Source organism: Lactuca serriola, chromosome 8, assembly GCF_051521515.1.
Source record: "Lactuca serriola cultivar US96UC23 chromosome 8, Lser_US96UC23_V15, whole genome shotgun sequence".
Taxonomy (NCBI): Eukaryota; Viridiplantae; Streptophyta; class Magnoliopsida; order Asterales; family Asteraceae; genus Lactuca; species Lactuca serriola.
Genome location: NC_136415.1, coordinates 202215884 through 202287972, shown reverse-complemented (window position 1 = coordinate 202287972; position 72089 = coordinate 202215884). Strand labels below are relative to the sequence as shown.

The following is a 72089-nucleotide window of genomic DNA, read 5'->3' as shown; positions in this document are numbered from 1 at the left end:
GTGCAAATGGATCTTCAAGAAGAAGACCGACATGGATGGTAATGTACACACTTATAAGGCGCGACTGGTTGCAAAGGGATTTTCTCAAACTCTGGGAATTGATTATGATGAGACCTTTTCACCAATAGCGAAGAATAAGTCTACTAGGGTTATGTTAGCCATTTCTGCATTTCATGATTATGAAATACGGCAAATGGATGTCAAAACCACTTTCCTTAATGGAAAGTTGGCTGTGGATGTTTACTTGATTCAGCCTGAGGGTTTTGTCAGTACAGAGTACCCTAATAGAGTGTGTAAGCTGGAGAAATTCATCTATGGATTAAAGCAAGCACCTCGCAGATGGAATCTTTGTTTTGATGAGAAAGTCAAAGAGTTTGGCTTTTCGAGAAGTGAAGATGAATCTTGTGTATATGTCAAGGATAGTGGGAGTATAGTTAGTTTTTTGTTACTGTATGTGGATGACATACTACTCATAGGAAATGACATCCCAACTCTGCAGGAAGTGAAGTACTGGCATGGAAAGTGTTTCGCTATGAAGGACCTTAGAGAAGCTGCCTATATCCTAGAGATAAGGATTTTGAGAGACAGGAGTAAAAGACTAATTGGAGTTAGTCAGAGTATCTACTTGGAGAAGGTGCTGAATAGGTTCAGCATGCATAATTCCAATGAAGGAGAATTACCTATCCAAAGTAATGCCAGACTGAGTAAGACTCAAAGTCCGAGTACTGATGCTGATATAGCAGAAATGAGTCAAATACCATATGCTTCTGCCATTGGCTAGATCATGTATGTTATGACATGTACTCATCCTGATGTAGCCTTTGCATTGAGCATGGTTAGCAGATATTAGGGGAACCCTGGCAAGGCTCACTGGACTGCGATAAAGAACATTCTCAAGTACCCGCGGAGGACTAAGGACTGGGTCCTTACCCTCGTTGGGGTGATGACTTGAGAGTATTAGGGTATAGTGATGCTAGCTTTCAGACTGATAGGGATAATTTCCGCTCTCAGTCAGGCTGGGTATTTAGCTTAAACGGAAGATCAATTTCTAGGAAAAGTTCCAAGCAGGAGACAGTAGCTGATTCAACTTGCGAATCAGAGTATATAGCGACAAGCGAGGCAGCAAAGGAGGCTATATGGATAAAGAAATTCATTGGAGACCTTGGAGTTGTACCAGCTATAAAGGAGCCTATAGAGATTTTTTGTGATAGTGATAGTGCGGTTGCCTTAGCCAAGGAACCAAGGGATCACGGGAGACCCAAACACATCGACAAAAAATACCATTTCATCAGACATCGAATAGAAGAAGGACTCCTCTCGTGGCAAAGAGGATATCATCGGATGAGAACCCAACAGATCCCATCACGAAGGGACTCGGTAAGGTTAAGCATCTCCAGCATGCGAGGCGCATAGGGTTGAAGGATGATATTAGTTTTAGTAGTTAGATAGCTTTGAAATGTGTAAAGTGTAATTGACATTTGATGGTGAATAAAAGTTGTGTTTATTTATGAGTAAAGTGTTGCTATCTTTTGTCAATTGTTTACTATCGTTTCATTTTGCATGTTTTGACATCCAGAATAATTAAGTTATGGTATTTCATATTATTCAAACTCTCCACAGTCGGTCATATGTTGGAAGTAGATATGAATCAAGACTGTCATGGGTTGGCTTGTAGATGTCTAAGATGTTGGACATTGCAAAGTGTTGCTACAACACTCATGAGTGCTCATAAGTTCTGACTATTAGATTCAACCCACACACACTGGTATCACTTCATGGAATTTATCTCGAGTGATTGTGAGACGGTAATATCGTATAAGTCTTCAAACCTAGAGATGTGACTTGTTGCCTATGATTTGGTTATACATTGATTATATGAAAACACATTGGTAACTCGATGTTATAAAATGTGCCTTTGTGTATGATCCAACAAGTAGTAGAACAAGCATATGAGTGAAAGTTTATCTGTTCCTTCTTGGATTAGAAGCGATATCTGGGCCCCTCGATGATTTTGTGTTGACCCATGTACCGGGCCCGGTCAGAACTAAGTTGATGTGTTCAATTAAGTTCTATGTCAAACAAATCGGAAATCAGGAAACAAACTGCCAGACAATAAGTAAGACATTGTTCCATGTATTTGTTTGGCTGATATCTACAACAGAGGATTATATGATCACTCATCTTAAATGGCGTATCATCATCATCTCAGTTCTGCAAGACCATGAAAGAGCTATGATTGCTGATCGGTTCCTGAAGTCATTCTTGCAGTTATTGTTAATAGACTTATCCAGGTGGGAGACTGTTGGATTAGGTGTCTAAGTTCATAACTATTCCTGGAATGTACTTCACCCGATTAGCATGGTCTATTTGGGTTGCATGGCATTGCAACATTTGGATAGATTAATGAGAGAAAGGACACTTAAGGATTATTAATATATTATAAGTTCTAATATATTAATAATATTATTTAATTAGTATTGATCAAAGAATTAATTTGGAATTAATTAAGTGATAAAAAAGAGATTAATTAAATATATGGGGTTGATTGTGTACATCATTTATTCTTGTATAGTGGGCTAATGATCCATGGTTTGTATGGATTTGGGTTAAAGCCCATAAGGTGCTCCATGAATAGTCCATGGAGGTTACAAACCCATGGATCATGGAATATGGAAAGCCATGGCAATTAGGGTTTACATGGTGTAACCCTACTTGTGCCACAACTATATAATGACCCCTAGACTAGCAAAAATCGGACTTGTACAAGCAAAAAGAGGGCTAGCTGATTTTGAGGTGTTAGTGAACTTCTATCAAAGTTATTCCAAGTGTTTTGGTGTTGTGTGAGACATTTGAGGCATCACACTTAAGGTGCTAGGCTCACAAGGTACTCAAGGAATCCAAACAACAAAAATGTATGTTCTTCTTCTAGCATTTATGTTTAAAAGTTCCTCATGGTATGCTAGATAGGTTAAGAACCTTGGAAAATTTTTTTGCATGTATCTTAGTAAAACATAGATCCAAGGTTTCTAGGGTTGCATGTACACCTTAAGAGTGTTAGAATGCTCAAAACCCTTCAGATCCTTCGTCCAGATATGCAATCTCGGAAGTTCGTGTGCAAGGAATGATCCGATATCGATAATGGGGTTATGTTGCTCCCCCTTAATAATTTGAATTTGAGGATGATGACCCCCCTGGACTTCTGAACCAAATATATCAACATCGTCATCATTCGGAAAATCAAAGAAGTTAGCATCATCTTCATTGTGGTTCGAAATAGGATGAAATTCAGCGAATTGATATGCTGCATCTTGCAATCCATCAACATTTGATTCAAGGATTGGATAAGTATTCTCCGCCTCAACCTGAGATGGTTGAAATGGTTTGGAATCAAATGGAGGAAAGGTTAGGGTCGGACCAGAGACATTTTGAGAAACTAGAGCGTCAATTGAGGAAGATCTTTCTTGAGATTCTGAATCAAGATCAGTCTCTATTGGTCTAAACAGACTTTCAAAATCAACTTCATAGATAATTTGATGATTCGAAGAGCTAGGAGGTGGAGCATCGGACTCCATGATATGTGTTGTAACATGAGTAGGATCTGAGTTCTGAAAAATATTATCATCATAAGTGATGTCAAAGCATCTATGTCCAAAAACGTGTAAGGACGAGATAATCGACGGTTGTTTTTTATAAAGCATCTACATCCAAAAATGTGTAAGAATGAGATAATCGGCTTGAAACCATTCATTCTTTCATAGAGGGTCATGTTGAGACGAAGATTGATGATGCTTCGATTTAAGTGAAGCAGGCAGTAGAGATGGCTTCGGCCCAAATATAGACAGGAAGGTTTGCAAAATTCAACATCGATTGAGAAGCTTCAACAAGAATTCTGAAACATCCCAAAAATACGGTCCAAAAATTTCGTTTTGGTTATTTATAAAAACCATAAATACCATTTGTCATATCATCAAAACATAAGTAATGTATCTCAAATCATCATAATAAAATACTATATCAAACTCATGTGTCAAATATCAGAGTATAAACATCCCAGGCTAAATCAATGGTGTGTGCACTTCAATTATCCCGAGCTCTTCCCCTTGCTACCGGAAGTACCTAAAACCAAAACTGAAAACTGTAAGCATGAAGCTTAATGAGTCTCCCCAAACTACCACATACCATACACATAATCACATAATGCCATATGTTGGGCCTTGCCCACTACATCGGGCCCCGCCCGACATCAGACTGAATCCAGCATCGGGGCCCCGCCGGGCATCGGACCGAAGTCCGACATCAGGCCCCGCTCGGCATTAGACTGAAGTCCGGTATACATATCACATAAAAACAAGCATATAATTTTAAACACATAACATAAACACATAAGCTAAATCCTTCTTCGGGCTTTCCCCAGAATCGGACCAAAGTTTGGAACACATAACATATAAAATACAACTAAACATTCCTCAGGCTTGCCCTGACATCAGACCAAAGTCCAGAACATATAAACAAACACATGTAAGAATCACGAAGACATCAAGCATACAAATCCCTCCTCGGGCTTGTCTCGACATCGGGATGAAGCCTGGAAACATATAATCTACATTGGGCTAGCCCCAACATCGGACCTAAGTCCGACTTACACTAACATACATAAATGGGCTCGCATTGGTGCCTTAGACCTGTTCTTACTAGAGGAAAACTCACCTCTCAAGTTGACTGTTGAAATCTCGTGTGAGAAATCTCTGAGGGTTGCTCCAATCGAATCCCCGGCTATCATCGTCACAATAAGCACTTAGTCTAAAACTGATAATTCTTCTAAGGTTAAAATGACCATTTTACCCCTAGTCAAAGTCAACGTTCTGGGTTGACCAACTCACCGAGGTGACCTATTAACTTACCGAGTTCTTTAACTCAACAGTCCTAAAATCGTGACCCAATTCACCGAGTCGTCCCCCCAACTCGTCGAGTTCTATTGGGCTGCTCATGGTCATGATTTAGCGAATCAACTTGTCAATTCCCTTTATAGACTCATCGAGTTCTATCTGAAGCTAAAACGGTACAACGCGACCCAACTCGTTGAGTTCCCTTATGGACTCGACGAGTTCCTTAGTCAATTTGGCCATCTTAACAGATTAAGCATCTACTCTCAAATCCAAAGTCCAAACTTCGTCTATACACTAGAAATGCCCTTCTTAGGGGTAAAGTTTCCAACTTCACCCGCTAATAACCCATCTTAATGGGTTTAGCTAAAACCCTAGTTCCTTAGGACATAGATCTTTGTCCAACAACCTTATTACTCCAAACCAATGCATGAAAACCCAAATCTAGGTCGTAGATACCAGAAGAACACGTAAAGCCTCACACTTTCCCTCCATACATGGCCTTTTGGGGCACAAAAGGCCATAACAACACTTTAGAGATTGCATGGGGGCTTCAATGGCATAAAGTTTGCACCTTTATGCCTTAACAACGCTTAATGATCCCACATCTGAAGGGATACTTGCTTGGGACGTCCAAACCCCAAGGGTCAACCTTCTTGAACCAAAACCCTCAAAATTGGAAATAAGTAGATTTAATGAATGAATGATCAAGTTAGAGACTTGATTACCAGAAAGTGAAGGGAGTGAGATGTTGCTTGTGGATCTACAATCTTCTCTTGGAGTCCTCAAGCTTCTTCTTCTAATTCTTCTACAAGCTTCAAAAAAACACAAGAACACTCAAAAATGGCTCACACACTCACACAATGCTCTAGGGTTTCGTGGATTAGGGTTTGGGACTTGGAGGCTGGAAATGAGGCCAAAAGGTGGGGATTGAGATGCTTAAATAGGGTGCAAAACTCAGAAATTAGGGTTTCACTCTGGCAGGCCTACTCGCCGAGTCGAGGGCTCTAGACTCGTCGAGTAGATAGCTTTAAAACCCGCGTCCAAGACCTATTTCTACTCGACGAGTCTGGGGCTTCCAAATCGTCGAGTAGCTCTATCAAAATGAAAAATTTTATAAATCAATGCATACCAGGAACCAGGCATTACAATTCTCCACCACTCGACTTAAACTTCATCCTCGAAGTCTATTGCGTCTGGGAACAACTCCAAGTAGTGCTCCCTCATCTCCTCCTCGGGCTCCCAAGTCCACTCTAAACCCCTACGGTGCTGTCACTGCACCTTCACCAGCTCAACCCTCTTGTTCCTTTGTTCCTTCGTGTTCTTATCGAGAATAACTATTGGTCTCTTGATGTAATTCAGACTGTCATCAACCTAAGTCTCCTCTAGAGGCACAACTGCTGAGTCATCCACTAAGCACTTTCGTAGCTGGGAAACATGGAAGGTGTTGTTGATCTGGCTACGCACCGCTGGGAAATCCAATATGTATGCAACCTTGCCCACCTAGGCTAAAACCCTGAAAGGGCCGATATAGCTGGGGCCCAGTTTGCCCCGCTTCCAAAACCGGATGACACCTTTCCAAGGTGACACCTTCAGGAGGACCATATCGCCCATCTAAAACTACAAGTCTGAATGCCGCTTGTCAGCGTAGCTCTTCTGCCGACTGTGAGCAAACTGGAGCCTGCTCCGGACCTGCGGGATCCACTCTGTAGTCTTGAGTTCCACCTCAGTACTCCCCATGACCCTCTGACCGACCTCGCCCCAACAGATTGGAGTCCTACACTTCCTCCCGTAGAGCATCTCAAAGGGAGGCCGGTCTATGCTGAAGTGGTCCCTGTTGTTATATGAAGATTCCGCTAACAGAAGATATGTATCCAAACTACCACCGAAATACAAAACAGATGCATGTATCATGTCCTCGAGAGTCCAACTTGTCCTCTCACTTTTTCCGTCTGTTTGTGGGTGGAAAGTGGTGCTGAAGTGAAGACGAGTACCCATATCATCATGAAATCGCTTCCAAAATATGGAAGCGCAACGAACATCTCGGTCTGAAACCACCGAGACGGGCACTCTATGTCGTGCCACTATCTCCTGCATGCAAATCTCGGCCAACTTCTCGGCCGATATACCCTCCTGGATCGGGATAAAATGAGCACTCTTGGTCAACCGATCCACAATGAACCGTATCGAATCTACTCCACGTGCGGTCCTAGGAAGCTTCGTGATGAAGTCCATAGTGATATCTTCCTACTTCCACACGAGAATATCTAACGGCTACATATTTTCGTGGGGCCTCCAGTGCTCAGCCTTGACCTTCCTGAAGGTCAAGCATTTCTGAACGTACCAGGCTACATCTCGCTTCATGCCGGGCCACCAGTAATTAGGACGAAGATATTTGTACATCTTTGTCGCCCCGTGATGGATGGAGAACCTGGACTTGTGGGCCTCCACCCCAATACGGTACCCTGACCCTCCCACGCAGGGTCAACAACCCACGACTGTCATAATCAAAGGAAACCACCTGGCCTATCATCCGCTCACACTACTGGCACTCCTCCTTCAGGCCCTTTACCTGCGCCTCTCTGATCTGCTCCAGCAATGGAGTAATCACTGTCATCCTCAGACATATATCTTGAATCATGGCTACTACTGCCTTGCGGCTCAAGGCGTCAGCCACCACATTGGCCTTGCCCGGGTGGTAAAGGATCTCACAGTCATAATCCTTCACTACATCTAACCACCGACGTTGTCTCATGTTCAGATTCAGTTGATCGATGAGGTACCTCAAACTCTTGTGGTCTGTGTAAATGGTACAACGGACCCTATAGAGGTAATGCCGTCAAATCTTGAGGGCAAAAACCGCAACCCCCAACTCTAAAGTGTGCGTCGGATAGTTAGCCTCGTGACGCTTCAACTGCCTCGACGCGTAAGCTATCATGTGACCCTCCTGCATCAATACTGCCCCCATCCTTGTGATCGAAGCATCACAGTAAACTACGAAGTCATCAAGTCCCTCTTGAAAAGTCAAAATCAGTGCCTCGCATAACCGCTGTCTGAGGGTCTCGAAGGCTACCTGCTGCTCAGGCCCTCAGCAGAAGGTCACCGACTTCTTAGTTAGTTGGGTCAAGAGAACAACAATCTTGGAGAAGTCCTGAATAAATCTCCGGTAATAACACGCTAGACCCAGGAAACTCCAAATCCTAGTTCGAGACCTTGGAATCTTCCAATGCATCACGGCCTCTATCTTGTTCGGATCGGCCAAAATACCCTTTTGGTTGACAAGGTGCCCAATATATTGCACCTCGCACAACCAGAACTCACACTTGGAGAACTTTGTGAAAAGTATCTTCATCCTCAGTGTCTCCAGCACCTACCTCACGTGCTCCTCATGCTGCTCCCGAATCTTGGAATAGACCAAGATATCATCAATGAAGACTATCACAGACTGATCCAACATCGGTCTACACACGCGGTTCATGAGGTCCATGAACGTGGTTGGAGCATTGGTTAGCCTAAACAGCATCACCCCCAAACTCATAGAGACCATAGCGAGTCCTAAAAGTTGTCTTCTACACATCCTCGTCCCTGACTCGCATCTGGTGATAACCCGATCACAGATCAATCTTGGAGAACCAAGATGCACCCTATAGCTGGTCAACCATGTCATCAATCTATAGGAGGGGGTAACGGTTCTACAAGATTGGTTATCCAAGATTGATTTGCGATGGTTCTCCAAGATGCACCCTATAACTGGTCAACCAAGTCATCAATCTTTGGGAGGGGGTAACGGTTCTACACCGTTACCTTATTCAACTCTAGGTAGTCTATACACATACGATTTGACCCGTCCTTCTTCACAAACAGGATCGGGGCTCCCCATGGCGAACTACTCAGCCTGATAAACCCCTTGTCTAGCAGCTCTTGCAGCTGTGTACACAACTCCTGTATCTCGGGAGGAGCCAACCGATATGGTGCCTTAGCTATCGGAACTGCACCAGGGACTAGGTAAATCCTAAACTCGACCTGTATCTCTGGAGGTATCCCAGACAAATCCTCTGGAAATACATTTGGGTACTCTCGCACTACCAGTACAACATCCACTGTCGTCTTACCGTTGTCCCAGATATCCATAACATACACGACGTAACCCTTGCAACCCTGTTGAAGGTAGCGCCTCGCTCTCACTGCTAAACACAGAGTCGGTCCACCCTGCGGCCTCTCACCCTGAATAACTAACCCTCCCCCACTAAGAGTCCGAACCCTCACTAGCTGTTCCTCGCAGTCGACCACTGCCCCACTGGGGCTCAACCAATCCATACCAACTATCAACTTGTTCCCTTTAAGGGGAATAGGGACCAAATCGACAAAAAAGTGCTCATCAAACAGCTATAGTGTACAAACTCGATGAACCCTTTCAACCCTAACGGTCATGTCATCTGTTATCTCCACATCAAGTGGGCAATCTAGCTCCCCTTGAGCGCCTACAAATCACTTATTGATCGCGAGCAACACAAAAGATTGGATAGCCCCCAAATCAAATAATACAAGAGCATATATACCATTCACAAGGAATGATCCTAAAATGAAACACATAAGCAATAATCAATATAAATAAAGAGACAACGGGAAGATACATACATGTCACCACGTTGGGAATCGCTCGTGCCTCCTCTGCTATGAACTGATAGGCCCTGCTCCTAGGCACAGGCACCTCTGCCCTGCCCTAATGGTTGTCTGTAATCCTCAAAGTAGTAGGAGCGGGTATTGCTACCTGCCTTGTCACTGCTAAACTCAGGCATTGGGACCGCTTGTGTTCCTTTTGATTGCACTAAAAGCAAATCAGACCTGATGTTGTCGTGGTGGTGGTAGTAGCTGTACAATCTCTGCTCATATGCCCAGTTCGGCTACACTTAAAGCAGATTGAACTCCCTGCCTTGCACATCCCAGCGTGCATCTTGCCGCATTTGCCACAACGGTTGCGTCCCTTCTTGCTCCTAGGTCTGTGATCTGACGCCTTGGGCTTTTTGACCACACTCCCTGTCTGAACCCCCTCGGGTTTCCTCGTCCTCCATCTCTAAATCTAACTCCCTCTCTTAAGCCCTAGCAATCATGTCCTCCAGCATCTTGCATTTGGAGCAACTCACAAACTGGCGGATATCACTATGCAACATCTCATGATATCAGGCCTTTTTCATCTCCTCGTCCGCCACATACTGTGGAACGAGAAGGGCCCTCTTCCTGAACATGGCGGTGATCTCCTTCACCGTCTCAGTCATCTGTTGGATATCCTGGAACTCCCTAACAAGCCGTTGCACCTCTATCACATGTGCAAACTCGGCCTTTATTATTCATAAAAACATAAGCAACGCATCTCAAATCATCATAACAAAATATTGTATCAAAATCAAGTGCCAAATATCATAGTCTAAACATCTCAGGCTGAATCGAAGGTGTGTGCACTACAATCATCCCGAGCTCTTCCCCATGCTACCGGAAGTACCTGAAACCAAAACTAAAAACTGTAAGCATGAAGCTTTGTGAGTCTCCCCAAACTACCACATATCATACACATAATCACATAATGCCATACATTGGGCCTTACCCACTACATCAGGCCCCGCCCGACATCGGACCGAATCCGGCATCGGGGCTTGCCCGGCATCGGACCAAAGTCCACTCGACATCACACCAAATTCCGAAATACATATGGCATAGGAACAAGCATATAATCTTAAGCACATAACATAAACATATAAGCTAAATCCTTCCTCGGGCTTACCCCTAGTCAAAGTCAACATTCTGGGTTGACCAACTCGCCGAGCTCTTTAACTCAACAGTCCTGAAATTGAGACCCAACTCGTCGAGTCGTCCCCCCCCCCCCCGACTCATCATGTTCTACCGGGCTGCTCATGGTCGATATTTAGCGAATCAACTCGTTGAGTCCCTTCATAGACTCATCGAGTTCTATCTTAAGCTGAAACGGGACAACACGACCCAACTCGTCGAGTTCCCTTATGCACTCGACGAGTTCCTCTGTCTGTTTGGCCATCCTAACAGATTAAGCCTCTACTCTCATATCCAAAGTCCAAACTTCATATATACACTGGAAATGCCCTTTTAGAGGTAAAGTTTCCAACTTCACACGCTAATAACCCATCTTAATGGGTTTAGCTAAAACCCTAGTTCCTTAGGACATAGATTTTTGTCCAATAGCCTTATTACTCCAAACCAATGCAAGAAACCCCAGATCTAGGTCCTAGGTACTAGAAGAACACATAAAGCCTCACACTTTCCATCTATGCATGGCCTTTTGGGGCACAAAAGGACATAACAACACCTTCAAGCTTGCATGGGGGCTTCAATGGCATAAAGTTTTCACCTTTATGCCTTAACAACCCTTAATGATCCCAGATCAGAAACAATCCTTTCTTGGGATGTCCAGACCCCAAGGGTCAAGCTTCTTGAACCAAAACACTCAAAAAGTGGAAATAATTAGATCTAATGAATAAATGATCAAGTTAGAGACTTGATTACCAGAAAGTGAAGGGAATGAGATGTTGCTTCTAGATCTACAATCTTCTCTTGGAGTCCTCAAGCTTCTTCTTCTACAAGATTCAAAACACACAAGAACACTCAAAAATGGATCAAACACTCACACAATGCTCTAGGGTTTCTTAGATTAGGGTTTGGGACTTGGAGGCTAGAAATGAGGCCAAATGTAACGCCCGTAGATCCGGGCTAGTCAATTTAGAGACGATAAGCGTCAAAAATGACTTTTTATAAAAGAGTGTTTAGAATAAATAATCTTAACCGAGCTATAGTGTATGTCACAAGGTTACTGTACATATAAAGTATGCTGAAATCCGAGTTATAACGAAGTAGTTATGACCTGTCCAAATTTCGTGACAGAACCGGTACGAAACTGCGTGACGTAAATAGTGAATTAACGATAAAGCGATATTTGGACTTAGTGATCTAAACGACAGTCGTAGAATACGTTAAACCGAGAGCGTCCATAAAAAGAACGTCTGAATCTGACTTCGTATGAGGAATTTGTGATTTTTCGAAGTTTCAACTTAGCGGTATGCAGCCCAAAGTTCGAATATGAAATCGAGTGGTTTCTAGCAGAAACAATCTAAATGAGAATTGAAGATCTCGTCGATAGTAGTCCAGCGGTAAAAAGACAGACGGAAATGGACGTTAGATGAAGGAGTTGTGAATTCCTAACGGAGTTTTCCTATCCCGACCTACTAAAAATAATATAATATAATTTAAATTCAAAATTAGCCGACATAGTCTAAAAGAGAGTTATAGAGCATAATCTCACCTACATGTGGATATAAATAACGTCGAAAAAGGAGATCGTATGCGAGAGTTATGATTTTTTGAAGTTCAAGGCACGCATCCCAAAGGAGGAACGCCCCGTGTTCGGAAGGGGAACGCCCCACGTTCATTACTAGGCATCGGATTGGCCACGTCACCCTCTAGTCGCATAGCCCATCACTTCCGAAGCTCGGTAAGAAATGCCGCATTGGAACGCGTTGCGTTCGTCCAAGGAACGCGTTGCGTTCGTTCAAGGAACGTGCTGCGTTCGGGGGCCAAACTCCTCCTATAAATAGGATGTGAGTCCAGCCGTGTAAGGTTTCTACTTTCTTTCCTTTCACCCCCTTAAACTTTCTTCTACTTGGCAAGTTATACCCCTTAAGCCCCGGTATCATCCCGACACCCGAAGCAAGTCCCGACGCTCAAAAGATCCCGAGTAAAAGAGTTTTCGAGCCGAAACTCTATCCGCGAGAAGCCCGATTTTGGAGAAAACATCTCGGTTTCATCGGAAACGATTGTTTTAAGAAACGAGGTGTTGTCTGATCATCGTCTTATCAAGTGAGTATGTAGTCACTTTCTTCTAACACATAAATATGAAGTATTTGCTCTGCAATACGTGCTATGTGTTTATATATTGTTTGTTTATTTGAGACGAGTGTGGAATGGATGTTTTATATAGTTTTTAAATGAGTTAAACTATATATGTATTTTATATTTACAAATATGTTGGGTAGAACATGAGTAGATGAGATAGTTGGTGTGTGATAAAAGATGAGTTGGATAATGAGATAAAAGGTGATATAGATCTTTAGATGAGGGTGACACCTTTACCCAAATGATGGCCCCGTCATTCAGCAGAGAAGGGATGACAACCACGGACTATACTAGACAGTCCAGTGGAACACTAGCAGTCTCGCAACTTTTAGGTGTTGTGGACTTGATGTTCACCGTTGTACTCTAAAAACCCATTGATATGTATTGCTAGAGGAGTCTCGGAACTAATATTGTCAATAAACGAGATAAACCCCGGCGACTATGGAGTTAACGCTTGGTAACTATGGATATCGTGTCTATTGAGTAAATCCTGTCAACGATGGATTTATTACCGATTCCTTTGGATAATCCTTAGGAATAAATGAACGAGGAATAGTTGATTCTTAGGGTAGATCCTTAAGGTTAAAGAAGATAACGAGGATGGTTAATTAGGTTGATTGTTTGATGATTAAATATAATAATTATATTCTTGTGGGTTGTAAACCCTATATGCTCACCAGGCTCCCAAGCCTGACCCACTCAGTTTTCTTTGTATCATAGGTAGTGGCACAAGAGCGTAAGTTGGCTGACATGATGAGATATTTTGGATTATAGATCAGTAGTTATAAATAACTGTTGTAAGGTCTATTTTATACTGTATATACTTTTGGTCTGTATCAGAACATGACATCCCGAGATTTTGTTATTTAATATAAATATGTTTCTTTTAAGAAATTTTTGATAAATTCTTATCATATTTTGTTTTGGGAACAAATTTTGCAACTCTTTTAATCAAAGGATTACTTTGATTTTATAAATCAAAGCATAAACAAATCGGTCTTTTCTGGCCGTCAAAATGGGGATGTCACACCAAAAGGTGGGGATTAGGATGCTTAAATTGGGTGCAAAACCCCAAAATTAGGGTTGTACTCTGGCAGATTTAGTTGCCAAGTTGAGGGCTCTGGACTCGTCTAGTAGATAGCTTTAAACCCGCGTCCAAGACTCATTTCTTCTCGACAAGTCTGGGGCTTCCAACTCGCAGAGTAGCTCTATCAAAATGAATCATTTATAAATAAATGCATACCATGAACCAAGCGTTACAAATTCAATTTCGTCTTCAAACCACACCATTTTGCTTAGGAGAGTAGGGAGCAGAGAAACTGTGATCACTGCCTTTGTCGATGAGAAACTTTTCACTGGTGACATTTGTAAACTCGGATCCATTGTCACTTCGGATTCTTTGAACATGAATTTTAACAAGAACTTCAATTCCTTTGATGAAATTTATGAGTTCATAGGTTGTTTCGGACTTTATCCTTAGGAAGAAGATCCAAGGGAACCTTGTGTAGTCATCGACAATCACAAAATATACTTTTTGTGTATACTTTCTACTGTAGATGGTCCATATAGATCGATATGAAGAAGTTCCAGTGGTTCCGAAATAGACGTTTCAATGATCACAGCATGACCTTTCTTTGATTGCTTCTCACATTCACACGCAGCGTAAAGATTATCGTTTTCAAATTTGAGGAGTGGCAGACCTTGAACCATTTCACCAGAAACCAGATCATTCATGTATCGGAAGTTAAGATAAGCGAGCATCCGATGTCATAGCCAACTTATGTGAGGAACGACCTTTGAAAGAAGATAAAGTTGAGGCTTTCCAGTGATCATGTTGATGTCTAAAGGATACACATTTTAATGCGATCTGATTTGATATGACATTTTCTCCGCTCGTCTTTCATAACATAGCTATTCTTCTTGTAGAATTTTACTCTCTGGTGTGCATCAGTGAGTTGAGCCACATTGATCATATTATACTTGAGATCAGCTACATATGGCACATTAGAGACAGAGAATTTTCCATTGGTCAAGACGTCATAACCTCAAATTTGAGAATTCGAATTGTTTCCATAAGTAACATAACCAGCATTAGGAGCAAGCTTCAGATCGCACAAAAAAACTTTCTGCCCTTTCATGTGCATGGAACAAGCACTATCAATATACCATATGGTATCTTGTTCTGATGCACAAAAAGCCTGCAAACTCAGTAAGTTTTGGATTTTTAGGCTGTGAGTTAAATTTAGGGACTTTACCATGGGCTTTGGACTTGATTTGTGATTTTTGAGCCGCTGGTATCTCGGAAGGCTTTTTCCGAGAATCTTTTGGAAAGATGCAAAATGTTAAGGTCTTTTCATTTGTCCAAAAGTCATACTCAACCATTGGTAGTTTAGGCACTGCTTTCCTCGGAGGAACATTTTTTTCAGATGTTGATGGAAGAACTGTGTTCACAGTGTTTTAGTTGTGTTTTCAGACTTTCACTTTCCTTTGAAACTTTTGTTTTAAAACTTTAGAAGGTTTCCAAGCAATAGTGTTTCGAGCATCTTTTCCTTTTTTTTGTTGCATTCGAAGGCACATTAGGTTTTGAAAGTTTTTTAGGTTTAAATGGTGCCATCTGAGGTAGCAATAAACACGGAAGAAATCATTGTCTGAGGAGAGCTAGTTTTTTTAGATTAGGCTTCAACAAATACATTTTTAACACAACAATTGAAAAATGTGTTCCGAACATTCGAGCTAAAAGGATTAGATGGCCTCTTAAGGATCCGAACAGGCATGAATATATTGTGATTCCTAGTAGTTGGACTAATTGTTTGAGACACTTTCTTTTTGGATTTCTCAAGAAACTTAGAACATTTCCAAGACCGAGTTTCTTTTTCAAGATCTTTTCTAACTTCAGTCTTTGGATGAATAATGTCTTTCTTGTTTAGCTTGGGTTTCTTCCGAGATTTAGATGATGACTTCGAAGTTTGTCCACTCAATGGATTGTTGAAATGAGGCTTAATTGACACTAGAGTCAATTTTGAAACCACTTTGGAATTGGAGACACATAAGTCAGAAAAGATGTCATCGTCACTCTTAAGTTCTACATCACTATCAAGAGATGCCCAAAACAAGTCGGATTGGTCTGAGTCATGTTCGTTTGTCTCAGGAATGATTCCCTCAATAACACAATTATTCGGAGGACCAGAGTTCGAAAAATGAACCCCAATATAGCCTGTGTTAGGTAAGGATTCCGAAGACTGATTCAGGTCCAGGGATATCAAAGGCGGAAGAGGCATGACGTTAGAACATTTAACAGTGATAGTTTTGAACTCAGGAATCAGGGATTGATATTTGTCTGAAGTCTCAGGAAGAGACGACAATGGTGAGACAGGGATATCCAAATAAGTATGGTATGGAATGTCTCCCATAAGCATTAAGTTTTGAAGTTCCTTCAAGGGACGAGCAATGGCTTTTGTAAACTCGCTTCCAAGACCCGGTGCTTTGGACCAAGGATGACGAAAATTATGTGTCATCTTTTCGTTAGCTTCAAGAACGTCAATAGAGTTATGCAAAACATCAATTTTAGCATTAATACGTTTATTATCAGTGACTAAGATTTTTATTTCACTACAAGTACTTTCACATTTGTCTTTCAAAATAATACATTCATTTTTATCCATTACAAGTTCCCTCTCTAATGATTCAATCTTAAGCTAGAGGTCTTCAAATCATAATGTAAGACGAGTCAACTCACTATCCAACTTTTCACTAACTTTTATGGCAGACTCATAGGCTCCATGAATAAATGTCATAACTTCTTGACTTTGAGTTAGATAAGGTTCACAAATAATCAAATCAAATTTATTATCATTGATCATGGATTTTACCTATTGGATGATACTTCGGTCAGGTGGATCATTTGTTGTCATGTAGCAGTAGTCTGCCTCAGCCTTGTCATCATCATCTTCCAAACCAGAAGACCAATAACCTTCATCACATTTAATCGATTGTATAGACACTAGAAACAAATACATTGCAGATTTATCTTCACCCTCATCTCCGGACAACCAATACCCATCAAAATTCCTTGAAACCATGGTAACAAAAGACTTTTCACTTTCAGCGAGTTCTTGTGCTTTACGAGCATACTAGGCAGAATATTTCAGTTTTGTTTTATGAATAATTTCAGCCTAACAATCCTTTGCAAATTGGTTTTCGAAACCATATTTGTGACACACAATATTGGGTTTGACTGATTTGGAACCTCCTAAGGTTTCGAGGGGTGAATTGGAATGTTGGGTTGATATGCAGGTGGATTTTCATTGGATTTGGGGTAAGGTTGAGTATTGTTGTGGTGATGAGCTTGAAATCAATTATGTGGTGGTTTTTTATTTGGATTCCAAGGACGTCTGTGAAGGGTTTTGAGCATTCTAACACCCATAAGGTGTACATGCAAACCTGGAAACATTGGATCTATTGTTTACTATGATACATGCAAATTTGTTTTTCCAAGGTTCATAACCTATCTAGCATACATGGGGAACTTTTAAACATAAAAGTTAGTAAGAAATACATACCTTTAATTGCTTGGATTCCTTGAGAACCTTGTGAGCCTAGCACCTCAAGTGTGATGCCTGAAATGTCTCACACAACACTACAACTATTGGAATAGACTTGAGAGATGTTCACTTAACCTCAAAAATCGGATTGCCCTCTTGTTCTTCACTTAGTGGCCGATTTTGCTTGCCTTGGAGGTTCTTATATAGTTGTGGCACAAGTAGGGTTACACCATGTAAACCCTAATTGTCATGGCTTTTCATATTCCATGATCCATGGGTTTGTAACCTCCATGGATTATCCATGGAGCACCTTGTGGGTTTTAGCCCAATCCATACAAACCATGGATCATTAGCCCACTATATAAGAATAGATTATTTACACAATCAACCCCATATATTTAATTAGTCTCCTTTTGATCACTTAATTAATTCCAAATTAATTCTTTGATCAATACTAATTAAATAATATTATTAATATATTAGAACTTATAATATATTAATAATCCTTAAGTGTCCTTTCTCTCATTTAGTCTATCCAAGTGTTGCAATGCCATGCAACCCAAATGGACCATGCCAACCGAGTCAAGTACATCCCAGAAATAGTTATGAACTTAGACACCTATTCCAACAGTCTCCCACTTGGATAAGTCTAATAACTATATCTGCATCAATAACTTCAGGAACCGATCAGCAATCGTAGCGCTTTCAAGGTCTCGTGGAACTGAGATGATGATGATATGCCTTTTAAGATAAGTGATCATATAACACCCTGTTCTAGATATCAGCCAAGAAAATACATGGAACAATGTCTTACTTATTGTCCAGCAGTTTGTTTCCCGAATTCCGATTTGTTTGACATAGAACATAATTGAACACATCAACTTAGTTCTGATCGGTCCCGGTAAATGGGTCAACACAAAATCATCGAGGGGCCCAGATATCACTTCTAATCCAAGAAGGAACAGATAAACTTTCACTCATATGCTTGTTCTACTACTTGTTGAATCATACACAAAGGCACATTTTATAACATCGAGTTACCAATGCATTTTCGTACAATCAATGTATAACCAACTCATAGGCAACAAGCCATATCTCTAGGTTTGAAGACTTATATGATGTTACCGTCTCACGATCACTTGAGACAAATTCCATTAAGTGACACCAGTGAGCGTGCATTGAATCCAATACTCAGAACTTATGATCACTCTTCAATGTTGCAGCAACTCGTGCTATGTCCCATACCTTGGACATCAACAATCCAGCTTCACGACAATCTTGATTCATATCTACTTCCAACATATGACCGACTGTGGATGGTTTGAATAACTTAAGCATTCAGGAAGAATGACTTAGTTATTCTGGAAGTCAAAACATGCAAAGTGAAACACAAGAATAATCGAATCAAATATGGTCTCAGAACTTATGAATATAAATAGAACATCTTTTATTTATCACCATATTGATTACACATTATTCATTGCATATTGTTTCAAACTATCAACTTTATACTTGAATTAAAACAATAGTTGTCCCATGATCCAAGCATGTACACTATGGTTTTTTCTAAATACTAGTCATGCGATACACCAAGTAAGCACACTATGCGTTTCCAAACATTAGTTATGCCCTACACCAAGTATGCATACTAAGTTTTTCTATGATCTTTACTCTGTGAAATATATCGATTAAACATAATTCCAATGATACTCATTTCACAATCCCAAATCCTTACCGCAAATGCAAGAATTCCAAATTCCTACCATTTACCTAAATCTGATAGATTCTAAACTTATATGCATTGGTCCTCTTGTAATGATTATGCACAAAGTCACAAAGCTTTGTCAACAGACATTACAAAGTATTCCAATGGAGATCAACTCCACGGAAATGAAGTCTCATATTCAAATTTAATTGCTTTGAACATTCTTATTGCATTAAGTTTCCTAATCTTACACAGATTTCATGAATAACTTCCACTTATGGGATCATTTCCATATTCCTATTTTGACTATTACTCCTGAACAAGAGTTGACTCTTTTCAGAATATGTCAATATGGTCCTTCCAAAATTAACAATATACTTTCAACTGTCCCTGAGCAACCAATCTTTGGTAAACCTTAGATTGTCCTCTATAATTGCTTAATCAAATTAGTCATATCTAGTTCTAGTACTTTTTCCCTCTTAATGCTCTAGGCAGTTGGAAAAATTTAGAACAGACGAATGTTATAGCACATGCAATCGATCATATATCTGAATCATATGGGACAAGATTCATAAAGATATGATACTAGACTAGTCTTTTGCTATAATATTTCTATTTCTATTTGCCAAGTTCTCATAATTCAGATTATGAAAAGGGATGTCGTAATCATAATGGAGTTTTAGAACGTAAATAATGGACCCATATATAGAATTTCCTTATGTTGAGCCATTACAACATAAAATTCATATATATATATATATATATATATATATATATATATATATATATATATATATATATATCCTTGACTTAAGATGATTAAAACCACAATCTAAGCTTTTAGAATTGAAATGAAGTATAATTTCCTCTCCCTTAATTATAGCAAAACAACTTTTTCCCAATTGAAACCTTTTTTTTCTATAATAAACATTGTTAACTTGCAACACTTATTATAATTATCATGCTCCCACTTGCATGATGGTTATTAGCATAACACTTATGCTCTCACTAGCTTTGACATGTACTCGAAAATCAGTTAGACTTCTAGAAATCAATACTTTATTGACCTTCTTACCAAAGTTCATATTTCTGATACGAGATGCTTTGATAAAACTTTATCAAAATCATACACCTTTCCTTAGATAGCACTCATGTGTGTCTAAACAATTTCAGAACTATGAAAAAGGATGTCGTAATCATAGTCTTAATTTTTTAGACCTTTGCCATTTCTCACAAATCCATGTTAGTGTGCCGGTTAAACACACACGCCCCACTAACGACTTTAAGAATGCAAATATCACAATTGCTATCTACTTAAAATCTACTTAGTGAAAGTCTTCTCACCATCATTTTCATGAATCGGAGACAAACCTTATGACACTTAAGATTTTATGGTGTATGTGTTCCTATACACGTGAATTTGTCAAAACCATAATCACAAGACAAGGTTAGTGACAATTTCAAACTCGTATGGATTGAACTTGTGAAGTATTAACTTCTTGCCACCAGCACAAGGGCCTGCCATTGCTTCCAAGTTGTTATGCACCCAATTGAAAACTCTCAGAACTCATATGCAAAGCCAACTTTAACTGGAATGGGCACAAAAATAGGAATATGTCAATACGATAGGTTATAAACCTCAGGTCGCGTGCTAGTGACAAACTATAGGTTTTTCTTCTTGATTAGATCTGGAAGCTTTTCCAAGATCTTTAAGACTCCCACTGTCCTCTTGACATATAAGACTCACTTGCCAAATATTCAAGAGATATTGTGGATTCTTTATCAAGACAAACACTTCATACAATTAGCCTTAGTTGGTCTGTTTTTATCCAAAGCATCACAACTTACCAATTTCAAATGTACAAGAGTAGGACACATTTTACTCTTAAATTTGACAAGTGTTATAAACCTTTCTTTAAGATATGCAACTCAAGTTACAATCTGGGAGTATGACTCTAAGATTTGTTTTTGGAATGAAGTATGACTCATCTTCTTGATTTAACCACTTCAACAATTCATGATTCTTCTTCTTAGCCATAAGAATGCACTAAGATGTCCTTAGAGGACCAATTGTGACATGGTTTCTTAATCATTAAGATGATCACAAAACATGATTACTAAAGTACTCTCCCGTCTTTTAAGATTTGAGTAACTTTTATCTTTCTGTCTAATTTGATTCTTCTCATTCGTCCTGCAATACATCGGATATTTTCCAATGTTTCAGAATTATACTTAAACGGGTAATTATAACCATATTTACTCAGCTTTAGTAAATCATGACGAATATTCTTATCGAACTTATGTGGTGGACCTTGACCAGTACACAAGAATATGTACTCGATCCGTTAGTCCTTCACTCGACTCACATATACATGTGAACAAGGTATTAGTCTTAATGTCAAAAGATGAAAGTTCTCATTAATCATACGACTGGCATGATTCCAAGTTTCTATCCAACTGAAACTTGGGTAATGAGAATCTTTCCTTATTTGGTAAATTATGACACTACCACAAACGAAAGAATCAAATCCATTTTCCAATGTTGCTATCAATGGAATCATATAAACAACAATTTTTTACAAATGCCACTATAAGGATATTTATAATAAATAAAAACAAAAATTTTCTTTTATTTAAAACTTGCGGAAAAACTTATCCTTACAATGCAAATGCATATGAAAACTATGTTGTTATCTATTCATAAGCAGTCTATCACAACTCTTAAGTAGTAGCTCAAAAATTCAGATCACTGAACCATGCGATCGAAATCCTATCATCGCGATCTGAATCAACTTACTCTTCTTTAAGCTTCCTCTCTTTTATTTGATTCTTAAAACTTCAACATGTGACCCAGTCACATCATGTAATAAGAATCTCCAAATAGGAACTTAATAGAGTTAGATAGTGGACTTACATGAAGTGGAGTCAAAGAAAAATTGACTTGACCAACCTTATGATCTTTCAGGTAAATAGGGCAGCTTTGCAACCAATGCCCCTTCCTTTTGAAATAGAACCATATGAACTCTTTGTTAATGGTACATGGGATGATCTCAGACTTAGTCTTTCTTTTTACCATTTTTTCAAATGAATTGGCTATGGCCGACCCCTTTCCATTGGGAAGAGAATGTTTTTCTAGATATTCAATGTTTCCATTCTCAATGTCCATGGAAGTCTGGGAAGTTGATCTTCTTAATCAAATTTGCTCTACTAGTGCTCCAAATCATTTCTGATTCAGCAGCACCAAGCAAATAGATAAGTTCATTAAGGGACATGTCAAAGTCTTTTACATAGTAGTCCTAAACGACACACACTATGAGACTTAGAAGGTGATTGAACAACCAACTTTCTCAAGACCTTGACACCCAACTCTCCCGTCTTGTCAATATGTGACTTCATCTGCAAGATCTGAGCACACATAGACCTTGCTTGCCATTAGGTCTTGAGTGACCTTAAACTTATGGGATAGGGAGAATAATTGGAGGAGGTGGAGGAATTGAAGTATGATTTCCATGATCAAGTCACGGGACATCATCTTCATTAGGAAAGCTTGTTCCAAGAGTTTTGGGAAAATCATAGATGTCTAAACCAGACATCTAATGGGAGATATTCAAGATAGTTGATTTAAAGTCCATAATATAACACCCAATATGAAATATTAAGGCTATGACCCAACACAATATTTTATAACTTGGAATAGGGATGTCATAATCCAAGCTATAAAATATTTGAAGGTAGGCGAATGACGATTCACCAATTTCCACCATGAAAAACGAAATAATTATTAGGTTTTAACTGGTTTTGAAACTCCTAGATTCTTTGAGATTCATTGAACTTTTCAAAGGCATGTTTCAATCTCGAGTGTGCCCTTCAGGTTTTGTGACTGGGATTCTTGGATCACAAAACAAGATGTGAAGTAACCATGCAAATTACTTGGTACCCTTAATGTTTACCCCTCAATCAAATGTGTCGGTTAACCACACACGCTCCATCAATACTATGATAAACATTAAGTTACCCTTTTCCTACCTTGTTAGTTCAAGCTAGTGTGTCGGTTAACCACACGCGCTCCACTAACCGACTTAAGCAAAGTGCAAAGCGTAATTACATGGGTTAGCACCTTATTCACATTTTTCCTAAAGTAACTAACATTGGGAATGTAACGCCCCAATTCACAGGTATTGATTTAAATAAGAATTTCTTTGGTTTTAAGTCCAACTCGACGAGTTGGTTTCCCTACTCGTCGAGTGGCAGCGGGGTGGGATCGCGTGTTTGGCGACCTACTCGCCGAGTCAATGAAGGGACTCGACGACTAGGAGTTGGCAGATGAAACCCTAAATCCTGGGGTTTTGCACCCTATTTAAAGAGGCTTAAGTCTCCCATGTCCTCTTTGTAGTCCTTGAGAGCTCATAGAAACCCTAATTTGTGTGGTGCTTCATTCTTGTGTGTTTTGAGCTCTAGAAAGAAGGTTTTTGGAAAGGAAGAGATTAGAGAGCAAGAGACTAGGAGCAAGGAAGGTGTGGGAATCAGAAATCTACCTCAGTTAGCATCATTTGGAGGTATTAACCCATCACCTTTACCTCATTTTCCTTCTAGACCTCATTTGGTTGAGATCAAGGGTTTTTATGGTTTTATTGTGATAATATTGTGGGGTATGAGCTAGATCTGAAGTTGTAACTTCATATCTGGACCCTTCTTGGCTTCTAAAGTCATAAATCTCCGAGTTTGACCATGTATGAAGCTTTCCTTTAGTATGAAACCCCATTGTGAGCGTGGATTTGACATTAAGAGCCTTTTTAGCTATGCATGCACATAAAGTTTGCAACTTTACGTGAAAAACATGTCTTAGGAGCTTGGATCTGTAAATTGAAGCCATTGCATGGCTTAAAAGAGTCTGTATGGCTTAAGGACTGAAGGGACTCGGCAAGTCGCAAGGTCGACTCGGCGAGTCATATGAAGATAGGACTGGACCCGACGAGTTGGATGAACAACTCGGCGAATTTGATAAAGATTGCCATAGTACTCGACGAGTTGTATGAACAACTCGGCGAGTCGGTTGAAGTTTCCCCAATTTATGTATGCATGTGTAACCGTCGAGTTGCAAGAAGGAAACTCGATGAGTGGCCTTAGAGTTCGATCGTAAACCAAAGGAACTCGACGAGTCACTCTGGTGACTCGGCGAGTGGGAAAATACTTCAAGGAACTCAGCGATTAGGCGAGGGTACTCGGCGAGTAAGGGTCAACATGGACTGTTGACCTTGACTGGGGACTTTGACTTTGACAAAGGGTTGACTAGTTGGTTTATGGAGTACCTTGAAAGGTTGGGAACTGATGGGTATGATTGTATTATGGTAATAGGTGGCGGAGTTTTTGGCAGTGATCTGAGAGTTGGAGTTCATCTACCGATTCGACATCTGCAAGGTGAGTTATCCTCACTATATCAAAAGGGTCTAAGGCACCAAGGTCGGCCCTTTAGTTGTTATGGTTATGATATGATGTATGAGATTATGATCTGATAGATCGGAATCATGATAGACAGTATGTTATGTTTTATGATCCTTAGGGATTGGTATGTTAGTGGCATGTTGGGCCTGTGCTCTAGTTATGAGAGATTGCTATGATTGATGATCCGTAAGATAAATATATTTGATGTCTGTATATGCCAGTATATGTTAGCTATGCGTACATGATTATTTGCTTGTTGGTTGGGTTGAGGCGGTCCCACTTGGTGCTGAAGGCCAACATACCCTACGAGCGGTCCGGGGAGATTGTAGGCCCACGTGGCGGTCCAGTCATGCAGAAGGCTCGATGTAGATTCAGTTAGACTGTAGGCCCTGTAGGGCGATCCAGTCAGGCCGATGGCCCAGTATGCATGTTGATGGATTGATTATTACTGATATGATATTATCAGTGTGGTATTGTTATTTTAGGGGTAGCTCACTAAGCCCTCGGGCTTACAGTTTATAGTTATTGTTCCAGGTACTTCGGGAGATCATGTCAAGGCAAAGGCATGACCGTACCGCTCCTCATCCTTATGATCTGATATTTTGGGACACTCTGATTGAATAATGATTTGAAATCCTTTTTGTTAACAATACTATTGGGGTTTTTAATTATGATTGAAAAAGTTTGAATTTGGCGTAAAATTTATGGATGTTACAAGTTGGTATCAGAGCCTTGGTTTGAGTGAATTGGAGGAACATTCGTGTGAATCCAGTCTCAAATCAAGGAAAGGTTTTCAAAATGATTTCTAAAATGGTTTTCAAAATAAGTAAAGGAGGATGCAGGGTGTACGATCAGACGGAGCCAGTAAGTAGACCCAAAAATACCATACAGTTTTTTGATTATGTGATATGTTAGAACATCATGCTAGTACTAGGCTAGGGATCTTCGGCAATTGCTTGATAGAATTGCCTGATTACATGATGCCTGCTAGCCTAGAGTTTACCTTATAGGAGATTGACATCATTACTGTAGTTACTTGTGTATGCATCACAACTGTATATAATTAAGATCTTATAGCCTGAGAATGTTTGATTTGGCCTTATGTTCTGTTCTCGCTTGGGGGCTTAGGGTAGGATCAGATATTCGAAAGTCTATAGGATCCAGTGTTGTGTATAGCTAGCATACACCGGTGCTGCATGGTTGGTGGAAGTTTCATGGATGGGTGAGTTGTGTGAGGCCGGTAGATCAGTTGTGAGACAGTTAGCCTCCCTCTAGGAGTGAGGATCGAGCGACCACCATGTATATGGTTATTTTTAGGGTGTTGTGGTGATACTTGAGACAAATATGGGTAGGTGTGGAAAGTAATATAGGCCCATACTACTGAAAGCACAGGACCCATACGCGTATCAAGGAAGTCACAACCCATAGGGTTTGGTTGGGAGTTGGTCCTTTGTCATTATATGGATTATCAAATATCTTTATCGTGTCTTACCAGAATGGTGGTTACAAGACGTCTTGAGACCGGATCCAGGTTAGGATCGGGAGCTGGCAGCCAGGATAGGCCAGCATTTTCAGAGGACCGTATTAGTGAGATCATTCGGGAGGAGGTGATCGAGTTTGTATGTGGACAGTTACCAGAGATGTTTGGGTCTATTAATACCGCTATGGTTGAGTATTTCGATGAGCGTTATGAAGCCATTGTTGAGACGACTGCCGCATCAGCTTCAACAGTTGTAACGTTGGCAGGGGGAGGAGCCAATCGGGCTTTCCAGCATAGGGACTTCGATAATGCGAAGCCCCGACCTTCGGTAGGGTTTAAGACCTGGTTATATCCATGAGGTGGCCATCTGACGTGGAGGGTTGTTTCTTCACGTGTTCATGTCCTACTGACCAGAAGGTCAGGTGTGCCCTAAACCTGCTGAGGCTTGGGGCAAAGGATTGGTGGAGATTGACGAAAGGGTCGTACACTGATGACCAGCGAGCTGTTGTTACTTGGGAGTAGTTCAGGGATATGTTCCACACCAGCTACATTCCACGTGTTGAGCGGGAGCGGCTGGCTCAGGAGTTTTTGACATTGAGGCAGGATGGGGAGTCTGTGATGGAGATTACTCGTATGTTCACGGAGAGGGCTATGTTTTGCCCGGAGTTTGCTTCTAAGCAGTCTCAGATGAATCATTATCTGAGTATGCTCAAGATGGATATTCGACAGTTTGTGGCTACACAGCGTTGTGATACCCTTTTGGATCTTCAGGAAGCCGCGAGGCGGCGTGAGTTAGAGATTGAGCTACAGTTGAGGGAGCAGCGTTAGGTTCCGGTTCAGTCTCTGCCGGCACCTAAGCGGTCTAAGACCGCTGATACTCGGACCGGGGGTCAGTAGAGCCGCGTTTGTGGGAAGTGTGGCCGGGGTCACTCTGGGGTTTGTCGAGCGGGAGGTGGTTGCCACAAATGTGGCAAGGAGGGGCATTATGTCAGGGACTGTCGTCAGTCCGCCCCTCCAACAGATATGAGGATTTGTTTCCATCATCATCAGGTTGGTCATGTGAAGACCAACTGTCCGCAGCTCGCCGCCAAGCTGGTGCACGGTTCCGCATCGACTACTTTGAAGATTGGGGATGGGAGGCCAGTCAAGGTGGAGCCTCCGAAGGATAAGGGGTGTGCCTTCCAGCTTACGGCCGAGGAGGCCAAGGCAGCACCAGATGTGGTTGTTGGTATATTTCTATTTCTCTATTTCAGTTATTATATCTGTGATATGCTTATTGGTTGTACCTGTGTTTAGGTACGTTTTTAGTAAATTCTTTGCCTGCTTTGATATTATTCGACTCGGGGGGCGAGTCTGTAACGACCCGTCTCCGGTATGATAATTCCTTGGTATTTATTTTGAAGTTTTGCAAGAGGGACTCGGCGAGTTCATAGCCTGACTCGCCGAGTAGGGTCGGGATTTCGAGCACGTGTTAGCTGGCGACTCGGCGAGTCCATATTCTGGACTCGGCGAGTCTGTCTGTGTGGGAGAAACCCTAAATCCCCGGGTTGCCCACTATTTAAGCCACCTTATAGCCCCCAATCTCGCCTCCTTCACCCTCTAAAGCTGTGAGAAAACCCTAATTCGATCTTGAGTGTTTTTAGTGATCTTGTGTGCATTTGTGAAGGCTTGAAGAAGGAGAAGAAGAAAGGAGCAAGGAGAAGGATTGTAGAGCAGAGATTCAAGGGAAAGCAAGAGCTCTTTGAGGTATTCTTCAGATTTCCTTCCCTTTTATGCTTTAAAACCCTTTCTAGATCTAGTTGATGCCTTTCTCAAGCCTTATGTTGATATGGAAGCCCTATTATGCCGAGATATATTTAGATCTGTTCATCTAGGAGTTGTAGAGCCCAGATCTATTGCCTTTATGGAGCTATTTTGCATATTAACCCTAGATCTACCCCTTTTAAGCATCTTTTAGCCTTTATTCCCTTGTTCATGTGTTTGTACATGTAAAGTTGGAAACTTTACGTGGTAAATCAACTTATTGGACTCAGATCTATCATTTGTATGTTTTGGATTCGAGCAGAATCGAGTGTAGAATAGTTGCATGGCGGTGACTCAGCGAGTCGGAAGAACGACTCGGCGAGTCGAGTCGCGAGTCCCCGATTTTCTTCATTTTGAGCGGTGTCGAGTGGGACGGTTCCAACAATTTTTTTGAATTGAAAATTTGCTCGAATCGCCAGTGAGTAGTGGAGTGGACTCAGCGAGTTTAAGGGTAGACTCAGTAATGGAGGGACTCGGCGAGTTGTTCATACAACTCGGCGAGTCCAAGGCAATCTTCTTAAGCTCAAGAACAACTCGTCGAGTAGTTCATATGACTCGGCGAGTCGGATGAAGATTGTCTGAGTTCTTGGTTCGAGAGGGTACTCGTCGAGTCGATGTCATACTCGACGAGTAACCACGAGTAGGATTGAGAAGTGAGATTAGAGACTCGGCGAGTTGGCGGCCCAACTCGGCGAGTCAGGTCAACTATGGGTTGACTTTGACCAAGAGTTGACCTTGACCTAGAGTTGACTTTGACCAAGGGTAAAAGAGTCATTTTACCCAGTGCAGTGTTTAGTATTTGATTGAGTGTGTTTATGGACTTATAGCCGGGGAGATACCGGAGCAGCAGCAGTTAGCTTCCAGAGCCATACACACAGCAGCCAGTTCACGAGGTGAGTTTCCCTTCAGTAGGAACGGGTCTACGGCCACAATGTCGGCCCGTTTAATTATCAGTAGTTCCGGATTGTGGTCCGATGCAGTAGCTAGAGTGCTTGATGTCTTTGTGATTCAAGCATATTTGTGTTATGTGTTCCGGACTCTGTTCCGATGCAGTATGCAGTATATGTGATTATAATAGTTGTTATGTTTTATGCTATGCCATGAACAGTCAGTTCCGGACCTCGGTCCGATGCAGTCAGTTCCGGACTTCGGTCCGATGCAGTTAGTTCCGGACTTCGGTCCGATGCAGTCAGTTCCGGACTTCGGTCCGATGCAGTTACTTCCGGACTCTGGTCCGATGCAGGGGACAAGGTCCCAGTCAGTTCCGGACTTCGGTCCGATGCAGCTAGTTCCAGACTTCGGTCTGATGCAGTGGGCAAGGCCCAGTATGTGCTTTATTTATATATTGTATGGTATGTGGTAGTTTGGGGGAGCTCACTAAGCTTCGTGCTTACAGTTTCAGTTTTGGTTTCAGATACTTCCGCAAGCAGAAGGAAGAGCTCGGGATGATAGCATCGCACACACCACAGCTTCAGCTTTTATCCTGGGAGTTGATTTAGTTTGATTTGATTTGACATAGTATGATACAGTTTTCCGCACAGTGTTTTTATTATGTTTGGGATACATCACGTATGGTTTTATGATATGACACTCGGATTATGGTTTTGGTTATATTGAAAAACGAAATTTTTGGGTCGTATTTTTGGGTCGTTTCAAGTTGGTATGAGAGCCTTGGTTTGAGGGATTCGGATACACTTCCGGGTGTATCTGAACTCAAACTAAGGGGAAGATAAAATGATTTTTAAAAAGGAAAATATTTTCTAAAGAATTTTGAAAGCACTTAGAAAGAAAGAAAATTTTTAAAACGAGATAAGGGTGTGGTGCATGCGATCAGCCGAGCTCAAGTAAGTACTCCCAAATTACCCATACAAGTTATTTTTTTAGTTTCAGTTTCGGTAAAACAGCATGCTAGTATAGGACTAAGGATCTAGGAGGATGCCTTATGTGCCTGCTTTATGTGTTACAGCTTATTGAGTGTTGCATGCTAGTATTGAGTAGACAGCAGTAGGATAGCCTGTTTAGGTTATGCCTGATAGTATGAGCTTAGCATTGTATGCTAGTACAGTTTCTCGTTATGAGAATAGTTTGCCTGAGTATGTTTCCTTTATCCGAATGCTGCTTGCTTCGTGCTTTGTGGGGTTCTGAGTGATGGGAGTTAGCCATTAGGTGAACACGTCACACCACATGTGATTAGGGTTGAATAATCCCAGAGTGCTGGAACTGGCCCTATTGTGCAGCTCTTGTTTGAGTCCAACCATTATAGGGACGGGTCTTTTACTTGAAGGATTATCTGATTCTCGTCACATGTGATGGTGTTCAGGTGGTGGCTAATTAGCATTAGAAGGAGACCTTCAGCAGCTGAGGACTAGTTGAGTTGGGTCTGAGGTTTCGCTAGGGCAAGCCTAGGATGAGAGTAGCAGAGATCAGTAGTAGTAGAAGTGACTTGGTGGAGTCAAGGCAGTTCTTGAAGAAAGTACGGATAGATGTGGAAGGTAGTATGGGCCCGTACTACTGAAAGCAGAGGATCCGTACTCGAATCAAGAAAGGCTGAGACAAGACCAGGGAGCCAGTTGTAGTATCAATGATCCCTTGAGATATTTCGGTTTTCTGATGTAGTTGTGATGTGTTTCAGAATGGTGGTTTTGCGTTCCAGACCAGCAGCCGGCAGCGGAGTTGCCGAGGAGGGATCAGGTTCAGGCTCGGGGGACGAGCGCATGGATGAGCAGACCCGAGAGTTTCTTTCTTCGGAGATTACGCGCATCATTTTAGAGCAGACTCCTGTGATCTTCGGCTCGATCAAGGAGGGGATTCTAGAGCTGATGGATGAGAGATTGGGCACCTTCCGTGCCGAGGTGGCGGCCATGATGGGGTCGCGCATCCTTACTTTCAGGGAGTTCAGGGCATGTGGAGCTCCGGACTATCATGGGGCGCGGGACCCCATAGCGAGTACTAGATGGTTGGCGGATGTGGCCAACGCTTTCCGCACTAGCAGGTGTCCCGAGGGGGACAAGGTCAGATTGGCATCCTGTCTTCTAAAGGACAGGGCACGGGATTGGTGGGAGGAGGTCGGACACTCCATTGGAGATGAAGCAGCATTGGATGCCATGACTTGGACTGATTTCTCTACCAGGTTCAGGGCGGAGTTTGCACCGGTTATTGAGGTGCAGCAGTTAGCTAGGGAGTTTCAGGACCTCACCCAGACTACAGAGACAGTGGCGGAGATCACCGCCAAGTTCAGGGAGAGGGCTCTTCTCGTTCCTCAGTACGTGGCTAATGAGGAAATGAAGAAGGCTCGTTATCATGAGATGTTGCGGAGCGATATCCGCCAGTTTGTGAGCCGGTCCAGCTGTAAAACGCTGGAAGATATGATTGCTAGGGCTCGGGAGAGGGAGATTGATCTCGAGATGGAGAAGAAGAGAAAACCGGAGGCGGTTTCGGGTTCAGGCGGTTCGGGCAAAAAGCCCAAGGTTTCAGATCACAGATCTAGGAGTCAGCAGAGCCACGGCCGATGTGGCAAGTGTGGGAGATTGCACGAGGGGGCGTGCAAGGCAGGGAGTTCCAGCTGCTACAAGTGCGGTCGGATTGGGCATTTGAGTAGGGATTGTACGGCCCCTGCTACTGCTATTGCAGCATCAGATCTGATTTGCTTTCAGTGCAATCAGAGGGGACAAAAAAAGTCCCAGTGTCCGAGCTTAGCCGCAGCAGGGAAGGTGGCTGCACATGCCCCTGCTACCTTGAGGATTACACATGGCCGGCAGGGCCGAGCTGATGCGCCAGTGGCGAAGAGTAGGGCGTTTCAGATGACAGCAGAGGAGGCGCGAGCGACTCCTGATGTGGTGACGGTTATGTATCTTCCCTTCATCTCTTAATTATTATTATTATCGTTTGAATATTGCTTATGATTGTATGTTTTATTTAGGGTCGTTCTCTGTGAACGGCATTTCTGCTTTGGTATTGTTCGATTCGGGGGCTACCCGATCATTCGTATCCCTTGCGCTTAGCAAGAGATTTAGTAGAGCTCCTGGGGAGCTGGATTGTCCATTAGAGGTTGAGATAGCAGATGATAGGACCGTGAGGGTCAGCAGAGTGCATAGAGGATGTTCCCTTCAGATGTTTTGATGAGCAGTTTTCAGTGGACCTGGTACCTATTCCCCTGCGAGGGAATAAGGTTATTGTGGGCATGGATTGGCTAAGCCCCAATGGGGCGGTGATTGATTGTGAGCTTCAGCTAGTGAGGGTTCGCACTCCCAGTGGGGGAGAGTTAGTGATTCAGGGCGAGAGGCCACAGCGTGGACCGACCTTTTGTTCCGCCGCGAGGGCGAGGCGCTATGTTCATCGGGGTTGCGCCGGCTTCGTAGCTTACGTCTTGGATGCCCGGGAGAAGGGCAAGCCGACAGTTGATGATGTTCCTATAGTGCGAGACTACCCGGATGTGTTTCCCGAGGATTTGCCGGGGATACCTCCTGAGAGACAGGTTGAGTTCAGGATCGACCTAATTCCTGGTGCGGCTCCGATAGCCAAGGCACCGTATCGACTAGCTCCCCCTAAGATGCAGGAGTTATCTACACAGCTGCAGGAGCTGTTAGACAAGGGTTTTATTCGGCCGAGCAGTTCGCCTTGGGGAGCGTCGATCCTGTTTGTGAGGAAGAAGGATGGGTCGCATCGTATGTGTATAGATTATCGGGAGTTGAATACGGTAATGGTGAAGAACCGTTACCCACTTCTGAGGATAGATGATTTGTTTGATCAGCTTCAGGGAGCATCTTGGTTCTCCAAGATCGACCTACGCTCCGGTTATCATCAGATGCGGGTTAGAGATGAGGATGTACAGAAGACTGCTTTCAGGACCAGGTATGGTCATTATGAGTTTGTGGTGATGCCATTTGGGCTCACCAATGCTCCAGCCGCGTTCATGGATCTCATGAACCGCGTGTGCAGGCCGATGCTGGATCGGTCAGTGATAGTATTCATCGATGATATCTTGGTATATTCCAAGACGCAGGAGCAGCACGAGGAGCACCTGCGGGAGGTGCTGGAGGCTTTGAGGAGAGAGAGACTTTACGCAAAGTTCTCCAAATGTGAGTTCTGGTTGCGCGAGGTGCAGTTCCTTGGTCACCTCGTCAACCAGAAGGGTATTTTGGTAGATCCGGCCAAGATAGAGGCCGTGATGCAGTGGGAGGTCCCGAAGTCTCCATCTGAGATTCGGAGATTCCTAGGGTTGGCAGGGTATTATCGGAGATTTATTCAGGACTTCTCCAAGATAGCAGTGCCGCTCACCCGACTGACCAAGAAGTCGGTGGTATTTCGTTGGGGGTCTGAGCAGCAGGCAACGTTCGAGACCCTCAGACAGAGATTGTGCGAGGCTCCGATCCTTACCTTGCCAGAGGGAGTAGAGGACTTTGTAGTTTACTGTGATGCTTCGATCACAGGTATGGGAGCAGTATTAATGCAGCGAGGCCATGTGATAGCTTATGCCTCGAGACAGTTGAAGCCTCACGAGGCTAATTATCCTACCCATGATTTGGAGCTGGGGGCAGTTGTGTTTGCCCTCAAGATTTGGAGGCATTACCTTTATGGGGTCCGTTGTACTATTTCCACAGATCACAAGAGTTTGAGGTACCTTATGGATCAGCCGAGTCTGAACATGAGGCAGAGGAGGTGGTTGGATGTGCTAAAGGATTATGATTGTGAGATCCTTTACCATCCAGGGAAGGCCAATGTGGTGGCCGACGCCTTAAGCCGCAAAGTGTCGGCGGCCCCTATCAGAGATCTGTGTTTGAGGATGACAGTGATCACTCCGTTGTTGGAGCGGATCAAGGAGGCTCAGGTGGAGGGCCTCAAGGAGGAGAGACAGAAGTGTGAGAGGATCGTGGGCCGAGTAGCCTCGTTTGATTATGATAGTCGGGGATTGTTGACGCTGCACGGGAGGGTGTGGGTACCGTACTGGGGTGGAGTACGGCAGGTGTTGATGGACGAGGCTCATAAGTCTCGATTTTCTATCCACCCAGGGGCGACGAAGATGTATCGAGATCTTCGACCTGATTACTGGTGGCCCTGCATGAAGCGGGACGTCGCCTGGTATGTTGAGAGATGGCTGACCTGCCGGAAGGTCAAGGCGGAGCACCAGAGACCTCACGGCAAGATGCAGTCGTTAGACATTCCCGTGTGGAAATGGGAGGACATCGCCATGGATTTTGTCACCAAGCTTCCCAGGACCGCACGAGGAGTGGATTCGATATGGGTAGTAGTGGATCGGTTGACGAAAAGTGCCCATTTTATCCCGATCCAGGAGAGTATATCGGCAGAGAAGTTAGCCGATATCTATGTGCGAGAGGTTGTGGCACGTCATGGAGTGCCGGTATCGGTGGTGTCAGACCGAGATGTCCGTTTCACATCCAGATTCTGGAAGCGGTTCCACGACGAGATGGATACTCGTCTCCATTTCAGCACCGCTTTCCACCCTCAGACGGACGGGCAGAGCGAGAGGACGATTCAGACTCTCGAGGACATGCTTAGGGCATGTGTTCTAGATTTCGGTGGCAGTTGGGATACGTATCTTCCGTTGGCGGAATTTTCGTATAACAACAGTTATCATGCGAGCATTGATCGACCTCCCTTTGAGATGCTGTATGGGAGGAAATGTAGGACCCTGATTTGTTGGGGCGAGGTCGGTCAGCGGGTCATCGGGAGCATAGAGGTGGTGCTCAAGACGACCGAGTTGATCCAGCAGGTCCGTAGTAGACTGCAGACTGCGCAGAGTCGACAGAAGAGCTACGCCGACAGGAGGCGTTCGGACTTGGAGTTCCAGGTGGGGGATATGGCCCTTCTGAAGGTCTCACCTTGGAAGGGTGTCATCAGATTCCGGAAGAGGGGCAAGTTGGGCCCCAGATTTATTGGTCCTTTCAGGGTTTTGGCCCGGGTGGGTCGGGTTGCTTATCGGTTAGATCTTCCTGAGGAGCTTAGTCAGATCCACAACACTTTCCATGTGTCTCAGTTGAGGAAGTGTTTGGTGGATGAGTCAGCAGTCGTTCCCCTAGAGGATATTCAGGTTGATAGCAGCCTGAATTATATTGAGAGGCCGGTCGCGATTCTGGACCGGAAGACCAAGACCTTGAGGAACAAGGTAATTCAGTTAGTGAAGGTGCAGTGGCAGCACCGGAAGGGGTCGGAGTGGACGTGGGAGGCTGAGGAGGAGATGAGAGAGCACTACCCAGAGGTATTTGCAGATTCAGCCGTAGCAGACTTCGAGGACGAAGTCTGAGATAAGTGGGGGAGAATTGTAACGACCCGTCTCCGGTATGATAATTCCTTGGTATTTATTTTGAAGTTTTGAAAGAGGGACTTGGCGAGTTCATAGCCTGACTCGCTGAGTAGGGTCGGGATTTCGAGCACGTGTTAGCTGGCGACTCGGCGAGTCTATATTCTGGACTCGGCGAGTCTGTCCGTCTGGGAGAAACCCTAAATCCCCGGGTTGCCCACTATTTAAGCCACCTTATAGCCCCCAATCTCGCCTCCTTCACCCTCTAAAGCTGTGAGAAAACCCTAATTCGATCTTGAGTGTTTTTAGTGATCTTGTGTGCATTTGTGAAGGCTTGAAGAAGGAGAAGAAGAAAGGAGCAAGGAGAAGGATTGTAGAGCAGAGATTCTAGGGAAAGAAAGAGCTCTTTGAGGTATTCTTCATATTTCCTTCCCTTTTATGCTTTAAAACCCTTTCTAGATCTAGTTGATGCCTTTCTCAAGCCTTATGTTGATATCGAAGCCCTATTATGACGAGATATCTTTAGATCTGTTCATCTAGGAGTTGTAGAGCCCAGATCTATTGCCTTTATGGAGCTATTTTGCATATTAACCCTAGATCTACCCCTTTTAAGCATCTTTTAGCCTTTATTCCCTTGTTCATGTGTTTGTACATGTAAAGTTGGAAACTTTACGTGGTAAATCAACTTATTGGACTCAGATCTATCATTTGTATGTTTTGGATTCGAGCAGAATTGAGTGTAGAATAGTTGCATGGCGGTGACTCGGCGAGTCGAGTTGCGAGTCCCCGATTTTCTTCCTTTTGAGCAGTGTTGAGTGGGACCAGTGAGTAGTGGAGTGGACTCAACGAGTTTAAGGGTAGACTCAGTAATGGAGGGACTCGGCGAGTTGTTCATACAACTCGGCGAGTCCAAGGCAATCTTCTTAAGCTCAAGAACAACTCGTCGAGTAGTTCATATGACTCGGCGAGTCGAATGAAGATTGTCTGAGTTCTTGGTTCGAGAGGGTACTCGTCGAGTCGATGTCATACTCGACGAGTAGCCACGAGTAGGATTGAGAAGTGAGATTAGAGACTCGGCGAGTTGGCGGCCCAACTCGGCGAGTCAGGTCAACTGTGGGTTGACTTTGACCAAGAGTTGACCTTGACCTAGAGTTGACTTTGACCAAGGGTAAAAGAGTCATTTTACCCAGTGCAGTGTTTAGTATTTGATTGAGTGTGTTTATGGACTTGTAGCCGGGGAGATACCGGAGCAGCAGCAGTTAGCTTCCAGAGCCATACACACAGCAGCCAGTTCACGAGGTGAGTTTCCCTTCAGTAGGAACGGGTCTACGGCCACAATGTCGGCCCGTTTAATTATCAGTAGTTCCGGACTGTGGTCCGATGCAGTAGCTAGAGTGCTTGATGTCTTTGTGATTCAAGCATACTTGTGTTATGTGTTCCGGACTCTGTTCCGATGCAGTATGCAGTATATGTGATTATAATAGTTGTTATGTTTTATGCTATGCCATGAACAGTCAGTTCCGGACCTCGGTCCGATGCAGTCAGTTCCGGACTTCGGTCCGATGCAGTTAGTTCCGGACTTCGGTCCGATGCAGTCAGTTCCGGACTTCGGTCCGATGCAGTTAGTTCCGGACTCTGGTCCGATGCAGGGGACAAGGTCCCAGTTAGTTCCGGACTTCGGTCCGATGCAGCTAGTTCCAGACTTCGGTCTGATGCAGTGGGCAAGGCCCAGTATGTGCTTTATTTATATATTGTATGGTATGTGGTAGTTTGGGGGAGCTCACTAAGCTTCATGCTTACAGTTTCAGTTTTGGTTTCAGATACTTCCGCAAGCAGAAGGAAGAGCTCGGGATGATAGCATCGCACACACCACAGCTTCAGCTTTTATCCTGGGAGTTGATTTAGTTTGATTTGATTTGACATAGTATGATACAGTTTTCCGCACAGTGTTTTTATTATGTTTGGGATACATCACGTATGGTTTTATGATATGACACTCGGATTATGGTTTTGGTTATATTGAAAAACGAAATTTTTTGGTCGTATTTTTGGGTCGTTTCAGAGTCGATCGTTTGTATCTCAGGATTTCAGTGGAGGTTTCAGTGTGTCAGTGGATGAGCTTGAGTGTCCGTTGCGAGTGTCGCTTGCCAACGAGCACAGGGTTTCTGCTTCTTCGGTCTACCGGGGATGCGACTTGGAGATTTTCGAGGTATCCTTCCAGATAGACTTGATCCCTATTCCCATGAGGGAGGTATGCGTGATAGTAGGGATGGATTGGCTCGGTCGATTTGGCGCCATGATCGACTGTGAGGGACAACGAGTGGTGGTTCGAACCCCAAGTGGGGGAGAACTGGTGGTATATGGTGAGGGCACAAGGATCGGATCAGGGTTTTGTTTGGCAGCCAGGGCTCGATAGTATATTCAGCATGGGTGTGCCGGTTATTTAGTGTATGTGGTGGATACGCGGGATAGGGGGCAGCCCTCAGTCTCAGAGGTCCCAGTGGTAAGGGAGTTTGTTGACGTGTTTACTGAGGAGTTGCCCGGAGTGCCTCCGGAGACACAGGTTGAGTTCAAGATTGATCTAGTGTCGGTTGCGGCCCCTATCGCCAAGGCGCCATACCGTCTGGCACTACCTGAGTTGCAGGAGCTATCATCTTAGCTGAAGGAGCTGCTGGGTAAGCAATTTATTTGTCCGAGTAGTTCACCCTGGGGAGCATCGATCCTCTTCGTCAGGAAGAAGGACGGTTCGCACAAGATGTGCATTGACTACATAGAGTTGAACAAGCTAACGGTGAAGAACCGTTATCCACTCCCGAGGATAGATGATCTTTTTGATAAGCTACAGGGTGCATCTTGGTTCTCCAAGATCGATTTGAGATCCGGATATCACCAGGTTAGGGTGAGGGAGGAAGATGTGGAGAAGACCGTGTTTCGGACTCGTTATGGTCATTACGACTTCGTGGTGATGCCGTTTGGGCTGACCAACGCGTCGGGCGTGTTCATGGATTTGATGAACCGATTCTGCAGACCGATGCTCGATCGCTCGGTTATTATGTTCATAAATGATATCTTGGTGTATTCCAAGACTCGAGAGCAGCACGAGGAGCATCTCAGGGAGCTGTTGGAGGTTCTGCAGCGAGAACGGCTATATGCCAAGTTCTGGAAGTGTGAGTTTTGGTTACGAGAGGTCCAGTTCGTTGGACATCTCGTTAACCAGGAGGGGATTTCGGTCGATCCAGCCAAGGTGGAGGCGGTTATGTAGTGGGAGATTCCGAAATCTCCCTCAGACATCAGGAGTTTCTTGGGTTTAGCAGGGTACTACCGGAGATTCATTCCAGATTTCTCCAAGATTACAGTGCCCCTCACTCGTTTAACGAGGAAGGGGTGGATTTTCGGTGGGGCCCTGAGCAACAGAGGGCATTTGAGACCCTCCGATGGTGTTTATGCGAGGCGCCGGTGCTGACACTCCCCGAGGGAGTTGAGAATTTTGTAGTATTTTGTGATGCATCCATCTCGGGCTTGTGGCAGTCCTCATGCAGAGGGGACGAGTGGTAGCTTATACATCGCGGCAGCAGAAGCCGCATGAGACGAGATACCCTACACATGATCTTGAGTTGGTAGCGGTGGTTTTCGCTCTCAACATTTGGAGGCATTTTCTGTACGGGATCCGTTGCACTATATAAACCGATCACAAGAGTTTGAGACACATCATGCATCAGTCGAACCTGAACATGAGGCATCGCAGGAGGCTGGATGTGGTCAAGGACTATGATTGTGAGATCCTTTACCATCCAGGTAAAATCGAATGTGGTTGCGGATGCTTTGAGCCGCAAGTCAACTGGGTTTTCTACCCCAACAAGGTGTATGAGGATAGTGGTGGATTCCCCGCTTGTGAGCCTGATTAGTGATGCTCAGGTTGAGCGTATGAGATCGAAAAACTAGAAGTTAGATAGGATTAAGCGCGAGAGCACCCAGTTTGTTCAAGATAGCCGCGGGTTATTGACTCGATTCGATCGGATTTGGGTTCTGATGTCTGCAGGGGTCTGCCAGACGGTGATGGAAGAGGCTCATAAGTCTCACTTTTCCATTCACCCGGGGGCCACCAAGATGTACCGCGATATGAGTATGAGTTATTGGTGGCCTGGTATCAAGCGAGAAATCGCTTGGTATATGGAAAGTTGCTTGACCTGTAGGATGGTCAAGGCCGAGCATCAGAGGCCGCATGGTAAGTTGCAGCCTTTGGAGATTCTCATGTGGAAATGGGAGCAGATCACGATGGACTTCATTACGAAGTTGCCGAGGACGGCGAAGTGGTTCGATGCTATACGGGTCATCGTGGATCGATTGACCAAGAGTGCCCATTTCTTGGCCATACGGGAGAGTTTGTCGGCTGAAAAGCTGGCTGACATGTACGTCCGCGAGATTGTCTCTCGCCATGGGGTCCTAGTCTCCATTGTCTCCAATCGGGATGTCAGGTTTACTTCCCGTTTCTGGCAGAAGTTCCATGAGGAACTGGGTACGCGGCTGCATTTAAGTACAACGTTCCATCCGCAGATTGATGGGCAGAGTGAGCGGACCATTCAGACCCTTGAGGATATGTTGAGGGCGTACGTCATTAACTTCGGTGGGAGTTGGGATTCCCACCTACCGCTTGCAGAGTTCGCCTACAACAACAGCTATCATTCCAGCATTGGCGCCCCGCCATTTGAGCTGTTGTATAGGCGGAGGTGTAGAACCCCAGTTTGCTGGGGTGAGATTGGGCACAGGGTGATGGGTCGGACAAAGGTAGTTCTACAAACTACCAAAAAGATACAACATATTAGGCAACGGTTGCAGACCGCTCAGAGTCGACAGAAAAGTTATGTCGACCAACGCCGATCTGAGTTGGAATTTCAGGTGGGTGACATGGTACTTCTGAAGGTCTCGCCCTGGAAGGGTGTGATCCGCTTCAGGAAGAAGGGAAAATTGGGCCCCCATTATGTTGGGCCGTTCAGGGTCATTGCCAGGGTTGGCACTATGGCTTATAGGCTAGAGCTTCCGGAGGAGCTTAGCCAGATCCACAGCATGTTCCATGTTTCGCAGTTGCGAAAGTGCATCATGGACCAGGAGGCAGTAGTATCGTTGGATGATATTCAAGTCAATGAGCGCCTGAATTACGTGGAAAGGCGTGTGGCCATCTTAGAGAGGAAGAAGAAGACTTTGCGAAACAAGGAACTACCTTTGGTGAAGGTGCGGTCGGAACGTCGGAAAAGATCCGGGTGGACATGGGAGCCGGAGGCAGAGATGCGCGAGCACTACCCGACATTGTTTATTCCAGAGGACTTCGAGGGCGAAGTCTAGTTCAAGTGTGGGAGAATTGTAATGCCCCGATTCGCAGGTATTGATTTAAATAAGAATTTCTTTAGTTTTAAGTCCTACTCAATGAGTTGGTTGCCCTACTCCTTGAGTAGCAGCGGGGTGGGATCGCGTGTTTAGTGACCTACTCACCTAGTCCATGAAGGGACTCGACAAGTAGGAGCTGGCAGATGAAACCCTAAATCCCCGGGTTTTGCACCCTATTTAAAGAGGCTTAAGCCTCCCTTGGCCTTTTTGCAGTCCTTGAGAGCTCATAGAAACCCTAATTTCTGTGGTGCTTCATTCTTGTGTGTTTTAAGCTCTAGAAAGAAGGTTTTTGGAAAGGAAGAGATTGGAGAGCAAGAGACTAGGAGCAAGGAAGGTGTGGGAATCAGAAATCTACCTCAGTTAGCATCATTTGGAGGTATTAAGCCGTCACCTTTACCTCATTTTCCTTCTAGACCTCATTTGGTTGAGATCAAGGGTTTTTATGGTTTTATTGTGATAATATTATGGGGTATGAGCTAGATCTGAAGTTGTAACTTCATATCTGGACCCTTCTTGGCTTCTAGAGTCATAAAGCTCCGAGTTTGACCATGTATGAAGCTTTCCTTGAGTATGAAACCCTATTGTGAGCTTGGATTTGACATTAAGAGCCTTTTTAGCTATGCATGCACGTAAAGTTTCCAACTTTAAGTGAAAAGCATGTCTTAGGAGCTTGGATTTGTAATTTGGAGCCATTGCATGGCTTAAAAGAGTCTGTATGGCTTAAGGACTGAAGGGACTCGGTGAGTCACAAGGTCGACTCGGCGAGTCATATGAAGATAGGATTGGACCCGATGAGTTGGATGAACAACTCGGCGAATCTGATAAAGATTGCCATAGTACTCGACGAGTTGTATGAACAACTCGGCGAGTCGGTTGAAGTTTCCCCAATTTATGTATGCATGTGTAACCGTCAAGTTGCAAGAAGGAAACTTGATGAGTGGCCTTAGATTTCGATCGTAAACCAAAGGAACTCGACGAGTCACCCCGGTGACTCGGCGAAGTGGGAAAATACTTCAAGGAACTCGGCAAGTAGCCGAGGGTACTCAACGAGTAAGGGTCAACATGGACCGTTGACCTTGACTGAGGACTTTGACTTTGACCAAGGGTTGACTAGTTGGTTTATGGAGTACCTTGAAAGGTTGGGAACTCATGGGTATGATTGTATTATGGTAATAGGTGGCGGAGTTTTTGGCAGTGATCCGAGAGTTGGAGTTCATCTACCGAGTCGACATCTGCAAGGTGAGTTATCCTCACTATATCAAAAGGGTCTAAGGCACCAAGGTCGGCCCTTTAGTTGTTATGGTTATGATATGATGTATGAGATTATGATCTGATAGATCGGAATCAGGATAAACAGTATGTTATGTTTTATGATCCTTAGGGATTGGTATGTTAGTGGCCTGTTGGGCCTGTGCTCTAGTTATGAGAGATTGATATGATTGATGATCCGTAAGATAAATATATTTGATGTCTGTATATGCCAGTATATGTTAGCTATGCGCACATGATTATTTGCTTGTTGGTTGGGTTGAGGCGGTCCCACTTTGTGCTGAAGGCCAACATACCCTACGAGCGGTCCGGGGAGACTATAGGCCCACGTGGCGGTCCAATCATGCCGAAGGCTCGGTGTGGATTCAGTTAGACTGTAGGCCCTGTAGGGCGGTCCAGTCAGGCCGATGGCCCAGTATTCATGTTGATTGATTGATTATTACTGATATGATATTATCAGTGTGGTATTGGTATTTTGGGGGTAGCTCGCTAAGCCCTCGGGGTTACAGTTTACAGTTACTGTTTTAGGTACTTCGGGAGATCATGGCAACGCGAAGGCGTGACCGTACCTCTCCTCATCCTTATGATCTAACTTTTGGGACACTCTGATTGAATAATGATTTGAAAACCTTTTTGTAAACAATACTATTAGGGTTCTTAATTATGATTGAAAAAGTTTGAATTTGGTGTAAAATTTATGGATGTTACAGGGAATTTATAAAAACATTTAGTTATTTTATATTCATCATACTTTTAAGGAATATTTAAACTCCTTGTCTTACCCGTTCGGCTAACGACCCTCCACCGATCAAGGAAGCGGTGGGTGAGAGTAGACACCCATTAAGCTGTCATTTTATAGGCAGCAACCTTATACCCCCCCCCCCCTTATAGACCGGCTTCGTGAATAAGGTCTATTAACAGTAAAACAACTTATTCTTATACATATATAATTATTATTAAACTTATAGTATTATAAAGTATAAGAGTTGAATTTTAACTTTTAAAATTCTAGGGGTTGGAACTAAAGTTTTTAAAGTGACTTTACATGTTCCAAAAACTCGAGGGCAAGTTTTGTAACTTTCAAAACTTTTCATTTTTCATAACTTATGAGTTAAGTGGTTTATTAAAATGAGAGACTTTTCATTTTATGTAACCTATGTATTTCTTTAATAGAATTTCAAAGTGTGACTTTTGGTAATCCATAACTTGAGGACAAATTATGGATTACATTAAAACACATAATGATCAAGAATTAATATTAACAAGCAAGTTACAAATAATTCATATGATCTTCTAAACTCATAAGTGTATGAACTTTCATATCAACAATTTCAAGAATCATAAATAAACCATACAAAGCTTGAAATTTTGATAATAACCTTTGAAATTGGATTAGCATAATCATTACCACATCAAAAATAGGTTTTAAGGTTCAAAAAACAGTTTAGGGTAATGATCATCATCTAATACCAAGAAAAACCCCGAAATTCTGCATACACGGGCATCACCACGTCGTGGTAAAGACCGCCACGTCGTGGTGAGCATGCAAAACCCCGAAATTCTGCATACAGGGGCATCACCACGTCGTGGTAAAGACTGTCACGTCGTGGTGAGCAGTCAGATGCAAAAAATACAGAATTTTAACTTTTGAAAACACATGTAGCATCAAGTATCAAGAAAACAAACCTAGGCTCTGATACCACTAAAGGGTTTTGAGCATTCTAACACTCCTAAGGTGTACATGCAACCCTAGAAACCTTGGATCTATGTTTTACTATGATACATGCAAATTTGTTTTTCCAAGGTTCATAACCTATCTAGCATACATGGGGAACTTTTAAACATAAAAGTTAGTAAGAAATACATACCTTTAGTTGCTTGGATTCCTTGAGAACCTTGTGATCCCAGCACCTCAAGTGTGATGCCTCAAATGTCTCACACAACACTACAACTCTTGGAATAGAATTGAGAGAAGTTCACTTAACCTCAAAAATTGGATTGCCCTCTTGTTCTTCACTTAGTGGCCGATTTTTCTTGCCTTGGAGGTTATTATATAGTTGAGGCACAAGTAGGGTTACACCATGTAAACCGTAATTGTCATGGATTTTCATATTCCATAATCCATGGGTTTATAACCTCCATGGATTATCCATGGAGCACCTTATGGGTTTTAGTCCAATCCATACAAACCATGGATCATTAGCCCACTATATAAGAATAGATTATTTACATAATCAACCCCATATATTTAATTAGTCTCTTTTTGATCACTTAATTAATTCCAAATTAATTCTTTGATCAATACTAATTAAATAATATTTTTAATATATTAGAACTTATAATATATTAATAATCCTAAGTGTCCTTTCTCTCGTTTAGTCTATCCAAGTGTTGCAATGTCATGCAACCCAAATGGACCATGCCAACTGGGTCAAGTACATCTCAGAAATAGTTATGAACTTAGAAACCTAATCCAACAGTCTGCACTTCATAGATAGAAGTGCAAACTCTTGCTGGAAACGAAGTTCAGAATCACTAGCTTTTGGATCAAGTTCTACATCGTACGAATATTTTGGAATCAGAGGAATAGGTGTAACAGGTTAAGTGGTTCGAGTAGGTTGAACAAGTGGGATGACTACAAAATGATCTGAAACAGATGGATTCAGAATCAGTGGATTGATAGAGCTCACTAAAGCGAGAGGACCTCATGAGAGTTCTCTCACCGTTTGAGCAACGTTGGATTGATGACCTTGTAGTTCATCAAACAACTGATAGAGCTTTAGTTTCTTCAGAGATCTATTACTCTAAAGACATGATTTAACATTTCCGCATCCTTTTCCAATGTTGTTGACGAACTTGAGATTATATTCGGGTGGAGTTCGTACTACACCATGTGTTGTCATATTGTTCACAACAATTATGTACCGATTTGATGCAGAGGCTACAGATTTACCGGGAGTTGTATTCAAGGTGTCAAATTTGTTTACAACTGATCTCAAACACTTATCTTTCATGTTCTTAGACCCTTCGAATAAGTATTGAAGTGTATCCCAAATCTCTTTGGTAGTTTTGCATAATTTTATATGCTCAAAGAGAGAAGGAGGAACACTAAACACCATCTCTGAGAAAGTAATCTGATATGCATGAAGCATTTTAATTTCGGATGTAGTTAGTGGTGTTGGACGGAGTTCTTCTTGACCCATGAGTGTAGTAGCAGCATCTCCGAGCATTTGTCTTTCGAGAACATGATGACCTTCTTTTACTGATCTCCGAATCTCTTAACTTTTTTCTTTACCAACCAAAAATCTCTCCATTCTAACTTTCTCGTGATCATACTCTTCAACAACTAGCAATGGTGCACGCATTGGGCAACCCATGCTATTTTCCATTTGCATTGAATACATTTATTTAGTTTTATTACAAGCATCCATTGAAGTTAAGATATTAGAGCTGAAGTGGTATATATAAGAACTTTTATCCTGAACAAAGAAATGATTAAGATACCAAGGTAATCGTCAATCAACTATAATATGTTCTTATGGATTCAAATGACAACCACTTAGGATCTGATACCAATTGTGAAAGCAAGAAGCGATCTGCATGGACAAGGTTTGAAAACTCAAACCATGAATTAACTTAAGAACAATGTCTGCTGCTAATGAAGATCCAATCAAATCTCTGGTCAACCAGTCTTGTCTCAAGATAGAGATGTTCAACAAAATATTCAGGATATAAAAGATTAATAAATATGAACAATGCAAAGTGATGTAAGAACAATAAGAATGTGAAAGAGAGTGATTTGACTGAATGATTCATTGTATTGATATGATAGAGAAAAAGTGAGTAAGACAAATCCCATAAAGTGCATGTACTAGAAGACCACCGAAGGACAACAAACTATTAAATTTGTATTTGTTGATCTTGTACCATGTAATCTACAATAAAAGAACTACTAAAGGAAAAACTAGTAGTAGGAACATTTAATGCACAATACACACTCAAATAACAAGTAACAAAAGGATGTCTCTCGGACAGATCGTCACTTCGGAACTGGTATCATCTCAGAACTCTTCTACCTACGGAATTGGATTCACTTTGGATTGCTAAGGGATCACTTTTCATGTATCAACATCAAGAACCTAAAAGACATATTAAAATCTTAGAGATCGAAGATAGCCCAATATGAATCACGTGGGCTCAAGTTGCTTCATGAACAGGTTGATCGAATCGAATATGAAGCTGAATACCGATCTCTTTCCGATCTAGAGATCATGGATAGGCAGGAAACAAAACAAAAAATTGGTGAATTGGAACATATTTCCAAACTGGACATCCATCAAAAATCAAAGGTCAAATGGCTGAAAGATGGGGAAGAAAACAATAGATTTTTTCATGGAATGTTGAAAAATAAAATTCGGAAAAGTCGAATTCATGGGCTTGCAATAAATGGGTGTTGGTCGTCTGATATGAAAGTATTTAAAAAGGAGGTTTTCAATTTCTTCTATACAAAATTTCATGATCATTGGCCATCCCGACCGAAATTGATAAGCCCTCTTTTTAAATGGTTGCCTCATTATCATAGGCGTCTGCTTGAATCTCAAATATCATTCAATGAAATAAAAAGAGCTATTTGGGGATGCGGGGGTGAGAAAGCTTCGGGACTGGACGGTTTTGACTTTTAAGCTTATCAGAAAAAAAGGACTTGATGAAAGAAGATATTATTTGTTACATAAAAAATTGAAGCAACGGGCACATTCTCTCGAGGATGTAACACGTCTTTTATTACCCAAATTCCAAAGGTGAAGGACCCAATCACACCTAGCGATTACATGACAATTTGTATTATTGTTTTCTTTATAAGATTATAGCCAAATTTTTAGCTAATCGACTCAATGGTTTCATACATCTTGTAGTCAATGAAGTATAAACTGCTTACATTGAAGAGCGAAACATCCTAGATGGAACACTCGTAGTAAACGAACTATAGTCCTGGGCAAAAATGAAAAAGAAACCTATGTTTTTTTCAAAGTCGGTTTTGAAAAGGCTTTTGACTCCATCAATTGGGAGTATCTAGTATCAATAATGGAACAAATGGAATTTGGAAGCCAGTGGTGCAAATGGATCCTCGGGTTTCTCTCTAGCTCCAGGGCGTCTGTGATGGTAAAAAAAAAAGCAATTCACCCACAGAGAATTTCAAATCTCATGAGGGGTGAGGCAAGGCGATCCACTTTCACCTTTTCTATTTATACTAGCCATGGAAGACTTACACATCGCTCTTCAAGGTGCAAAAGAGAAAAATCTCATTCAAGGCATGAAATTACCACACAATGGTCCCAAAATTTCTCATCTTTTTTATGTCGATGACACACTATTCATTCGAGAATGGAACCATGGTTGCATCCAAAACCTCTCACGAATCCTCAAGTGTTTTCAAATCTCATCCAAACTGAAAGTTAACTTTTGTAAATCATGTCTCTTTGGTACTTGCATCAATCGAATTGCAATTGACGGCCCAAATATTTGGTTGTTTGAAAAGTTCATTTCCATTTTCATATCTTGGACTTCCTGTGGGTGCTAACATGTCTCAAAAGAAAAACTGGCAGCCAATTGTTGACAAGTTCCAAATAAGACTATCCAGCTGGAAGGCTAACACTCTTTCTTTTGGGGGTAGACTTACATTGATCAAATCAGTCCTTAGTAGTCTCCCCACTTATTTCTTATCACTATTAAAAGTCCCTCAGGGGGTTTTTGACTCCTTGGAAAAAGTTAGAGAGGCAATTTCTAGAGGGAGGAAATGATGAAAAATAGAAGATACACCGGATAGAATGGTCCAAGATTGTATCGGGCAAAAAAGTTGGTGGTTTGGGTGTGGGAAATCTACTAGCACAAAACATAGCACTCCTAACCAAATGGTGGTGGAGACTCAAAAACAAACAGGGTCGTATTTGGGTTGATGTAATTGATAGTATCCATAATCTCAAAGCACATCCATCTAATTATCTATGTAGAAAAGGCACATCAGGGGTATGGAGCAATATTGATAAGGTTGTTAAAAGGCTTTCCAATTAAATATTGTCTGGAATGGCATCTTCTCTCTTGTCCCGAGCTATAATACTCGAATACTTTTCTGGAAATATTTATGGTATAGGGATAAAACACTTCAAACTTGCTTTCCACATCTATATCAAAATGAATCTCTCAAAAGATGCACGCTTGTCGATCGATTATGTGCAAATGGTTTCCAATGGAATTGGACACATCATTCTCCTGGTGACAAGTTCCTATCAAAACTAAATGAATTTTATGCCCTCTTCGGTGCTTAGGAGTTCAATTTTTCTTCAAATATTGGATTTTATTTCAATTTGAATCTGGAAGGAAAGTATGCAGTGATCATCATGAGGTGATTGGTGAACTCTACAATTACTCAAACTATTGATACCGTGATTTGTTAGTCAAATATTATACCTCTGAAAGTGAAATGTTTTGTATGGAGGGAAAATTTGGAAATAATTCTTATGTCAGATGCTCTTTTATCAAGGGGTGTCTCGGTGCTCAATTCTCGTTGTGTGAAATGGGTACAAAATCTATGAAACATCTATTATTGGATTATAGTTTCTCCAACACTTTCTGGTTCTGGATATCCGGATAGTGTAGGATTCAAGATATGCGGTTTGGAAGTATAAGGGAGTGCATTGATTATGCTTCATCTTGGGGAAAATGTACCAAGAAACGTCTTACATTATCTGTGATCCTATACTCGACATTGTGGAATATTTTGCTAGCTTGCAATGATAAACTCTTTGTTGGAACTTTATATATATATATATATATATATATATATATATATATATATATATATATATATATATATATATAGTAATTGGAATTTAGCAATTTCCTTTGTATCCCATATTGGTGGGAGGAAGAAACCTTCGTGGGGTTATAAGCTTATTCCCTTGATAGGCTTTCAAATGTTTTAGTGGATTAAAGGAATGGGCCCATCCCCCTCACGCTCCTAGCCTAGCCTAGCACCAGTCGACGTCGCGAGTGCACGAAATGGCACGATTTAGGTGCACTTTTCTATTCTCACGATGCATCGGTCGTTGAGAGCTGAGGAGCTTTTATTTTTGACGAGTTCGGGTCAATACGGTTTGACCGGTCCGGTCAAGTCAAATCGTTGACCGCCGTTGACTTCATGGAGGACAAGTCGGAATATTCTAGAAGGCCCAAAAAACGTTTTGCTTGGAGAACAATTTGTCGCCCTAGGGTTTCTAGGGGCCGGCCTATGAGGGCCCTTTCCATGCCTTCTAGGGTTTTGATACCTATAAATACAGCTCCCTAGGAGTCGTATTAGACTCTCACGAAAATCCAAGCTCTCTCCCTCTCTATAGGGAGATAATGTGCACTATGAGGCCAAACAGCCTGTAAGAATCGAGTCGATTTTCACATTTAACTAGCGTTACATGCAAAAAAAACAACAATGTAATTTCAATTTTTTGTTTATTAAGGCGTATAGTCTAGAGATCAGAATACACATTAATTAGTGATTAAGAAAATTTAAAAAAAAAAAAAAAAAAAAAAAACTCATTACGAAGTTTAATAGATTTTATGATTCGGTTAGGAAGTTTGAATAAAATATCAAAGTTTATGATTCGGTTAGGAAGTTTAAATAAAATATCAAAGTGACTGAGTAAGTTACAAAAATAGTCCTTGTGCTTTCTAATTTTTAACATGTTTTGTCGAAAATTGAAACCTTTTTCATTTTTTGTCCCTATTTCAAGGTTTCGTATCCATTTTATCCAATGTACTTTCTGTTTTGAGTATTTAAGTTCAATGGAACAAAATTAATATAAAATCCTGAAATAAGGACCAAATCTGAAAAATGTTTAATACTTGAAGTCATTTCCATTTATAACATCATTCCAATATGCTAGCCAACTGACAATATTATCATGTCTAATTTCTTTCCAACTATCGAACATCAAAGAATGTCATGACTTATTCCACTCCCTTGTTTATTCCATCACTCTATCCATTCCACTCCATGTCCAACCAAGCAAACACAAAGAAGAACAAAGTCAAACCTTTCACTAGGAATTGGACATTCTGGGATAAGGGCATCATTGCCAATATTTGTTGTGATATCACATAGGCAGATACGACCTTTCGGTTTTCCCATCTAAACAACAAAGATAAAAATCACAATTTAATAGATTTTAAACGAAATCTAATAATTTTCTACTCTAAACCAAATTACAATTAAGAAGTTTAAAAAATTCATAACAGGAACCGAGTTGTCATTTAACCTTCGGATGGTCCCCATGACCTTGGAACAACCAAGGTGGCATAACCCTAAAGTTTCCAACCTGCAAAGTTAAGTAATGATCATATTTTTAGTCGATGAACTCAAATAAAAATAAAAATAGAACATAAAAATGATGATATATTACTCGAAGTTACCTTCTCTTTAACACCATAAACAATTGCCGACATATATTTCTCCTCGAACTTCACGAATTTGTTTTAAAAACAAAAGGAGAGACTTGATTAGATAGTGAAGATGTTGCAACTTCACATCATCGTCAAAGTCTATTTTTGGCATCTGTTCTTTCAAAAAATATCAACAGTAAATAATCTGATAATTTAATTTCTTTAATATGTAGAACATCTCATAAATCTTATTATTTGAGTGATTGTCCTCGTCACCCATTTTTCCAGTCATCATGTACATCATTTTATCAAAATCAAAGGCACCAATGCCATGTTTTTTTGCACGCACTATTATCTGGTTTGTTGAGAAACAAATATTATCAAAATACAAAATCTGCTCCAAGTAATCATGAAGCATGTACAAAAGCCCTATAAGAGGCTAAAATGGTTTGTTCAACAAAAAAAACGCAAAAAACAGAGGTATAACCTGTTAAAGCTCAATGGTTCATCTTCGTTCAAGGTTGTTGGGATGCTACATTCCAGATTTTTGGAACTGCAAATCAAACATATTACATTGAGTTATTGAGTAGAAAACCGATAAATCAAACCAAGTAAACCAAATCAACATTTCTCTTGTTTGATCGGTACAGTCTAAGAAGACTTCAAGATTATTTGAGCCCTAGTAGATGAAAACGAAAGCCACACGAAAATCAATTGATATTCTCTCTTAAATTCAATTTCGATCATATATAACATGCATATTACCCTATATGCTTCGTGATAGACCAACATACACCAAAATTGGGGGTATATTGAAGCATCAATGGCATGTGTGTTTCACGACTATGAAAGAACAGACAAAAAATAAGGAATAAAAAGTCGATCAAATTCACCTGAGTCATCGACTGCAATTGAAGGTTTCTGGATGAAAGCCCTAATTTTCATAAAGAAGAAGAGGCGACTAATCTGTAAATCAAAGCCTTTGGTCCGGTAGCATCCTCAATTTGTTGTTGGCGATAGCAGATGCAGAGGAAGATGAAGAAGTTTAGGGTTCTCCAAAGAGACGAAGAGAAAATAGGGAAACGACAATAAAACCGGGGCCTAGACAACGGGGAATTTGAAGCTGTTGAGGTTTGAAATTCTCCTGGCTTTTGAGTTTACGAAGTCAGCGTGGGTGGGGTATCGATGTTCTCGCTTATCTTCAAGCTGCAAATGGTTTCTTCAAAACTGTTGCCCAGTCCACCATGACGCAGGTGAGAGAGATGACGGGGAGGTGGGAGCATACCCGGGGAGATTGAGTTACCGGAGGAAGAAATCTCTGATATCGGTGAGGATGAGGGGGAATCAGAGGATTGAGGTAAGGACTTGATTGGGCGTGGTGAGGTAAGCAGATAAGCAAAAGGAGAAGGCAAATAAGGGAGAAAAGCGGTGGAGGAGGAATAAGCGAAAGAAGAAGCGGTGACAGCAATCTAATCCCTATAAGTTTACAGAGTCGGTGCCATTGGAATCTGTAGGAGGTGATGCAATCTGAATCAGTGGAATGAACCGGCTAAAAAAAATTATGTTGGTCCAATAGGAACAGAGCACTGTTCCTAAGGGACTTCTAAATTAATTTATATATATATAATATATATAATTGTAAATCTCAAAACTTCCAAATAAGTGTTTGTGAAAACTTTTTTTCTTCGTTTTCTAGGTTTTTTTTTTGGTGGTTACATAAGTGTTTGTTATTTTTTTTATAACTATATATGTGATAGCTTTATTTAGTTATATTTTAATATTATATATTTTTGTAGTATATTTTATTTATATTTTTATAAGTTTTTTTTGTCGCGGTCAATATTGTAATATATTTATTTAGTTATATTTAAATATGACAAAATTAAAAAAAAATAATTACATAAATGGGCTTTATCAAGAAAAATAATTACACAAGTGGGCTTTACCATCTACACAAGGACACTTTTCAACTTCTTCAAATGTTCAACTTCATCAAAGGAATAAACACCCCATTAAAGGTTTGATTTATGCACATTAACCTTCAATCATGACACTAAATAAAAACAATGTAAAATTATAATAATATTGCTAATATTATATTTTACCCAATCATCAAGGAAAATAGCATCATCCGTATAAAAAAGATGAGAAAGCCAAAGACTACAATTTCTAACATTCATATCAGAAAAATAACCAGCTTCTTTTGCATCTTTTATGGCTCCATGGAGACCTTCCATAACTAGAATAAAAAGGAAATGAGACAAATGATCTCCCTGACGAAGACCGCTATACATTTGAAACTCTTTGATAGGACTTCCATTAACAAGAATAAAAGTCTCGGATGAAATTAAACAAGCTCTAATCAAAGAACATCATTTTTCATCAAAGTTCATAAAATGTAACACGTTATCAAGATAATAACAACTCACCGAATCATAAGCTTTTTCAAAATTAACTTTGAGAAGCATCAACTTTTTCTTTTTCTTCTTATACCAACCAATCAATTCATTCACCATTAAAGGGTCATCTAAAATTTGTCAATGCTTTATAAACGCCGAGTGTTCACCACTAACCACCAGATTAATAACCTTTGACAATCTCAAAGCCGAAGATCTTAGCAAAAATATTATAATGAATACCAATTAGACTAATAGGCCGATAATCATTTAAGACGATCGGACTATTTTTCATAGGTATTAAAGTAATAAAGGAAGAATTACAACTAGACGAAATTCTCGCTTTCGTCATGAAATCATCCACATAAGCTAAAATGTCTTCTTTTAACAAATCACAATATCTCCTAATAAAAGCAAAAGTAAACCCATCAGGACTTGGCGCCTTCTCACCACCACATGACCAAACTACATGTTTTATTTCCTCCAAAATGACCTTTTCTTTTAAACTGAGAGCTACATTACTAGACAAAGATCGGATTTTTTTTACTTCAGTTGGCAATTTCGATAGAAATTTTTTTTTTTGAACTTCTCTTTATGAAAAACGGAAAAAAAAAATATTAACTTAAGTTAGGTTGTCAAGCCAAACACCATCCACTTTCAACCCACAAATAGCTATTTGACGTCTTTTACTATTGATAATGCCATGAAAGAACTTTGTATTTTCGTCACCCTCAATACATCACTTGATCTTTGTTTTTTTAGAAAGGTCAACCATCTCTTTTTTTCTCCGATAGCTGATTTTTAATATTTACCTTTTCATTTTTTTTCTTCCAAAGAAGTAACCCCCATATCAATCTTCACATCAATCTTATATAATATTTTTAAAAGATTAACTTAATCCTCATCACACTTAATTTTAACCTTATTCCATCATTCACGCAAGATCACTTCTAAACCCTTTAATTTTTCTTTAAAAATAATAGGTGCACAATATCCAACATTATTAGAATCACTGGACCAAAACGAACGAACAGCCTGGTCAAAATCATCCTCAAGCATCCAAGAATTAAAAAAGTTAAAAGGATGAAGACCATAATCCGGTTTATCTTGCACAAGGAAAATCGGCATGTGATCAACAATATTAAGATCTAAAGCTAAAGAAGAAGAATCAGACAAGAATACATTACGGGATACTAAGAACCGATCCAACTTACTAGATTTAGCACCATTTTTGCTAACTCTAGTGAAAGAAAAGTCTCCCATGTGACCAGTAATATTAAGCTCTACTTTTTATTTTTTAAAAATACCACCTTAGACTACTTAACTAATGAATGGTTAAACATCACGAGTATGTTCTTCGTTTTCTTTTTGTTTGTTTAAGGTTCCTACTTTTCTACAGTTACTTACTGTTCCGGAATTCATAGACCACATCCGGAATGAACTGAAAATGTTTTGAAGTTTAAATTAAAGATGTCATTATTGTAGGATCAATTGAAAAGTAGTTTATATGTTTATTTTTTGTTGATTTAAACAAAATGTCGTGTTTCGGATCTTAAAATTTCATTCCGGAAGCCTCCAGAACGCGAAGAACTGTTCCATAACACAATGAACTTGTCTAGAACATGAAGAACAGGTTTGGAATATTGGTCATTTCCATTTTAGAATGAACTGATAACACACTTTTTATTTCTACAACAAGACATGGTTTTTGATGCATCAATTACACTCTCGTGTAAACCTAAAATCGACGGGGAAATTCTTACGGCATTCAGAAACAAACAAGATTATGAGACTATGTTCTGGAATACATGTTTCAGGAGGTGGTTAGACATTCCTAATGTAGATGGGGATCCTTTGATTCTACATTATGCCTTTTGCCATGAAGTTTTCATCGACCCCCGAAGCCAAGTAGAGGAAATGGTTTTTTGAGATTGAGGGTTATGAGCTGTCATTTGGGAAGAATGAATTGTCGCATCATTGACTTCCAATTTGGTGACTATTTTACTGCTTTTGTATCCGGCGCCGTCTTCCGTTCCCGTGTCTTTCCTATGGTCCCGACGAATGTCTTGGTCAAATTACACCATGTTACGAATGTATTTCAACATTCACTTAATGAGTTATCGTACGAGGATATAGTTCATGTATATCTTATATACATGTTAGAGAAGGGTTTCAATGGACGGTTGGCTAAACAGCCTGTTACAGAAGAGTATTTCGCTTTGCTATCCAACCTTGATGAATTCAACAGGTATAATGTTGTCTATTTTATAATTACTGGTTAATTAAATTACCTATCATTACTAATATTTTTTAGAAATTTAATTGTTAACTAATCTTTTATCTAGCAAATATCCATTGGGGGTGGGGGGGGGGGGGTAATTTGGGATCAATTGTACAAACAACTATATATTGTATTCAATAAAGTTAACAAGCTTATACATCCAGAAGAACTGAAAGAGAACGAACCTCAAAAATTGATTTACACTTTACAGGGGTTTTTATACACTTTTAAGGTAAGTATATGATGTAAAAAGTAGTATTTATTTTTGTATGTTAACATTCTAACGATTTTTTATTTATTTGTTTGCCAACATTCATATATGGATTGTAACACCCGGTAATTTGAAGGTATTTATTTATTTAATTTGGTTACTCATTTAATTATGATTTTGGTCTTGAAGACCTTGGACTTAATCTTTGGGCTTGGGGGTGCCGTACGTGGGGCGTACCACCCATATATGTGGGGCGTACACGAGTAAGTGAGTCGCAGATGCCATGCACGTACACGCAGCGTACAAGTTGGTACGCGTGGCGTACATGTCCAGACACAAAATCCTAATATTTAGGGTTTGACCATTATCTAAAGAACATTATGTCAAAATGATCTTATCTATTAGCCTCCCTTTTGTCCCTAATCAGCCTCCACCTAACTCCATTGTTGAGTGTTCTTTAGCTTACAAGGCCAGTTTGGGTGTATTTTTGTGCATTTAAAGGAAGGAGATCATCTTGAAGCTTCATTGGAAGAGTGAGAGCTTATAGATCCGGAACATCATCATCTTTTGCCACTCTTTGGAGGTATAAAGTTCTGAAATTGATGTGTCATAGCTTAGATCTAGTTTTACCTAGATTTTGGTTAACTTTTGGTCCTATGAGTGAGTTTTGGTGGCTTGATGCAATACTAGAAGTTATGAGTTGCCCCTCTTGATGTTTTTGAGGTTTCTATGTCTTAAAGTTAGCATCTTTTGGGTTGGAACGCACCCATGCATGAGTGTGAGTTCATTTAGTGGAAGTAGAATGTTATATTTCGAGTTTGGGTTCATTTGGGGCATGCAAAGTCACCAAGTCAGTGACTTTATGGTTCTAGACGTTGATTATGACTCAAATCTGTGGTTTGGACCCTTGGACTTAAGCAATAAGAACTTAATGGAAAAGTTGGCTTAATGGATGAGTATGTTGGATGTATAAGCCCGTACGCGCAGCGTACAAGTCGAGCAGCGAGTACACTTAGCATACAGCTGAGTACGCCCCGCGTACCCAGTCAGATGGATTTTACGTGTTGGGCCTCCTGGTGGGCTTAGGTTTATGAGCTCTTGTTGGGCCTTCTGAGAACAAGTGTCTTGGTCTTAGGTAAATTTATTAGGCTTAGGGTTAGGCCTATGAAAGGGTTGGGCCCAATTGGGAAAATTAGGCCATAAATGTGCAATGAAGGATTAATTGGTTTTGGGCCTTTTAGATTGTGGATTTGGGCCTTAGTTTTGGTTTAAACTAGATCAAGGGTAAAATGGTCATTTTACCCCAAGTATGGATTATTGGATATAGTTTGGAACCTAAGTGTTAATTGGGTGTTATTTTGTACATATAGCTCAGGGTGTCGTCAATACAACAGCTAGGGATCTTCAGTGAGATTTAGCATTCGAGGTAAGTTTCCTCACCATGTATAGCGGGTCGAAGGCACCAATGTTGACCCATCATTTGATATGTTAGAATACTCATTGACTGTGTGACACTAGTATGTGTATGTGTAACGCCCAGGTTTCAGGGCTAAGCATTTTTGTCAATGTAATAGTCTAGGTCAACTCTTGTAACTCTTTTTGAAGTAATAAAGATGAAATATTTGAGTATTATGTGAATTATATGTGTTTATTATTTAATTATAAATGTATAATTAATAAAGAATAAAAATGAGCGTCAAAATTAAAGTGTGAGATAATCCCGATATCTCTACATAAAGTTGTAGAATATGTCTCAAGGTTTTCGTGCATATAAGGAACGCCGAAATCCGAGTTATAACGAAGAAGTTATGACCCGTCGAAGTTTCACGACAGAACCGACACGATACCGGGAAACGTGAATAGTGAATTTACGATAGAGAGAGATTTAGCCTTAGTGATCTAAACGAAAGTCGTAGAATATGTTAAACTAAGAACATCGATAAAAAGAACGCCCAAATCTGACTTCGTATGAAGAAGTTATGAGATTTTAAACAGACCAATCCTGTCCCGGCTAGTTAAAAATATAACTTTAAAAATAAAGTCAAAATTAGCTGACGGAGTCTAAACGAAAGTTGTAGAGTACGTCTTCACCTATGCGTGGATATAAAGAACGTCAAAAACGGAGTTCGTATGAACGAGTTACAAATTATAATAGCATATTTACGTATTAAAATAAAGTATAAATCATGTATACGTACACATATATATACATATGTATATATCATTAGAAAGGTATCGACGATGCGGTCATTATAAGACTAATGTTGAGTTCTTTCGACATTAGTTTAGTACAAATATCATTAAATCCATTTATAATAGTATTATAGAGGGGTGTTTAGTTGTTTATATAACTAAAAGGTCATTAAGTAATTATGGAGGGTAGTTTTTGAAAATTCAATTAGTATAAATAAGAGCCTTGGGCTCTCATATTTCTTGCACCATTCTCTTGATTCAAGAGTCTTTCTCTCCTTATCCCCCGAGCATTTCGGTCCCTCGTGATTCGACTTCTCTTTCTGTAGCTTAGTATAGTAAGGTGAGCGCTGAAGCGCTGCACGAATCTTTCTTAGAAAGATTCAGCGACGAAGTTCTGCCCTTGCAGAGCCCGACTCCTAGCTAAAACCCCCTTATAAGTAAGTTATGCTTACCTTATTTTAATATAGCTTATATTTAAAATTAGTATTGTTATTATGAACCTATAATAAATATTTGAGCTATTATTATAACTTATATAAGTGTCGTTATAATATATATTTTTTTTAACTACTCGCGGTACGGGGAATCTGGTTTAAAGGGCCGCATAGGGTTGTTGGATTTCAGAAGTGCTATATGCCAAAATGGTCCTGCCCTCCGGTGTTTTATGTCTGGCCCCTGTCTGTACATAGTGGTTGGAAAATATTGTTTAACGCTTATATAATAATAATAATACTAAGACTAATAGTTGGTCACGGTAAATATTAGACTAAAATTTAGCGATAATAATGCTAGGTTTCGTCGAAGGAAAAATAAAATCGTTAGAAGCAAGCGCTGCCCGATTTTGGAATCATCACTTTAACAAGTGAGTGCATAGTTACTTTTAACTTACACATAGATATGAAGTATTTTATATAAATTACGTGCTATGTGTGCATATTATCTGAATACTTGCTATCTATGCTAGATGAACGTTGTTATACATGTTTTCAATGATTTAAACTGTATATGTATTTTATATCTACGAAAATGTTGGGGTAAAACATGGGTAGATGCAATAGGTGATGTGTGATAAAATGATGAGAGGCCTTGATGTTGATGTTGTTGATTCTGTCATCTAGCGGAGTATGGATGACGACCACGGACTCTTCTAGACAGTCCAGTGGAACACTAGCAGGCTCGCAACCTATAGGTGTTTGTGAACGATATGTTCACCGGTGTACTCCATCCCCCACATGGTTGCCTTTAGGACATTTATTGCTGAGGAATCCCCTAGCAGTAGTGTCCGTCCCGATGATGATCCTTAGGCTAAGTCCCTTATGATAGGTGTTTAGGGACGTAAAGTGAGGATAACGGGAACGGGTAATCGGGTTATTGTTGATTGATGAAATTAATATACTTATTTATTGTGGGTTGAAAACCCTATGTGCTCACCAGGCTCCCAAGCCTGACCCACTCAGTTTTATGTATTACAGGTAGTGGCGCATGAGCATAGGTGTGATGTTTTGGACGAGGGATTACGGATATAGGCCTGTAGATATGAAATAATGTAGTAAGGCTTATATTGTACTGTTTATGCTTTTGATCTGTACGAACATGACATCCCGAGTCTTTTAATGAAATACATTTATATGGAAATGCTTTTGATAAATCTTTATCATATTTTTGTTTTGGGACAAATTCCGCAACACTTTCATTTAAAATGTAACTCTGATTTTTAAACAAAGCATAAACAAACCGTCTTTTCTGGCCGTGATTTTGGGGATGTCACAGTTGGTATCAGAGCATTAGTTTAAGCGAACTAGGAATTTGTAGGATTTCTAGACTTAAACTTAGAATGCTAAGCGATGATTGTGAGGTGTGAGCACTAGCCTATTTTAGGAATTGTGCCTAAAATGCTTTTATGTGCTAAATGCTTTGTGCATAATATGCTGTTAATTGTTCGGATCTATGGTCTGTTGCCGACCGGATCTGGAAACCTTATGTGTTTAGGATTCTAAACGTACGACTACGATATTAGAACTAACATGTAAACGTTTCGGAGTGATAAGGACGATTTAAACGTCTATCCTAAATAAAGATCTGAATTCACCTTATTTGGTGTATAAATCAAGATGGCAAGGACCCGTAGCGGAAACGTGAACGCAAATGGAGATAGGAACCAACCCCCAGTGGTTCAGCAAATACCTGTTGTGGAAGAAGTTGCACCTGAGCCAGTCACCATGGCTGGAGTTCAAGCCATGATTCAGGCTATGCTAGCTGAACAAAGGGAAGAAATGAGACGGATGCTCCACGAAAATAGGGACGAACCTACCATACATGTTGAACCAACGGAGCCGGTTCCCGAGCCATCTGAGGAAGGGAACTATAGCTGCCAAGTGAGTCAAGTAGGGACTCAAGGTGAGCAAAAGGATGGCCCAGAAGGGAGAAACAACAAGGATGGGCGGATGTACAAAAATTTCTTGGGTGCGAAACCACCAAGTCTCTCAGGAAGCCCAAAGCCTGTTGAGATTATGGACTGGATCTCCGAGATAGAGATGGTGTTTGAGAGCTGCGACTGCAGCGAGAAGCAGAAGACTGTCTTCGCTGTGAGACAATTGAAAATTGGAGTCTTGAGCTGGTGGAAGCTATTGGCAGATACAATGCCACGGGGAGAAGCTCTGAAAATGTCATGGGATGAGTTCTTGGAACAACTGAAGGCGCAGTACTGTTCAGAGATATACCTGATTGATCTGAAAAATGAGTTCCAAAATTTGAAGAAGGGGAGAATGAGCATCGATGACTATGTTGCTGCATTTACGGAAAAGATGAAGTTGTTTCCATACCTAGTGCCAACCGAACTTTCCAAAATTGAGAAATTCGCAAACGGACTGCCGGCTGACTTTGGCCCAACAGTCAAGATGGCAACCACTCTGAAATCAGTTGTTCGAGCAGCTAAGAACGTGGAGACCCAACAAAAGGAAAGAGGTCTGGAGAGGGCTGAGGTTGGTGAGAAACGGAAGTTCAATGGATCCTCGAAGTCCAACAAGAAGAGTAGATTCTCGAAGTCTGGTTCGAGGGGAGGAGGATCAGAAGCGAAGTGGTGTGACAAGTGCAAGAAGAATCACTCTGGGAAGTGTGACGGAGGGGTCACTTGTTACAAGTGCGGAAAGCCTGGTCACTACGCCAATGAATGCACCCTCAACCAGAAAGTCTGTTATGGGTGCAATGAAGAAGGGCACATTTTGAAGGACTGGCCGAAGAAGAAGGAGACAGGAAGACCCAACATACCACCAAAGCCGAAGGCGAGAGCCTTCCAGATGACGCTCGAGGCTGCAAAGGAGGCAGCAGACGTCGCTTCAGGTACCTTTCTTGTAAATGGTTTGCCTGCAAATATACTATTTGATTCCGGAGCCAACTACTCCTTTGTGTCGCATAAATTTGGTGGGAAATTAGCATTGCCTGTAGAAAAACTAGATAATGCCCTAATTGTAGAAGTTGCCAGTGGCAAATTCGTACATGTTAGTAATCGTATTAGGAACATCGTCATTGACCTAAACGGAAACGAATTCCATGAAGAGCTATTACCCCTAGAGTTAAACGGTTTCGACATCGTTTTGGGTATGGATTGGCTTAGCGCCAATGATGCTGAGATTCAATGCCGAAAGAAGATAGTAAAGGTAAACCCACCCGGAAAAGAATCATTTATGGTGTATGGGGTCAAACGCAGAGTGAATTCTGGAATCATCTCCCTGATGAAAGCCATGAAATGTTTGTCCAAAGGATGTGCATCATACTTGGCATTCGTAATCGGTGCCAAGAAGGAGAAGAAAGAGGTGCAGAATATACCGGTTGTGTGTGATTATCTAGAAGTCTTTCCCGAAGATCTTCCCGGATTACCACCTGATAGGCAAGTGGAGTTTCGTGTAGACTTGTTACCAGGAACAACACCGATAGCAAAGGCACCTTACCGATTAGCACCGACGGAGATGAAGGAGCTCATGACGCAACTTCAGGAGCTGTTGGACAACGGTTTTATTCGACCTAGTTCATCACCCTGGGGAGCTCCGGTGTTATTCGTGAAGAAGAAGGACGGAAGTATGAGAATGTGTATAGACTACCGAGAGCTGAATAAGGCAACGTTGAAGAACAAGTATCCATTGCCGAGGATTGATGACCTATTCGATCAGCTGCAAGGTTCGAGCTACTTCTCAAAGATCGATCTTAGGTCAGGATATCATCAACTAAAGGTGAGAAAGCAGGATATTGAGAAGACTGCATTCAGAACGAGATATGGACACTACGAGTTCTTGGTTATGTCATTCGGGCTAACCAATGCTCCCGCAGCATTCATGGATTTGATGAATAGGGTTTGTAAACCATTCCTCGATAAATCCGTGATAGTGTTCATCGACGACATTCTGATCTACTCGAAAAGCCAAGAGGAGCATGGCAAGCATCTACGGGAAGTATTAGAAGTGTTGAAGAAGGAGAAACTTTTTGCAAAGTTCTCCAAATGCGACTTTTGGATACGGGAAGTCCAATTCTTGGGTCATGTTGTTAACCAGGAGGGAATAATGGTTGACCCCGCAAAGATCGAGGCTGTAATGAAGTGGGAACGTCCAAAGAGTCCCACGGAGATTCGAAGCTTTCTAGGATTAGCCGGATATTATCGACGATTTATCCAAGGCTTTTCTTCGATAGCTGCTCCATTAACAGCTTTGACTCATAAAGGAGCTACGTATACGTGGAGTGAGAAACACGATGAGGCATTCGAGAAGCTAAAGAAGAAGTTATGTGAAGCACCGATACTTTCTCTACCCGATGGAGTCGAAGATTTCGCGGTTTATAGTGACGCTTCTGGAGTCGGGTTGGGTTGTGTTCTGACCCAAAGAGAAAAGGTGATAGCATACGCATCTCGACAATTGAAAGAGCACGAAAAGAACTACCCCACTCATGATCTGGAGTTGGTAGCGGTAGTTTTTGCCTTAAAGATATGGAGGCATTACCTCTACGGCACGAAGTGCAAGCTCTTCACTGATCATAAGAGTCTCCAGTATCTCTTTAATCAGAAGGAGTTGAACATGAGGCAACGACGCTGGCTAGAACTTCTCAAGGACTACGACTGTGAGATACTTTACCACCCAGGTAAAGCAAATATTGTTGCTGATGCTCTCAGTCGGAAAGTCAATCTGGAAAGGAAAAGGCCAAGAGCGTTAAGAATTGAAGTCGTCTCGACGATTGTGGAAAGTATCAGGAAAGCTCAAGAAGAAGCTTTAGAGAAAAATGACCGAAAGGAAGAACGTTTGGGAAGAACGTTAGTGTTTGGTACAAACAGTCAAGGACTGAAGGTATTCCAAGATCGAATTTGGGTACCTAAGACGGGAGGAATAAGAGATCTTCTGATGGAAGAAGCACACAAGACCATGTACTCGATTCATCCCGGTAGCACTAAAATGTATAGGGACCTAAAACCCTACTACTGGTGGCCGACGATGAAGCTCGATGTTGCGAAGTATGTGGCCGAGTGCATAACATGTGCGAGGGTTAAGGCACAACATCAGAAACCGTATGGGAGTTTGGAACCTTTACCTGTACCCATGGGTAAATGGGAAGACATCACCATGGATTTTGTGACTAAACTACCCAGGACGAAGAACGGTCACGACATGATTTGGGTAGTCATGGATCGTTTAACCAAGAGTGCACACTTCATAGCAGCCAACGAGAAGTGGTCTATGGATAAGCTCGCAAATGCTTACGTGAAGGAAATTGTAAGACTTCACGGTGTCCCTCTTACGATTGTATCAGATCGTGATAGTCGTTTCACGTCAAGGTTTTGGAGGAGTCTACAAGAGGAGTTAGGTACAAAGTTGTGTTTGAGTACTGCTTATCATCCGCAAACTGATGGTCAGAGCGAAAGAACGATTCAGACGCTGGAAGATATGCTGAGAGCATGTACCTCGAATTCCAAGGGAATTGGGACGAGCACTTACCTCTGGTAGAATTTTCCTACAACAATAGTTTTCACTCGAGCATCAAGATGGCTCCTTATCAAGCCTTGAATGGGCAGAAGTGTCGTACGCCGTCTTGTTGGCTTGAAGCCGGAGAGAAGCAGTTTATGGGCCCCGAGATAGTCCATGAGACTGCTGAGAAGTTGAAGGTGATAAAGGAAAGGATGTTAGCAGCCCAGGATCGTCAGAAGAGCTATGCTGACAAGAAAAGACGACCGATAACTTTCGAAGTTGGGGATTCCGTTTTGCTTAAAGTCTCACCGTGGAAGGGACTTATACGATTTGGGAAACGAGGAAAGTTGAGTCCAAGGTTTATTGGACCGTTCAAAGTTCTTCAGAAGATAGGGAACCAAGCTTACAAGCTGGAATTGCCTGAAGAACTCAATGGTATTCATAACACCTTCCATGTGTGTTATTTGAGGAAATTCACGGGAGATGTTCCCGACATAATTCCAATCTCAGAGTTAAGGATGGATGAAAATAAAAGGTTGATCGAAGAGTCTGAGGCAATTGTTGACCGTAAGACTAAGAAGTTACGACGCAAGATGGTCGACTTGGTGCTAGTCCGATGGAAACATTCGAATGGGCCGAATCTCACTTGGGAAACAGAGGATGACATGATGAGTCGCTATCCACATCTGTTTGCTGATGCATGATTCCGGGACGGAATCATCCTAAGGGGGAGAGAATTGTAACGCCCGGGTTTCAGGGCTAAGCATTTTTGTCAATGTAATAGTCTAGGTCAACTCTTGTAACTCTTTTTGAAGTAATAAAGATGAAATATTTGAGTATTATGTGAATTATATGTGTTTATTATTTAATTATAAATGTATAATTAATAAAGAATAAAAATGAGCGTCAAAATTAAAGTGTGAGATAATCCCGATATCTCTACATAAAGTTGTAGAATATGTCTCAGGATTTTCGTGCATATAAGGAACGCCGAAATCCGAGTTATAACGAAGAAGTTATGACCCGTCGAAGTTTCACGACAGAACCGGCACGATACCGGGAAACGTGAATAGTGAATTTACGATAGAGAGAGATTTAGCCTTAGTGATCTAAACGAAAGTCGTAGAATATGTTAAACTAAGAACATCGATAAAAAGAACGCCCAAATCTGACTTCGTATGAAGAAGTTATGAGATTTTAAACAGATCAATCCTGTCCCGGCTTGTTAAAAATATAACTTTAAAAATAAAGTCAAAATTAGCTGACGGAGTCTAAACGAAAGTTGTAGAGTACGTCTTCACCTATGCGTGGATATAAAGAACGTCAAAAACGGAGTTCGTATGAACGAGTTACAAATTATAATAGCATATTTACGTATTAAAATAAAGTATAAATCATGTATACGTACACATATATATACATATGTATATATCATTAGAAAGGTATCGACGATGCGGTCATTATAAGACTAATGTTGAGTTCTTTCGACATTAGTTTAGTACAAATATCATTAAATTCATTTATAATAGTATTATAGAGGGGTGTTTAGTTGTTTATATAACTAAAAGGTCATTAAGTAATTATGGAGGGTAGTTTTTGAAAATTCAATTAGTATAAATAAGAGCCTTGGGCTCTCATATTTCTTGCACCATTCTCTTGATTCAAGAGTCTTTCTCTCCTTATCCCCCGAGCATTTCGGTCCCTCGTGATTCGACTTCTCTTTCTGTAGCTTAGTATAGTAAGGTGAGCGCTGAAGCGCTGCACGAATCTTTCTTAGAAAGATTCAGCGACGAAGTTCTGCCCTTGCAGAGCCCGACTCCTAGCTAAAACCCCCTTATAAGTAAGTTATGCTTACCTTATTTTAATATAGCTTATATTTAAAATTAGTATTGTTATTATGAACCTATAATAAATATTTGAGCTATTATTATAACTTATATAAGTGTCGTTATAATATATATTTTTTTTAACTACTCGCGGTACGGGGAATCTGGTTTAAAGGGCCGCATAGGGTTGTTGGATTTCAGAAGTGCTATATGCCAAAATGGTCCTGCCCTCCGGTGTTTTATGTCTGGCCCCTGTCTGTACATAGTGGTTGGAAAATATTGTTTAACGCTTATATAATAATAATAATACTAAGACTAATAGTTGGTCACGGTAAATATTAGACTAAAATTTAGCGATAATAATGCTAGGTTTCGTCGAAGGAAAAATAAAATCGTTAGAAGCAAGCGCTGCCCGATTTTGGAATCATCACTTTAACAAGTGAGTGCATAGTTACTTTTAACTTACACATAGATATGAAGTATTTTATATAAATTACGTGCTATGTGTGCATATTATCTGAATACTTGCTATCTATGCTAGATGAACGTTGTTATACATTTTTTCAATGATTTAAATTGTATATGTATTTTATATCTACGAAAATGTTGGGGTAAAACATGGGTAGATGCAATAGGTGATGTGTGATAAAATGATGAGAGGCCTTGATGTTGATGTTGTTGATTTTGTCATCTAGCGGAGTATGGATGACGACCACGGACTCTTCTAGACAGTCCAGTGGAACACTAGCAGGCTCGCAACCTGTAGGTGTTTGTGAACGATATGTTCACCGGTGTACTCCATCCCCCACATGGTTGCCTTTAGGACATTTATTGCTGAGGAATCCCCTTAGCAGTAGTGTCCGTCCCGATGATGATCCTTAGGCTAGGTCCCTTATGATAGGTGTTTAGGGACGTAAAGTGAGGATAACGGGAACGGGTAATCGGGTTATTGTTGATCGATGAAATTAATATACTTATTTATTGTGGGTTGAAAACCCTATGTGCTCACCAGACTCCCAAGCCTGACCCACTCAGTTTTATGTATTACAGGTAGTGGCGCATGAGCATAGGTGTGATGTTTTGTACGAGGGATTACGGATATAGGCCTGTAGATATGAAATAATGTAGTAAGGCTTATATTGTACTGTTTATGCTTTTGATCTGTACGAACATGACATCCCGAGTCTTTTAATGAAATACATTTATATGGAAATGCTTTTGATAAATCTTTATCATATTTTTGTTTTGGGACAAATTCCGCAACACTTTCATTTAAAATGTAACTCTGATTTTTAAACAAAGCATAAACAAACCGGTCTTTTCTGGCCGTGATTTTGGGGATGTCACAGTATGTTCTTGTATGCTTTCTAGCAGGACCTGGTCATTATCTTGTATGTTATTATTTGATATGAATTGTATGTGGGCGGGGCCTGTTATGCGAGTTAGGGCGGGGCCCGTTATGCGAGCTAGGGTGGGGCCCGTTATACTCATTGGGTGGGGCCCGTTATACTCTTTGGGTGGGGACCATTATGTGTTTATTGTTTGGTATGCGGTATCTCAGGGAACTAACTAACCTTTATGCTTACAGTTTTCAGCTTATGTTTTAGGTACTTCTGGTTCCAAAGGGAAGAGCTCGGGTTGACTATATCATACACACCATATGGAATCCGTACTGGAGATTTCACTCTAACTTTTATGATGTTTGATAGACGTATTTTATTCAGGATGTATGGAAATGTTTGGAATACTACTTTTACTTAAACAAAAAAATGAAATTTTTGGATCATGTTTTTGGGATGTTACAAGTTGGTATCAGAGCCTTGGTTTGAGGGATTTGGGCACACTCTCGGGTGTGTCTGAACTCAAACTGAGGATTTGGTAAAGTTTCTCAAAATAAGCATATTTTAAGAAAAAAGTTTTTCTAAAATAAGACGGGGTGTGGTGCATGCAATCAGCCGAGCTCAAGTAAGTTTTCCTAAAATACCCATACATGTTATTTGTTATTCTTTGATTTGGGGATCTGTGAATTGCATGCTAGTTAGGGCTAAGGATCTACTAAGTATTTACATGATAGAATGCTAGTAGAGATGCATTGGTATGCCTGTTGTATGAGCTTGTAGACTTGCATGCTAGTATTGATCAGTCAGTGAATGGATGGCCTGATTAGGTTATGCTTGGTTCTGGTTACTTGATGCTCGAATGCTACTTGCTTTGTGATTTTAGGAGTTCTAACTAGCTTCATCCAACTAGTAAACAAATATGCTAAGTTACATATTATGGGGACTAAATTATTTTAGAAGGTTAAGTTTTAACTCTATTGTGCAACTCTTCTTTGAGTCCAACCTTTGTAGTGTGAGACATCTCATTTGAAGAATTATCTAGTTTTGGTGATATGTAATTGTATTAGTGAACTAGTTAGAGGAAGTTAGCGGGAATTCCTTCTACAACTGATAGCAGAAAGTGGTATGGAGTTTGCACTTAGAGAACCTAGGATGAGATCTAGTGTTAGGAGCCTTATCCATGAGGGAATGTTATATGGATATAGAGTAACTTGGTTGTGTCAAAGAAATTCTTGAGGAATGTACAGATAGATGTGGAAGGTAGTATGGGCCCGTACTACTGGAAGTAGAGGATCTGTACTTGACTCAAGGAAATCTGCGATGGACCCGGGAGCTTGAGGAGTTTGTGATTCCCTGATATATATATATATATATATATATATATATATATCGATGTGTATTCTGATGGTTTGTATGGTCTATTTTCAGTATGGTGACATTGCGAGGCAGACCTGTTGTCAGTTATGGCACTGGCGAGGGCTCGAGCTCAGAATCTGGAGTCGGGCAGCTAGATGACCAGACGAGGGAGTTCATATCGTCTGAGATTACGCGCAGTATCCTTGAGCAAACTCCTATGATCTTTGGCCCGGTCAAGGAGGGTATTCTGGAGATCCTAGATGATCGGTTGAGTGCCTTTCGCGCAGAGGTTGTGGCTTTGGTTGGGATGCGTTCTTTGACCTTCAGGGAGTTTTGGGCATGTGGAGCTCCGAATTATCATGGGGCGAGGAACTCGATTGTGAGTCGGAGGTGGTTAGCAGATATTGCTAACGCCTTTCATACCAGTCGTTGTCTCGAGGGGTACAAGGTCAGACTAGCTTCCTGTCTTCTGAAGGACAGGGTACATGATTGGTGGGAGGAGGTAGGACATGTGGTAGGTGATGATGTTGTTGATGGGATGACATGGGATGATTTCTTAACCCAGTTCTGAGCTGAGTTTGCTCCAGTGATTGAGGTGCAATAGTTGGCGCGAAAGTTTCAGGATCTCCGCCAGACTACGGAGACGGTGGCCGAGATCACCACTATGTTTCGGGAAGTGCGGCTGGACTGGGCATATCAGCAGGGATTGTACTACTACTACCACCGTCACCCTGATATATGATCTGATTTTCTTTTAGTGCGATCAGATGGGCCCCAAGAAGGCCCATTTTCCGAGTTTGGTTGCAACAGGACCGGTGTTAACACCCGCTCCTGCCACTCTTCAAATTATTGACAGCCACCAAGGCCGGACAGTCGCGCCTGTGGCGAAGAGCAGGGCTTTTCAGTTGATGGCCGAGGAGGCACGTGCAACTCCTGATGTTGTGACGGGTATGTATTCTCTCCTTATCTCTTTATTTATATTGAACTGCTTACTTATGTTTGTGTGTTTTGTTTTAAGATCGTTCCTTATGAACGATGTTTCTGCTCAGGTATTATTTGATTTGGGGGATACCCGATCACTTGTATCCCTTGCACTAAGCAAGAGATTTATTGGAGCTCCGGGGGAGCTAGATCGTACTCTAGATGTCGAGACTGCTGATGATAGGTTTGTTCGGGTTGCGAGGGTTCATCGAGGTTGTACTCTCCAGATTTTTAGCGAGCAGTATCCGGTTGATTTGGTTCCATTCATCTACGTGGGAACAAGATTATCGTGTGCATAGATTAGTTGATCCCTAATGGGGCAGTGATCGACTATGAGCAGCAATTAGTTCTGGTTCAAACCCCAAGTAGGGGAGAGTTGGTGATTTATGGGGAGAGACTGCAGCGTGCACCGATATGTGTTCTGCAGCGAGGGCCAGACGTTATCTTCATCAGGGATGCTCGGGTTTCTTCGCCTATGTCATGGATACCCGAGTTAAGGGTAAGGCGATCGTGGATGATGTGTCGGTTGCGTAGGATTATCCAGATGTATTCTCGAAGGATTTTCCTGGGGTGCCTCCGAAGAGGCGTCTTGAGTTTAGAATTGATCTGGTTCCAGGTGCGGCTCTGATAGCCAAAGCACCGTATTAGTTGGCTCCTCCCGAGATGTAGAAGTTGCTACACAGCTATAGGAGCTGTTACACAAGGGATTTATTCGATCAAGCAGTTCAACTTGGGGGCACAGATTCTGTTTATGAAGAAGAAGGATGAGTCTCATCGTATGTGTATAGACTACCGGGAGTTGAATAAGGTAACAATGAAGAATCGTTATCCCCTCCTGATGAATGATAATCTTTTTGACCAACTTCAGGGGGCATATTGATTTGTGATGGAGTTATCATCAGATGCGATTCAGGGATGAGGATGTGCACAAGCCAGCTTGTCGGACTCAATATGGTCATTATGAGTTCATGGTGACACCTTTTGGGCTCACCAATGCTCCATTCGCGTTCATGGGTCTCATGAACCATGTGTGAAGATCGATGTTGGATCGCTCTATGATAGTATTTATTCATGGTATCTTGGTTTATTCCAAGACTCAAGAGCAGCATGAGGAACACTTGAGGAAAGTATTGGAGACAATGAGGAGGGAGAGACTTTTCGCAAATTTCTCCAAGTGCGAGTTCTGGTTGCGCGAGGTGTAGTTCTGGGTCACCTTGTCAACCAGAAGGGTATTCTGGTTGATCCAGCCAAGGTCGAGGCCATGATGCATTGGGAGGTTCCAAAGTCTCCATCTGAAATTCGGAGCTTTCTTGGTTTGGTTGGTTATTATCGGAGATTCATACATGATTTCTCCAAAATCGTTGTTCCTTTGACCCGACTGAACAAGAAGTCGATGACTTTTTGTTGGGGGCCTGAGCAACAGGTAGCATTTGAGACTCTGAGACAGGGGTTGTGTGAGGTGCCGATTCTGACCCTGCCAGAGGGTGTTGATGATTTTGTGGTTTATTGTGATGCTTTGATCTCCGTTCTGGGTGTAGTGTTGATGTATAGGGGTCACGTGATCGCTTACGCTTCGAGGAAGCTGAAGCCTCATGAGGCGAATTATCCGATGCATGATTTGGAGTTGGGGTCCGTGGTTTTTGCCCTCAAGATTTGGCGGCATTACCTCTATGTGGTTCGTTGTACTATTTACACGAATCACAAGAGCTTGAGGTACTTGATGGATCAGTCGAATCTGAACATGAGACAACGTTGATGGTTGGATGTAGTGAAGGATTATGATTGTGAGATCCTTTATCAACTGGGGAATGCTAATGTGGTGGTCGGTGCTCTCAGCCACAAGGAGGTTGCAGCTCCAATCAGATACATATGTTTGAGGATGATTATGATTACTCCATTATTGGACCAGATTCATGAGGCACAGGTTGAGGCTATGAAAAAAGAGCATCGTAAACGCGAGCCTATTATGGGGCAGGTGGCTTCCTTCAATTATGATAGTCGTGGTTTGTGGACTCTGCATCGGCGAGTCTGGGTTCCGTATTAGGGCGGTTTACGTCAGATTCTGATGGAGGAGGCTCACAAGTCGAGGTTCTCCATTCATCCCGAGGCGACGGAGATGTATAGGGACCTTTGTCCTAACTATTGGTGGCCCTGCATGAAGAGGGATGTAGCCTGGTACTTGGAGTGGTGCTTGGCCTGTAGGAAGGTCAAGGCCAAACATCAGCGTCCTCACAACAAGATGCAGCCGTTGGAGATTCCTGTATGGAAATAGGAAAACATCACCATGGATTTTATCACAAAGCTTCCTGGGACTGCGCGCGGTGTGGATTCGATATGGGTCATCGTGGATCGTTTGATCAAGAGCGCGCATTTCATTCTGATTCAGGAGAGTATTTCTGCAGATAAGTTGGCCAAGATTTATATTAGAGAGGTGGTAGCACGTCATGGGGTGTCGATATCAGTGGTTTCTGACCAGGATGTTCGGTTCACTTCCAGGTTTTAGAAGAGATTCCATTATGATTTGGGAACTCATTTTCTTTTCAGTACAACTTTTCATCCATAGACTGATGGTCGGAGTAAGTGGACGATCCAGACCCTTGAGGATATGTTTCATGCGTGCCTATTGGATTTTGGTGGGAGTTGGGATGCGTATCTTCCGTTAGTGGAATTTTCGTATAACAACAATTATCACGCTTGCATCGATCGACCTCCTTTTGAGATGCTCTATGGGAGGAAATGTAGGACCCCAATTTGTTGGGGTGAGGTCGGTCAGTGGGTTATAGGGAGTACTGAAGTGGTACTCAAGACCACGGAGCTAATTCAACAGGCTCCAGACAACTTAGAGTCGGCATAAGAGTTATGCTGATAGGCGCCAGTCTGATTTAGAGTTCCATGTGGGAGATGTGGTTCTCCTGAAGTTGTCACCTTAGAAAGGTGTCATCCGGTTAAGAAATCAGGGCAAGCTGGGTCCCAGGTATATTGGTCCTTTTAGGGTTTTGGCTCAGGTAGGCTAGGTTTGCTTATCGCTTGGATCTTCCAGATGAGCTCAACAGATTCATGGCACGTTTCATGTCTCTCATTTGCGGAAATGTTTAGTGGATGATTCTTCAATGGTACCATTTGAGGATATTCAGGTATTGAGAGATCGGTTGCGATCTTGGATCGGAAGACAAAGGCCCTGAGGAACAAGGTTGTTGAGTTGTTAAAGCTGTAGTGGCAGGACCGGAAGGGATCAGAGTGGACTTAGGATCCCGAGGATGAGATAAAAGAGAACTATCTAGAGTTGTTTGGGGAGGCAGACTTCGAGGGCGAAGTTTGGTTCAAGTGGGGGAGAATTGTAACGCTCGGTAATTTGAAGGTATTTATTTATTTAATTCGACTACTCATTTACTTATGATTTTGGGCTTGAAGACCTTGGACTTAATCTTTTGGGCTTGGTGGTGTCGTACGCAA

At 41.5% G+C, this 72089-nt stretch overlaps 1 protein-coding gene across 1 annotated transcript; it reads right to left on the bottom strand.

Moving 5' to 3' along the window:
• Nucleotides 1-49426: 49426 nt before the first annotated feature.
• LOC145069250 (DNA topoisomerase 1 beta-like) lies at nucleotides 49427-51684 on the bottom strand. Its single transcript, XM_079016193.1, has 5 exons — nucleotides 51004-51684; nucleotides 50598-50663; nucleotides 50141-50282; nucleotides 49987-50046; nucleotides 49427-49859 (listed from the first exon to the last, which is right to left on the bottom strand). The coding sequence occupies exons 3-5, from the start codon at nucleotides 50171-50173 to the stop codon at nucleotides 49704-49706; spliced, it is 249 nt and encodes an 82-aa protein (XP_078872319.1). The 5' UTR covers nucleotides 50174-50282; nucleotides 50598-50663; nucleotides 51004-51684; the 3' UTR covers nucleotides 49427-49703.
• Between the last annotated feature and the right edge of the window lie 20405 nt (nucleotides 51685-72089).

Coding starts and splice junctions, on each gene's coding strand:
- LOC145069250 (XM_079016193.1), bottom strand. CDS start 50,173: ATGTCGGCAATTGTTTATGGTGTTAAAGAGAAG. Junction 50,047..50,140: donor TTTATGGTGTTAAAGAGAAG/GTAACTTCGAGT, acceptor TTAACTTTGCAG/GTTGGAAACTTTAGGGTTAT. Junction 49,860..49,986: donor GTCATGGGGACCATCCGAAG/GTTAAATGACAA, acceptor TTTGTTGTTTAG/ATGGGAAAACCGAAAGGTCG.